Here is a 60,948-nt window from a genome sequence, read left to right as displayed (position 1 = left end):
ATTGGTTAGCATGTACAGTTAATCAAATTTGAGATTTCTTTGGAGAACAAACATTTGGATTTAGTTTTTAATTTTGTTAAAGTTGATCATTTATGAATGTAGTTGCACAAATCAAAGCCGAACTTTAACCAGTGTACTAAACTCTTACATTTGTTAAAGCAACATCATTTCAAGGTTGAAGGTTCATCTGAGTAAGCATCTATCTCTTGTTTCTTATAGTTATTTATTTTGTTTGTTTCGTTTTAGTTTTGTACTTGTTTTTTATCACCGGTTATACTCAACGAAGGGCTAATGCTAATATGTATATTTATAAATGGAATTGTATGTGTCTTCGTCAGTGAAATTAAAGCGCTTAATAATAAAAAAGATTCCCACAAGTCCCGCCTCCTCCGATGAACCAATCTGAACGGTTAGAGCCGATGACACGCAAAGAGCCATTGGCCAATTTACCTCATTGTGATGGATAGGCGGCGCTTGTGTGAATCCGGCTGATGAGAAGAACGCGATTGGCTGTTTTCTCTTCCTGAAATGACGCTTTTGTACGGAAGGAGCTTAATGCGGAAGTTGAAGATGCTGCGTTTGTTTATACATTAACTACAGTGAATTCTTACTCAATTGTTTTGTTCAATTACTGATTTAAGCCTAAAGAGAACTAAGCGGCTGATTGCTGTCGTCACCCACGAAATGGAGGTTAGCAGGACGAGTTTTTTATGTTTTTTAGTGGATTTTTATGAATCGATTGCTATTTAACAGTTAATACATGCTAATTCAGGGTAGTTTGTGAAATACCTTTATAATATTATTGTACAAAAACAAATAACACGTTTAATTGGTGAGTAATTACTTCAGTTGATTGTTTATAGGGTGCAGTTATCTCATGATATATTTACGATGGTAATACTCTGGTAATAAATGACTTCATATATGTAGATGGTGTTTACGTGATGCTTAGTGAATGCACGAGGAATGTCCATAAAGTCATGGTATTGTTATAATAACTTACAGGTTGAAAAATCAACGCTGTAAATGATGGTACATTTGGCAGTTTTTGCACATGAGTGAAATCTATTAGAACAGGCTATATTATGTGTATGACGTGTAGAGATGACGACGATGATGATGTTGAAGGAGGAAGTACATTAGTGTTTGATTGTAATGCCATTATCTCACACCTGCGACAGGACGCAAACCCGGAGACGATGACGTCACCGTTAGGGCAGGTGTCCAGCAAGTCTAAGGTGAACATTCAGTGTGATTGTCTAAAGAGAAAATGTGTCATGACTGATGTGAAGAAGCGTGTTATTGATATGATTTTTTTTTAAGTTGGATACTTTGTCAAAAGAGGATCTCATCAAGTTTGCAAAGAAACAAATGGTGGCAATGCAGAAGATTAAAGTCAAATGTTCAGGTAACATAAGAACGTTTAAGTTTTCTTGAATGATCTGTTTTCTTAAATGTTCTAGTTAATTTACATTTATGAATTTAGCTGACGCTTTTGTCCAAAGCAACTCACATTGCATTATACTATTTGTATCTGAGTATGAACAATCTCTGGGATTGAACTCATAACCTTGGTGTTGCTAGCGCCGTGCTCTAACCACTGATCGACAGGAGAGTTTCATTTGAAGAGTTTAACAGGGTTGGTGTTTTCCAGATTTGGAGAAGGAGCTGGAGGTGCTCAGAAGTCCTAAAGATGACACCGTTATTCAGGTTTGTGCTCCGTGACATGAGACACTTCATCTGTCATATGAAATCACAACGTAAACAATAAAGACTGTCTCCTATAGAATCACACTGCCATATAAAATGAATAAACCCGTAAGGTGTTATAACACAGTGGTCTTTCTTGTCATGATCCATTAGTGTTGACTGAATTATGTCAGTGATATAATGCTATTATTGCTATAAACAAGATTTCTAAATGTTATCGTGATGAAATGTTGAACGATTTTCTGTCTGTTTGTGTCTCAGTGTATTTGGTGTTGTGGGTTGTGATGAGTAAAACTGTTGATGTGAACAGGAGCTGAGGGAGAGAATGGACGCTGTACTGCTGGAGAAAGCTGAGACTCATCAGAGTTTAACATCGCTGCGCAAAGAACACGAGGAGCTCAAGAGACGAGCACATGTAAAGAAAGATTCAAAATAATCCATTTCATCACCAGCCTTCTGTGTCTTACTGATAACAGTGTGTGCAGAGTGTGTGTACAGCCATGGAAAACATGAAGACACCATTTCAATGTTAGTTTAGTTTTTTCTGAATGTACTTTCTCAGGTATGTGTAGAGGTAAATTTATTCTTTTTGTTTCATTTCTGAACTACTAACAATATTTCTGTCAAATTTCAAGTTTCAATTTTTTTGCATTTATTTGCATAAAACTAAAACTGGAGAAACAGGGGAAAATAACAGAAAGATAATGTCTATTTTTTCAGACCTCAAATACTGCAAAGAAAACAAGTTCAGATTCACTTTTATGCAATACTGCAGTCATATTTCTACATGTATTTAGGAATAGTTCAGAAATATGTTTTTATGCGATAACCTGGATTTATCTCACAGATTTCACGCGTCTTGTCATTCTGTCAGTCTTTCACGTCGCTGTTGGATGACTTTACGTCTTTTCTGAGGTTTGATTTTGTTGAAATTCAACAGGCACTGGACAGGAATGAGTAAAATACTTCTAGAGATGAAGATCTGAAACGGTCTCTTAATTGTTCCATGGCTGTATTTCTACATTTATTGTGTTGTACCTGTCAGATAGAAACAGTAACGAGATGATGTACGTTTATAAGCTACATGATGCTGAGAGTGATGAATGTTATAATTGCAGGAAACAGAAGAGAAGTTGACGGCGCTTCAGAATGAAGTTCAGATGAAGAATAAAGAGTGTGCGGACCTGCAGATGCACACAACCCAACTCGCCGCAAACCTTCAGAGCATCTGTGGGGAGCATGAGTCCAAGATCTCTCAATATCAAAGACAACTGGAGGATTCCCAGCGGCAGTTTACGGTGGAGATGGAAGCTCTTAAAGACTCTCAGCAGCTGAGGCTAACAGAATCCCAGCAGGAGATGGAGAACCTCCAGCAGGAGATCCACAGACTGAACCGACAGAATGAAGATGAAGTGAGAGAGCTGGAGGAACAGCTGGTGATGAACGCTGCCGACTTCGAGAAGGAGAGAGAAAGGCTGCTGCTGCTTCACGATGAGCTGTCAGAGCAGCTGGCGCTGAAGGAGGGATTCCTCCAAGACGTTCAAGAAGAAGAAGAGGACGCAGCTGCCGCCAGAGTCATTCAGGAAGATTTGGGGATCGTGAAGGTGGTGAACTTCCAGCCATATGACGACTCCGGCGATGAAGCTGTCATGCTCAAATGTGCACTGGAGGATTTGCAGACACAGACGGTCATGCTTCAGGAAGAACTGACCTTTCTGAGAAATGTGAAACTAGAGCTGGAGTCTGAGCTGAAGCAGGTCAAACATGACTTCACCGTGGAGAAGGAAGAACTGGAGTTCAGAGTCAACGAGCTTCAAATGAACAAAGACGACGGTGACACGTCCACAGACAAGACAGGAAAAAGATGCCGAATCTCTGTTGAACGTCATCATCAGAAAGTCCAGACCATTGATGGCCAAGAAGTGAAGCCAGAGCTAGACGGCAGTGCCGAACATCAAGAAGAGATTCATCAGATTCAGACTAACCCAAAGGTGGATCTCAAAGAGAAAGCCGAAGACTTTATCACACAATATCAGCTGAAGAAGAAGCAGATGGAAGCTTCTCTTAAGTCTCTCCAAGAGAAGGTTAAGAGCGTCTTCCAGGAGCAAGCGTTGGAGAAACTCTCAGATGCAGATGGAACGTCAGAGCTGTCCTTTGAGGACGTGAGGAGAGAAAGTGAAGACATTCTATTGCAGCTGCTACAACAGGACACTCTCGTGGAAGAGTTGAAAGAAATGCTGGACAGTGGAGGGAATAGAGAACATCAGGAGAGTCTGATAAGCAGAGAAAAGGAGGAGCTTATAAAGACTCTGGAGGAGGTCGCCTGTGCTCTTCCATCCCGAGATGAAGAGCGTCAAGAGAGCATCAAACATCTCACGTCTCAGATCTCACATCTGTCAGAAGAGAGGGACGCCCTTCAGAGGAACATGGATGTTACCCGACATCAACTCTCTGAAGCTCTGAATCGCATCGCTGAAACGCTCCAGCAGAATGATTCTGAGGCTGAAGTCGACGCGACGTCTGGCATCTCCACCTTGATAGACCGTCTCGTGACCAGAGCTGAGGAAGAGAAAAGTAGGTTGACCCAGCAGTTTGAGGAAAGAGCCGAGCGCTTGGCCGTAGAGTTGGAGAACGCCAGGAGTCTGGGTGAGGAGCAGACCACTGAGCTTCAGGAACATCTCAAAGACATCAGCCGAGAGAAAGAGCTGCTGAAGGCCAGTTTACAGGACATGCTGTTAGACACGGAAGCACTGCAGAAAGACCTGAGAGAAGTCCAAACCATGAATGAAAAGCTGAGAGGTGAAAACCAGACCCTCCTCACTCAGATCACTGATTTAAGCAGGAGTCTAGAGGAGAAACCACGTGAAGAACATAATGACACACATGTGAGTGACACGACAGATCTCCAGCAGAGTCTTACTGAAAAACACGCTCTCATATCACAGAGGAGAGAAGAAATCTGCCACGTCCAGGTGATGACAGTCACAACTCTAACACTAACCCTTTAGACAAGCCTCATAGTCCTGTCAATGTTCTCCTTCACTCCACACTCTCAATATTGGCCTGTTTATGATGCTTGTGTTGTGTAGTGTTGTGTTGTGTTGTGTGAAGCTAAATGTTGTGATTTATACTGATCTCTCTCTCAAGCAGATGTCAGTCTCTGATGAAGACATGAAAGTGTTATCTGATAAAATAGGTAAGATTGTCTCATGTGGACCAGCACAGACCATCATCCTCACACTCAAAAAATGTTTTCACATTCTGTAACTGGATTCTTCTGTTGGTTAGAAATCCTGGAGAAAGAAATGAAAGCCAAAGACGAGCGGACGAATAAAATCAAAGCTGTGGCAGTAAAGGCCAAAAAGGAGCTTGACAACAGCAAGAAAGAGGTGTGACACACACACACACACACACACACACCTGAACACACACACACCTGTACACACACACACCTGAACACACACACACCTGAACACACACACACCTGAACACACACACACACACACACCTGAACACACACACACACACACACACACCTGAACACACACACACACACACACACACACCTGAACACATACACACCCGCACACACTCACCTGAACACACACACACACACACACCTGAACACACACACACACACACACCTGAACACACACACTCACACACACCTGAACACACACACTCACATACACACCTGAACACACACACACACACACACACCTGAACACACACACACACACACACACACCTGAACACATACACACCCGCACACACACACACACACACACACACACCTGAACACACACACTCACATACACACCCGCACACACACACACTCACCTGAACACACACTCACATGAACACACACACACCTGAACACACACACTCACATACACACCTAAACACAAACACACTCACCTGAACACACACACACACACACACACACACCTGAACACACACACTCACATACACACCTGCACACACACACACTCACCTGAACACACACTCACATGAACACACACACACACACACACACACACCTGAACACACACACTCACATACACACCTAAACACAAACACACTCACCTGAACACACACTCACATGAACACACACACCTGAACACACACACACACAGACCTGAACACACACACACATACACACACACACCTGAACACACGCACGCACACACCTGAACACACACACTCACCTGAACACACACTCACCTGAACACACACACACCTGAACACACACACCTGAACACACACACACACACCTGAACACACACACACACCTCAACACACACACACACACCTGAACACACACACTCACATACACACCTGCACACACACACACACTCACCTGAACACACACTCACCTGCACACACACACACACCTGAACACACACACACACACACCTGAACACACACACTCACATACACACCTAAACACAAACACACTCACCTGAACTCAACTCAACTCAACTCAACTTTATTTATATAGCGCTTTTTACAATTTTCATTGTTACAAAGCAGCTGTACATGAGACACATTTAATACAAGTATGAATTCTAAAGCAGCCCCCCCGGCCAGGCAGATAGTGCAAAACAATATGCAAACGGTGGTGAGGAACCCAAAACTCCCATCGAGAAAAAAAACCTCAGGGGAACCCAGGCCCAACCAGGGGATTCCAGTTCCCCTCTGGCAAAAGCTGCTGCCTCTGCACAAGCTCATCAGTGCTTGCACAACAAGGCTTAATAAAAATATAAAAATTAAAGATTATCATTAACAATCTAATAGCATTTGAAATGTTGTAGAAAAAAACAAAGTTGTCGCGTCCTTTATCCAGCTCTATCCTCTTAGCACTTGTCAGGTCACCGCTTCCCATTCTCAGCTCTGCCATCAGGTCTGGGCATGAACTGCATCCTGCGGTAACCTTGGAACAAAGAGACAAGACTGGCTGAGAGTAGAGTACTGTTCTGCACTCTTTGATGCAACAAGTACATCATTTGTTGTTGGATGTGTTCCTGGTTCCGGTTGATCTAAATAATGCAGCCTAAATCCTCTGAGGATTAATATTATGGAGGTGTAGTGTATGCAAGATTAAAAAGATGAGTCTTTAGTCTAGATTTAAACTGACAGAGTGTGTCTGCCTCCCGGACCGTGCAGGGAAGAATATTCCAAAGTTTAGGCGCTAGATAAGAAAAGGATCTACCACCTGCACTTGATTTTGAAATTCTAGGTATTACCAACTGACAGGACCCCTTAGAGCGTAATGTACGTGGTGGTCTGTAATACAATAGAAGTTCATTCAAATACTGCGGCGCTAGACCATGTAGGGCTTTATAGGTAATAAGCAAGATCTTAAAGTTAATGCGATGCTTTATAGGTAACCAGTGCAAGGTTGACAGAACCGGGGTTATATGCTCATACTTTTTTGTACGTGTAAGAACTCGAGCTGCCGCGTTTTGAACCAGTTGCAGTTTTTGTAATAGGCCCGCAGGGCAACCACCTAGAAGTGCATTACAGTAATCTAGTCTTGATGTCATGAATGCATGAATTAATTTCTCTGCATCTGACAGTGACAGCATATGACGTAATTTAGATATATTCTTAAGATGGAAAAATGCAATTTTACAGGTGTTTGCGACATGGCTTTCAAATGAGAGAGTACTGTCAAATACAACGCCAAGATTCTTAGCTGATGACGAGGATTTTATGGAGCATCCGTCAATCGTTAAGCAGTATTCTTGGTTGTTACGCATAGCAGTTTTCGGTCCAGTAAGTAACACTTCTGTTTTGTCCGAGTTTAGTAGTAAAAAATTGTTACTCATCCACATTTTTAAGTCAACTATGCAATCCTTTATTCGATGAAACTGCTGGGTTTCATGAGGCATCGAGGAAATATAAAGTTGAGTATCATCAGCATAACAGTGAAAGCTAATTCCGTGTCGCTTTATTATATCTCCTAGAGGTAGCATGTATAATGCGAAGAGCAGGGGTCCCAAGACTGAGCCCTGTGGTACACCGTACTGGACTTGTGATTTGCGGGACACCTCATTGTTTATTGCTACAAATTGAAAACGGTCGGATAAATAAGACTTAAACCATTTCAATGCTATTCCGTTAATGCCGACGTAATTTTCGAGTCTATGTAGAAGTATGCTGTGGTCAATGGTGTCAAATGCAGCACTGAGGTCTAGCAGCACCAATAACGAAATACAGCCACGGTCAGACGCTAAAAGCAGATCATTTGTAACTCTGATCAAAGCAGTCTCTGTACTGTGACATGCTCGAAATCCAGACTGGAATTCATCATTAATGTCATTCCTTTGGAGGAAGGAGCATAATTGAGTTGAAACTACTTTTTCCAGAACTTTAGATATAAAAGGTAAATTCGATATAGGCCTGTAATTCCCTAGTTCTTTAGGGTCGAGTTTGGGTTTTTTTAAAAGAGGCCTTATAACAGCCACCTTAAATGCTTTAGGCACATGTCCTAATGTCAGAGATGAGTTAATAATACTAAGAAGAGGATCTATAATTTCGGGGAGCATTTCTTTCAGTAGTTCTGTAGGTATAGGGTCTAGCATGCATGTTGATGATTTAGATGATTTAATGATTTTAGACAGTTCATCGTGATCTACTGTAGAAAATAATTGCAATTTCTCCTTAGGGGTGCTGTAGTTAGTTTGTTCAGCGGATTTCACTACAGGTTGCATTGTTATAATTTTTTCTCTTATATCTTGGATTTTACTTGTGAAGTAGTTCATAAATTCATCACTGTTATGCTGATAATCAGAATCTGACGTCGATGACGACTTATTTTTTGTTAATTTAGCCACGGTGTTAAATAAGAACCTAGGGTTGTGATGGTTTTCCTCTATTAGTGTTGAAAAGTAGGCGGATCTAGACGTTTTTATTGCATTCCTGTAATTTCGAGTACTATCCTTCCATGCTATACGAAATACCTCTAAATTCGTTTTCTTAAAGTTGCGCTCCATTTTACGGGATGCTTTTTTTAGAGTCTGAGTGTGTTCATTATACCACGGTGTTGGGCTGCTATTTTTAATTTTCTTTAAACGCAGAGGAGCAACTGTGTCTAATATTTCCGAGAAAGTAGAGTTAAAATTTTCAATAGTAGTGTCAAAATCGTCAACGTTATTACTCATGCTGGATATTTTAGACAATTCAGGCAGATTATCGAGAAACGCATCTTTGGTAGTTGAAGTAATCGTTCTACCATATTTGTAACAAGGAGTTTGATTTGCAGCCGTAGGCCATTGAAGCAAACATAATATCAGATAATGATCCGAAATATCTTCACTCTGCTGAACGATTTTAACATCGTCCACATTTATACCATAAGAAAGTATTAAATCTAAAGTATGATTACGAAGGTGAGTGGGTCCTGACACATGTTGACTAACGCCCATGGAGTTAAGAGTGTCTTTGAAAGCCAGTCCCAAGGCATCTGTATCATTGTCTACATGGATATTAAAGTCACCGACGACAAGGACTCTATCTGCGGCCAGTACTAGTTCTGATAAGAACCCACCAAAATCTTTAATAAAATCTGTGTGGTGCCCTGGAGGCCTATATACAATAGCTAGAATAAATTTTAAAAATGTTTTGTCCTTAGTATTAGGTGTCGATACGTGAAGTACCATGACTTCGAAAGAACTGTACTTAAAATTAGACTTCTGAGAGGTAATAAAAGAATTCTTGTAAAGTGCAGCGACACCTCCCCCTCTACCTTTTAGACGAGGCTCGTGTTTATAGTAATAATCATGGGGAACGGATTCATTTAGAGTAATAAAATCATCTGGCTTTAGCCATGTTTCTGTCAAACAAAGCATGTCTATTTTATGATCGGTTATCAAATCGTTAACAAAAAGTGCTTTATTTGAGAGAGATCTAATATTAAGCAATCCGAGTCGTAACAGCTGATTATCTGTATTTTGTTCATGTTTGATTTGTTTAACGTTTATTAAATTACTTTCAAGAGGTTTACGCAATATCTTATGTTTGCTAATCCGGGGGACAGACACAGTCTCTATTTTATGTTGTTTGTAAGAAGGGATTATTACATGTTGTATATTTTGTGTATTCTGTAACGCGAGACGGCAAGCAGACAGTTGGTTAAGCCATTCTGTCTCCTTCCTGACCTGGGCCCTAGGTAGTCAGACTTTAGCATTATTAAGACTGTGTGCCAAATTTCTAGAGAGGAGGGAAACCCCATCCCAGGAGGGATGGAGACCATCTCGTTTCAACAGGTCAGGTCTGCCCTCAAAACTCTTCCAGTTATTTATAAAATCTATATTATTCTGCAGGCACCACTCAGACAACCAGCCATTTAGTGATGATAATCTGCTATAAATCTCATCACCACGGTAAGCAGTAAGGGGGCCAGAGAATATTACAGTGTCTGACATCGTTTTTGCGAGCTCACACACCTCTTTAATATTATCTTTAGTGATCTCCGATTGACGGAGTCTAACATCATTTGTGCCGACATGAATAACAATCTTACTGTATTTACGATTAGCCTTAGCCAGCACATTTAAGTTTGACTTGATGTCAGGCGCTCTGGCTCCCGGTAAACATTTGACTATGGTGGCTGGTGCCTCTATGTTAACGTTCCGGACAATAGAATCACCGATCACTAGGGCACTTTCAGCAGGTTTCTCAGTCGGTGCGTCACTGAGCGGGGCAAACCTGTTCGAGACTTTAATCGGAACGGTTGAGTGATGTTTTGTCCTGCGACTATGCCGTCTCACCGTCACAAAGTTTCCCAGCTGCAGGGGATTTTCAACCGGAACCGAGCTGTGTGCGCTAACATTGCGCTGAACACACACTCACATGAACACACACACCTGAACACACACACACAGACCTGAACACACACACACATACACACATACACACACACACCTGAACACACGCACGCACACACCTGAACACACACACACACACACACCTGAACACACACACCTGAACACACACACACACACACACACACACCTGAACACACACACACCTCAACACACACACACACACACATGAACACACACACTCACATACACACCTGCACACACACACACTCACCTGAACACACACTCACATGAACACACACACACCTGAACACACACACACACCTGAACAAACACACACACCTGAACACACACACTCACATACACACCTAAACACAAACACACTCACCTGAACACACACTCACATGAACACACACACCTGAACACACACACACAGACCTGAACACACACACACACACACACACACTTACACACATACACACACACACCTGAACACACGCACGCACACACCTGAACACACACACTCACCTGAACACACACACAGATCTGAACATACACACACACACACACACACACGCACGCACACACCTGAACACACACACTCACTTGAACACACACACAGACATGAACACACACACACGCACGCACACACCTGAACACACACACACACACACACCTGAACACACACACTCACATACACACCTAAACACAAACACACTCACCTGAACACACACTCACATGAACACACACACCTGAACACACACACACAGACCTGAACACACACACACACACTTACACACATACACACACACACCTGAACACACGCACGCACACACCTGAACACACACGCACGCACACACCTGAACACACACACACACACTCACCTGAACACACACACACCTGAACACACTCACAGACCTGAACATACACACACACGCACGCACACACCTGAACACACACACACACACTCACCTGAACACACACACACGCACGCACGCACACACCTGAACACACACACAGACCTGAACACACACACACACACACACCTGAACACACACACAGACCTGAACACACACACACACACACACCTGAACACACACACACTCACCTGAATACACACACTCACAGACACACAAACACTCGCCTGAACACACACTCATCTGAACACACACACACTGTTAATCATACACACTTGTACACGCGCACACTCACAGACACACACTCACAGACACACACACACCTGAACACACACACTTGAACACACACACACACACACTTGAACACACACTCACAGACACACACACACCTGAACACACACACACTGTTAATCATACACACTTGTACACGCGCACACTCACAGTGTCACATATGCACACACTGAAATCTTTTGTGTGTTACTCAGGTTGTCGCTTTAAGTGAAGAAGTTGTAATGTTGAAGGATGAACGAGACAAACTATCAGGATTCATGAAGGACATCATTCATGGAGCAGAAGACTATAAGGTTTCAGGTTTCTCTTCACACTGTTTGTTTGTGTTGACCACTGCATGAATATGAACACTTGTTTTAAAGTCATGTGATTTCAAAAACATAGATGGATAAAATAATCAATGATAGCTAATTGACAGAATTTGTTGGTGGAATATGACAAGCTGAGTGAACTTCTGGAGAAAGAGAAAGAGAAGCTGGAACAGACAGAGAGACTCAATGAAGAGTTAAACAGACATCTAGTCAACACAAGTCAGCAGGTAACTGTGTGTGTGTGTTTGTGTGTGAGTGTGCACGTTTGTTTGTGTGTGAGTGTGTGTGAGTGTGTGTGAGTGTGTGTGAGTGTGTGCATGTGTGCACGTGTGTTTGTGCGTGCGTGAGTATGCGTGTGTGTGTGTGCACGTGTGTTTGTGCGTGTGTGTGTGTGCACGTGTGTTTGTGCGTGTGTGTGTGTGCGTGCGTGTGTGTGCGTGCGTGTGTGTGTGTGTGTGTGCGTGTCTGCGTTTGTGTGTGCGTGTGTGAGGGCGCGTGTGTGAGGGCGCGTGTGTGAGGGGGCGTGTGTGAGGGGGCGTGTGTGAGGGCGCGTGCGTGTGAGTGTGCGCGTGTGTGAGTGTTTGTGTGTGTGCGTGCGTGTGCGTGTGTGTGTGTGTGTGCGCGTGCGTGTGTGTGAGTTTGTGTGCGTGCGTGTGTGTGAGTGAGTGTAGGTGTGTGAGTGTGAGTGTGAGTGTGTGTGTGTGTGCGTGAGTGAGTGTTTGTGTGCGTGAGTGAGTGTTTGTGTGCGTGAGTGAGTGTTTGTGTGCGTGAGTGAGTGTTTGTGTGCGTGAGTTAGTGTTTGTGTGTGTGTGCGTGTGTGCGTGCACGTGTGTTTGTGCGTGTGTGTGTGTGAGTGTGCTTATCAGAGGATCCCTGTGAACCGAGAGTCAATGTTTTGTGTATCTCTCAGCATGAACTCTTGTCGTCCGAGCGAGAGGATCTGATGGTGAGGACAGAGACGCTTCAGAGTAACGTCACCCATCTGCAGTCACACACACTGGAGCTCCAGAAGATGAACGGTGGTCTGGAGAAACAGCTGGAGGCAGAACGACTTGTAAAAGAGCAGAAGTCTAAGGTACACCTGAAAATACTTGATTTACACCACATTTGCTCAAAGATGTCTTTCCTTTTAAAAACCTGAGTGCTCAGTTTATTGGGGTTATTCTGAATTTGTGCGGGTTTTATAGGACCATCAGTCTGCTGTAAAAGATGTGGAGGAGCTTCAGGCTCAGCAAAACAAACTCAAACTTCAACTCCAGCAGACAGCTCAGGAACTGGAGCAGCTGAGAAAGGCAAGTTACCATTAAACAGGATTTTCCTTCAGCAAGCTTCATGCTGAGATAAATCACCTCATGTCATGTGTTGTACTGTAGGACGCCCAGCAGAACACATTAATGGACATGGAGATGGCAGATTATGAGAAACTGGTGAAAGAACTCAATCACAAACTGTGTGAGAGAGAGAGACAGATCGAAGAGTATAAAACACAACAACAAACACAGAAACAAGAAGAGCAGCGGCTGAATGAAGAAATCGGTATGTGTGTTTCATATGTTCCATCTGTGTTGTACACGAAATATCTGATGGATGTCTGGGTGTGACGTTCTCTCAGAGTCTCTGAAGCTGAAGGTGGATCAGATAGAAGAGAAAGCATCCAAGATGAAACAACTGCTGGTCAAAACCAAGAAGGATCTTGGAGATGCAAAGCAAAAAGTGAGTCTCTGTAAAGAATACAGTTATGATTTATGTGGATGTTGAGTGGATACAATAGTTTGTTAGGGTTAGTTTCCTCTGAACATTATTGTGAATTTTGACCACAGGAAGCAGAACAGATAATGACTCAATCTGCTCTGAGAGGAGAACTAGAGGCCCATCAACAGCAGCTGGAGGAATATAAGGTAAAGATGTGAGACTGCATTAGATTGACATGAGGAGTGCTGTGTTTCTGCTGATGGTGTAACACACATCATCTGTGTCTCTGTCAGATCCAGTGCAGTGATCTTACAGCAGAGAAACATCGACTGGAGGAACAGATGAAGATGATGAACGATCAACAGCAGAGATCCTCCAGCTCCTATCAGCTGAAACTCAACGTCCTGCAGGACGAATGCACCGCTGCCAAGGTTTCCACTTAAACCCTCTTTCATTTCTCACGTGTATTAAGAGCTCTCGCTTTGTCCCTTCAGCTCGCTCCATCAGATCTTTTCATTTCAGTCCTCAACCGAACGCAATAACAGCATTCGGCGCTCGGCCCTGCGGCTCTCAATGAGTCCGAGGAAATGCCTTCATTATTCATCCCGCAGTGTGTGATGTGTGTCGTTTCAGGCCGAGCTCGCTGCCACTGTGTCTGAGTTTGAGAGTTACAAGGTGCGAGTCCACAACGTCCTGAAGCAACAGAAACACAAGAGCTCAAAGCCGAGCGATGAGGAGGCGTTCAGACAGGACAGGTGATGTGTTCTATACAGTCGTGTTGATTTCAGTGAAGACTTTTATTTGGGTAAAGTACAGTTCAGGCCTCAGAGGTTTAGTGTGTTATTATACAATAACAACACATTTCTTTAATGAAAACCATCTTCACATGCCATCGCTGTGTATCTGTGGTCAATGATTTCTGACCGATGCACACAAGTGTTGTTTTCTGCCGGCTGTACAGGTGTGTGTTTAACATTCTCTCGTCCGTCAGGACAGGCTTTACAGGGGTTTCTGAGCGTCAGATTCATGTAAGAGCTCATATTAGATTAGATTAGATTCAACTTTATTGTCATTACACATATACAAGTACAGTGTAATGAAATGTAGTTTAGGTCTAACCAGAAGTGCAATTAGCAAGTGCAGATATACAGTGTGAATAAATACAGAATACAATATTAGGAAAATAATTTACGATGGGCATGTACTATAAAAATATGACAATCGGTATGTTCTATGAACAATATATACAGAAGGCTATATACTGTGAACATTAATGTACAGGTGGTTATGAACAGATAACAATATAGACTATACAATAGTGCAAGTGACTTGAGTGTGCATTAGTTACAGACATTAGCTATTAAAGTTACAGTGCAGTAGATGAGTTAATGTGGTTATTAAAGGTACGGTGCAATACATGAGTAGATGCAGATATACAGTTACAGTGCAGTAGATGAGTTAGTGCAGATATTGAAGCTATAGTGCAATAGATGAGTAGATGCAGTTAGTTATGCAATAGATGAGTTAGAGTGCAGTAGGTGAGTTACAGTGCAGTTATGAAAGTTACAGTGCAGTAGATGAGTTAATGCAGTTATTAAGGTTACAGTGCAGTAGATGAGTTAATGCAGTTATTAAGGTTACAGTGAAGTAGATGAGTTAATGCAGTTATTAAGGTTACAGTGCAGTATATGAGTTAATGCAGTTATTAAGGTTACAGTGCAGTAGATGAGTTAATGCAGTTATTAAGGTTACAGTGAAGTAGATGAGTTAATGCAGTTATGAAAGTTACAGTGCAGTAGATGAGTTAATGCAGTTATTAAGGTTACAGTGAAGTAGATGAGTTAATGCAGTTATGAAAGTTACAGTGCAGTAGATGAGTTAATGCAGTTATTAAGGTTACAGTGCAGTAGATGAGTTAATGCAGTTATTAAGGTTACAGTGAAGTAGATGAGTTAATGCAGTTATGAAAGTTACAGTGCAGTAGATGAGTTAATGCAGTTATTAAGGTTACAGTGCAGTAGATGAGTTAATGCAGTTATTAAGGTTACAGTGAAGTAGATGAGTTAATGCAGTTATGAAAGTTACAGTGCAGTAGATGAGTTAATGCAGTTATTGAAGTTACAGTGCAGTAGATGAGTTAGTGCAGTTATGAAAGTAGTCCATTAGTGCAAATGAGCATTCAGTGTAATATTCCTGGTGTGCAAGTGAGCAGTATAGAGCAAATGATGCTATGTGTGTGTAAACAGTCCAGTAGAGCAGATACATGAAGTACTGGTGTGTACAGTTCAGTCATGCATGGCAGCCCTATAGTGCAATCTAAACAATGTAATAGCAGCATTAAGTTACAGTTATGAGGGGTAGTGAAATCAGTGGGGGGCAGAGTTCAGTAATGAAACAGCTCTGGGAAAAAAGCTGTTTCCTAGTCTGCTGGTTCTTGCCCGGAGGCACCTGAAGCGCCTACCGGAAGGCAGGAGAGTAAACAGTCTATGAGCGGGATGAGAGGAGTCCTTGAGAATGCTGCGAGCTCGACGCAGACAGCGTTTCTTCTGGATGTCCTCAATGGAAGAGAGTGTAGTCCCTGTGATGCGCTGGGCTGTTTTCACCACCCGCTGCAGTGCCTTGCGCTCAGCAACAGAACAGTTCCCGTACCAGACAGTTGGTTAGGATGCTCTCTATCGTGCAGCGATAGAAGTTCACCAGGATAGTTGAAGACAGTTGGTTCTTCTTCAGTGTCCTCAGAAAGAAGAGACGCTTGTGAGCCTTCTTGACCAGGCATGAGGTGTTGGTGGTCCAGGACAGGTCCTCCGAAATGTGGGTCCCCTCATATATATTCTTATTAAGCTTTATATGCTGTAGCCAGAACACTGAATATAATCTGCTGAAATATTGAAGATGCTTTATTTATATATATATATAGAGAGAGAGAGAGAGTAGCTGCACAGATGTGAACACCAGTGAGTGAGAACGATGTGAAATAGTGAAGCACAGTAGTGTGTACCGCTCTACTGCCACCTGCTGGTGTGTCAGAGACATTGCTCTGTTAGGCCTGCAGAGAAGCGTGAGAAGTGTTTTCTTCCTCTTTGTGCCTCCATGTACATGACCTCAGTCAGATCGTCTTAAAATGTATTTATTGTCTTGAGTAAATCAGAGAATAGGAGCCCATCAAATATGTGTGTTGTTGTCTCTTCTCTCACATCATTATATTTGTGTGTCTGTGTGTAGAGAGCACATGGACGCTGTGCTGGAGCGTCTGCGCAGGCAGCTGCAGGAGACTCAGCAGACGCTTCAGTCGAGCACAGCAGAACTGCAGCAGCTGCATGTAGAGCACGACACGCTGCTGGAACGACACAACAAGATCCTGCAGGAGAGCGTCACCAAAGAAGCTGAACTCAGAGAGAGGTAAACAACAACAACAACAACAACAACAACTCCCACTGGCCTCAGATCTGCACCCCAAAATGAAAATTCTGTCATGAAAGAAATCCAAAGTAGATCCAAATCTCTACAAATGTCTTCAATCTGTTGAACACAAAGAAGGATATTTGGAAGAAATTTCTGGGCTAGTCAGAAAATGTCAGTCCATAGCGCCTCAGAACCATTTGTTTTTCTCATTTCTCATTTTGTGTTCAAAAGAACAAATAAAAATATACAATCATGTCCCAGAAATGTCAGTTGCTAACATTCTTCCAAATATCTCTCTCTGTGTTCAACAGAACAAAGTCATTTAAAGAGGTAAAGACGAGTAAATGATTGATGATTCAACGTTTATTTGTGAAGGGCTTTTCACAGTTTACAGTATTGCAAAGCAGCTTTACACAAGGGCACGATATAAAACATAAAATAATAAAACTTAAATGTGGAATCATTTGAAGAGATGACAGAAGTTTAACTTGTGTGTTCCTCTAATGGAAGAACTCAACGAACGTGATGTGTTAAGAGCACTTGAAAGACTCCACGGCAGATGTTTGTTGAGCTTCTGTTTCTTTTCATTCGCTCCATATTCTACATTCTGCTCAGAACAAACTTACGAAGTGAAAACTAAACCAGTGGGGAGGGGTTGACATATGTTTGTGACGTGAGATCTCGCTCGGCTGCTGTGTTGGCGTGTGGAACATCAGTTGTGTGTCTTTCAGACTGTTGACGCTTCAGTCTGAGAACGTGTCACTGAAGTCTGAACACGGACAGTGCACGTCTCACCTGAACGCTCAGACCGAGGGCCTTCGGAACAGCTTCCGCGAGCAAGTGCGCCACCTTCAGGATGAACACTGCAGTACGGTGGAGACGCTACAACAGCAGATCAGCCGTCTGGAGACGCAGCTGTTTCACATGCAGAAAGAATCCAGCAGCAGCAGCGGTGAGAAGAGCTGATGTTTCATATGCTCATCAACTCAAAACTGAACTTCCTGTCACCTTTATCAGCAGTACCTTGTGTCACTCCAGATGGGATACTGTGTGTGTGTTCAGGTCCAGCCGTGGCGTCGAGCCGGAAGTGTCAGGTGGACAGAAAGTATGTTGATGTTCCTCAGTTTGACCTGCAAGGTGTCGCTCGTGAGGAGTGTGAGGGGATGGAAACCACAGAGACTGAATCAGTGTCGACTCCTGGGACCCCGCTGACCTCTCTAGAGCACCTCCTCACTGCTCCAGACCCCAAACACGGTACCACACTCCTCTCAAGACACTCCAGAGCTTGTGCCCTACTGTGACTTTTACTCTGACTAGAGGACGCTCTTCGGGTGGGTGAGTTATCATAGAAGGCTCATGACGTGTGTGTGTGTGTGTGTGTGTGTGTGCAGAGCCTGTGGTTTGGCAGGTGGAGCTCAGTAAAGAGGAAGTGACACAGAAACTCAACACTGCCACCCGCAACATGGAGCATCTGAATGGTTTACTGCATGAGACTGAAGCCACCAACGCTGTGCTGATGGAGCAGATCACTGTGAGAATACACACACATTGAGCTAATGAGATGTTTTGTGTTAATTGATCAGTTGTGTTGTTGTAAGTGTGTTGGTCGCGATCACTGATTGCTTGTGAGTGGATCTTTTTCTGATTTATGATGTCGGTCCACTGGCTCAGCCCAGGGTTCAACTGACCCTTCAAAAGAACTGTGAGTTTGTATTTAAGAGAGGACATTAGCGCCTCAGAAAGTTCTCCAGATTTCATATCTCCAGATCTTAAATGACCCTGTTTTATTCGGCTTTAATTCAGTCAATCTAGTCATTCTCTGTCGCTGCGTGTCGTTTGAAGAACAAAAATACTTTGAATGAGATTGTCAAGCGGGTGAGTAAGATACCAGCTGAGGAACAACATGAGTGAGCAGATCTCTGTGGTGATCCAGACATGACACCTGTGGCTTTGTTTAGTATTTTAAGCTCTTGCTGTTTTTATAAAGAGTGGACGAGCACTTTTTTCATGAGTGCAGTTAGGGTGTGTCCAAATTAGGGGTCGACCAATTATCCACATCGATATTAAGCATTTCTCCGATTATCGACATTGGTCATTTTAAAAGCCAATTTGCCAATAAATTAATTTAATTTAGAAATTTGCTATTTGTCTCCGATACAGCCAATGATTTAGTGAGAGCCATCAGAACACGGGCCTGTAGTCTGTTGCCTATAGTAATGCCCGCCCACCGCACATCTGATTCGTTGGGAGTCACAAGTTCGGCTGAAGGCACTGGATGTATTGGATTTACTCACACTGAAAGAATTTGCTGCTATTTCGAGCTGCTTCAGTGGTCGCACATCAGTTGACTGAATAGACATTTGCACATTATTTTAAGTCATGCCAATCACAAATACAAACTATTTTAAAGCATCAAGTACTCCCGATCTTCAGTCAGAGCATTCAGGCAATGCCGTTTCAAACTGCTCGCAACAAGTGTCAGATTGAGTTATTTACGCAATTTATTACGCATTAATGTTCAGACACACACGTCATAATGCCCGTCTTGACACTTAAGCACAGTCGGTTGTTTTCAGCTAGTGTCTTCAGATCTGTGTAAGAAGGAGAAGACATAAATACTCCAGTCATTTTAGTCACACAAATAAGACTAATAATTGATTTAAAGTTCTCTTCAAAGAGGCATGCCATGAGCCAATAGCGCTCAGAGCGTTTCATTGGTTGGATGAACTGAATGAACACGCCCTCCTTGACGAGTCATTAGAGTCAAATGAGATTGATTGAACTAGAACATGTCGTTCATGGTCTAATGTTCTGTGTTCAACAATTCATATCTATTTACTGATTTTTTAATGAAAAATAAAGGTAATGACCAGCTTGAATTTCGTCAGGTGAAATAAATTATACCAAAACAGTTGAATCTTTGTATGGAACATTTTATGCAATGATTTATATTTAAGCATTTGGCAGAGGCTTTTATCCAAAGCAACTTACATTGTATTGTCCTATACATTTGTTTCTAAGTATGTGCAATCCTTTGGGATCAAACCCATTCCCTCGGCGTTGTTAATGTCATGCTCTTACAACTGAGCTAGAGGACCATTTAGATTTTACTAGAGTAAATATAATCTATATTTATTCCACTTAAATGTTTTTCATATTTCATTGACTAAACCACACTAAATCTAAAATGATGGGCTTGATTAAAATGTGACTAAAACTAAATCAAAATTTGCTGTCAAATTTAACACTGCTTCATGTGCATCTTTCTGAAGCGCGTCATTAAAATAAAGTTTAAACTCTGTGAATACTCATCATAGAAACGTAAAGCATATGTGTGAATAAAGCTTGAAGTGTCTTCTTTTAATTAATAATTAATATAACATTAATATTTATATTTTCGGATTACATACTATGTATGAGCTCACATGCTCACATGATCCGCACAAGCCTCAAACAATGGCACAACAAAACAGCAATAATCTTTGTTAAATATGTTTATTAAGCTATTGTTTGTTTGTCTCCTTACTGTTTATCATGATGTTACTAAAGTAAATGTGTAGTAATCATGGCTCTTGTTATGCTTAATTTTGAACATATTTTTCATTTTTAAACAGTATGAGTCACTGATGTGTTTTGGGCGTAACGTGTAGTAAACCAATCAGAGTCTCTTCTCTCATTCCGATTTTTTTATCTTTATGTCCACAATAATAATAATTACATTCTACTCCATTTATTTGGAATATTTGTCATGTTTGTGTGCTGCTGCGCGTCTCTCTGTGTGTAAAAGGCAGAATGTACACATTCTGTGCTCCCGCCTATAGGCATATATTACTAACATGCTCTTTAAATAACTATAAATAATATTTATATTGCACTGTTGACTTGAGAGCAGGTTTCAGTTGGTCTATGGTGTCACAACACCAGCACTTGGGCGCATATGCATTTGCTATTTAAACAACAAGAAAATTGGGTTAGTTTGAAATTGACAAAAACCCAGATTATGCTAGAGCCCTGACTGTGTTGATCTGTGATGGGTTGCGTTTGTCTGCGAGTGTGTTTTTTGTGTTGATTAATTGGTTGTGTTGTGTTGTGTTGTCTCCTCAGCTGTTGAAGAGTGAAGTGCGGCGACTGGAGCGTAATCAGGAGAGAGAGAAATCTGTGGCTAATCTGGAATATCTGAAGAATGTGTTGTTGCAGTTCATCTTCCTGCGGTCGGGCAGCGAGCGTCAGGCGTTACTCCCCGTCATTCACACCATGCTGCAGCTCAGTCCAGAAGAGAAGAATAAACTGGCTGCAATCTCACAAGGTTTGTGTTCTCAGCTGTTCACAACAACACCCGACATCATCACATCACAGTCATCAATGTGTTTTTAAACATTTACTGAAGCATTAATCTCAAGAAGCAGAGGGTTAGAACAGCTGAGGGTGTTACGGCACGTGTCATTAAACCCCCTCAGCTGTTATAGAATGCACTTTGACACACTGTAACACACTGTAACACACTGTAACACATGGTAACACGCTGTAACATAAGGTAACACGCTGTAACACACTGTAACATAAGGTAACACGCTGTAACACACTGTAACAGATGGTAACACGCTGTAACAGATGGTAACACGCTGTAACACACTGTAACACACTCTTACACGCTGTAACAGGCTGTAACACAAGGTAACACGCTGTAACACACCGTTACACAAGGTAACACACTGTAACGCGCTGTAACACAATGTAACGCGCTGTAACACACTGTAACGCGCTGTAACACACTGTTACACTCTGTAACACACTGTAACACTCTGGAACACAAGGTAACAGGCTGTAACACGCTGTAACACACTGTAACACTCTGTAACATAAGGTAACGCGCTGTAACACTCTGTAACACAAGGTAACACGCTGTAACACACTGTAACACTCTGTAACACAAGGTAACACACTGTAACACTCTGTAACACTCTGTAACACAAGGTAACACGCTGTAACACACTGTAACACTCTGTAACATAAGGTAACGCGCTGTAACACACTGTAACACTCTGTAACACAAGGTAACATGCTGTAACACACTGTAACACTCTGTAACATAAGGTAACGCGCTGTAACGCACTGTAACACGCTGTAACACTCTGTAACACTCTGTAACACAAGGTAACATGCTGTAACACACTGTAACACGCTGTAACACACTGTAACACTCTGTAACACTCTGTAACACACTGTAACACTCTGTAAAACAAGGTAACACGCTGTAACACACTGTAACACTCTGTAACACAAGGTAACACGCTGTAACACACTGTTACACAAGGTAACACACTGTAACACTCTGTAACACAAGGTAACACGCTGTAACACACTGTTACACAAGGTAACACACTGTAACACGCTGTAACGTGCTGTAACACGCTGTAACACTCTGTTACACACTGTAACACGCTGTAACACTCTGTAACACACAGTTGCACAAGGTAACACACTGTCACGCGCTTTAACGTGCTGTAACACGCTTTAACACGCTGTAACACAAGGTAACACGCTGTAACATACTGTAACACACTGTAACACACGGTAACACACTGTACACAAGGTAACACGCTGTAACATAAGGTAACAAGCTGTAACACACGGTTACACGCTGTAACACACGGTAGCACACTGTAACACACGGTAGCACACTGTAACATAAGGTAACACGCTGTAACACACGGAAACACGCTGTAACACACGGTAACACGCTGTAACACACGGTAACACACTGTAACACACTCTTACACGCTGTAACACAGGGTAACACGCCGTAACACACTGTACACAAGGTAACACGCTGTAACATAAGGTAACAAGCTGTAACACGCTGTAACACACTGTAACACACTGTAACGCGCTGTAACACTCTGTAACACGCTGTAACACACGGTAACACACTGTAACACACTCCTACACGCTGTAACACAAGGTAACATGCCGTAACACACGGTAACACACTGTAACAGATGGTAACACGCTGTAACACACTGTAACAGATGGTAACACGCTGTAACACACGGTAACACACTGTAACACACTCTTACACGCTGTAACACAGGGTAACACGCCGTAACACACTGTACACAAGGTAACACGCTGTAACATAAGGTAACAAGCTGTAACACGCTGTAACACACTGTAACACACTGTAACGCGCTGTAACACTCTGTAACACGCTGTAACACACGGTAACACACTGTAACACACTCCTACACGCTGTAACACAAGGTAACATGCCGTAACACACGGTAACACACTGTAACAGATGGTAACACGCTGTAACACACTGTAACAGATGGTAACACGCTGTAACACACGGTAACACGCTGTAACATAAGGTAACACGCTGTAACACACTGTAACACACTCTTACACGCTGTAACACACTGTAACAGGCTGTAACACAAGGTAACACGCTGTAACACACGGTAACACACTGTAACACACTCTTACACGCTGTAACACAGGGTAACACGCCGTAACACACTGTACACAAGGTAACACGCTGTAATACACGGTAACACACTGTAACACACTCCTACACGCTGTAACACAAGGTAACATGCCGTAACACACTGTAACAGATGGTAACACGCTGTAACACACTGTAACAGATGGTAACACGCTGTAACACACGGTAACACGCTGTAACATAAGGTAACACGCTGTAACACACTGTAACACACTCTTACACGCTGTAACACACTGTAACAGGCTGTAACACAAGGTAACACGCTGTAACACACCGTTACACAAGGTAACACACCGTAACGCGCTGTAACACACTGTAACGCATTGTAACACACTGTAACGCGCTGTAACACACTTTTACACGCTGTAACACACTGTAACACTCTGTAACACAGTGTAACACTCTGGAACACAAGGTAACAGGCTGTAACACACTGTAACACTCTGTAACATAAGGTAACACGCTGTAACACTCTGTAACACAAGGTAACACGCTGTAACACACTGTAACACTCTGTAACACAAGGTAACACGCTGTTACACACTGTTACACAAGGTAACACACTGTAACACGCTGTAACGTGCTGTAACACACTGTAACACTCTTTAACACAAGGTAACACGCTGTAACACACTGTTACACAAGGTAACACACTGTAACACGCTGTAACGTGCTGTAACACGCTGTAACACAAGGTAACACGCTGTAACACAGTGTACACAAGGTAACATGCTGTAACATAAGGTAACACGCTGTAACATAAGGTAACAAGCTGTAACACACTGTAACACGCTGCAACACACTGTAGCACACGGTAACACGCTGTAACACACTGTAACACACGGTAACACACTGTAACACACTCTTACACGCTGTAACACGCTGTAACACACTGTAACACAAGGTAACACACTCTTACACGCTGTAACACGCTGTAACACACTGTAACACAAGGTAACACACTCTTACACGCTGTAACGCGCTGTAACACACCGTAACACACGGTAACACGCTGTAACACACTGTAACACACTCCTACACGCTGTAACACAAGGTAACATGCCGTAACACACTGTTACACAAGGTAACACGCCGTAACACGCTGTTACACAATGTTACACAAGGTAACACGCTGTAACACACTGTAACGTGCTGTAACACACTGTAACACGCTGTAACACAAGGTAACACACTGTAACACGCTGTAACACACTGTAACACACTGTAACGCGCTGTAACGTGCTGTAACACAAGGTAACACGCTGTAACGCACTGTAACGTGCTGTAACACACTGTAACACACTGTAACACAAGGTAACACAAGGTAACACACTGTAACACGCTGTAACACACTGTAACACACGGTAACACGCTGTAACACACTCTTACACGCTGGAACACGCTGTAAGATAAGGTAACATGCTGTGACAAGCTGTAACACACGGTAACACGCTGTAACACACAGTAACAAGCTGTAACACACGGTAACAAGCTGTACCACACGGTAACACACTGTAACACACTCTGTAACACAAGGTAACACAAGGTAACACGCTGAAACACACTGTTACACAAGGTAACACGCTGTAACACGCTGTAACGCGCTCTAACGTGCTGTAACACACTCTAACACGCTGTAACACACTGTAACAGGCTGTAACACAAGGTAACACGCTGTAACACACGGTAACACACTGTAACACACTCTTACACGCTGTAACACAGGGTAACACGCCGTAACACACTGTACACAAGGTAACACGCTGTAATACACGGTAACACACTGTAACACACTCCTACACGCTGTAACACAAGGTAACATGCCGTAACACACGGTAACACACTGTAACAGATGGTAACACGCTGTAACACACTGTAACAGATGGTAACACGCTGTAACACACGGTAACACGCTGTAACATAAGGTAACACGCTGTAACACACTGTAACACACTCTTACACGCTGTAACACACTGTAACAGGCTGTAACACAAGGTAACACGCTGTAACACACCGTTACACAAGGTAACACACCGTAACGCGCTGTAACACACTGTAACGCATTGTAACACACTGTAACGCGCTGTAACACACTTTTACACGCTGTAACACACTGTAACACTCTGTAACACAGTGTAACACGCTGTAACGTGCTGTAACACGCTGTAACACAAGGTAACACGCTGTAACACACTGTTACACAAGGTAACACACTGTAACACGCTGTAACGTGCTGTAACACGCTGTAACACAAGGTAACACGCTGTAACACAGTGTACACAAGGTAACATGCTGTAACATAAGGTAACACGCTGTAACATAAGGTAACAAGCTGTAACACACTGTAACACGCTGCAACACACTGTAGCACACGGTAACACGCTGTAACACACTGTAACACACGGTAACACACTGTAACACACTCTTACACGCTGTAACACGCTGTAACACACTGTAACACAAGGTAACACACTCTTACACGCTGTAACGCGCTGTAACACACCGTAACACACGGTAACACGCTGTAACACACGGTAACACACTGTAACACACTCCTACACGCTGTAACACAAGGTAACATGCCGTAACACACTGTTACACAAGGTAACACGCCGTAACACGCTGTTACACAATGTTACACAAGGTAACACGCTGTAACACACTGTAACGTGCTGTAACACACTGTAACACGCTGTAACACAAGGTAACACACTGTAACACGCTGTAACACACTGTAACACACTATAACACACTGTAACGCGCTGTAACGTGCTGTAACACAAGGTAACACGCTGTAACGCACTGTAACGTGCTGTAACACACTGTAACACACTCCTACACGCTGTAACACAAGGTAACATGCCGTAACACACTGTTACACAAGGTAACACGCCGTAACACGCTGTTACACAATGTTACACAAGGTAACACGCTGTAACACACTGTAACGTGCTGTAACACACTGTAACACGCTGTAACACAAGGTAACACACTGTAACACGCTGTAACACACTGTAACACACTATAACACACTGTAACGCGCTGTAACGTGCTGTAACACAAGGTAACACGCTGTAACGCACTGTAACGTGCTGTAACACACTGTAACACAAGGTAACACAAGGTAACACACTGTAACACGCTGTAACACACTGTAACACACGGTAACACGCTGTAACACACTCTTACACGCTGGAACACGCTGTAAGATAAGGTAACATGCTGTGACAAGCTGTAACACACGGTAACACGCTGTAACACACAGTAACAAGCTGTAACACACGGTAACAAGCTGTACCACACGGTAACACACTGTAACACACTCTGTAACACAAGGTAACACAAGGTAACACGCTGAAACACACTGTTACACAAGGTAACACGCTGTAACACGCTGTAACGCGCTCTAACGTGCTGTAACACACTCTAACACGCTGTAACACACTGTAACAGGCTGTAACACAAGGTAACACGCTGTAACACACGGTAACACACTGTAACACACTCTTACACGCTGTAACACAGGGTAACACGCCGTAACACACTGTACACAAGGTAACACGCTGTAATACACGGTAACACACTCTTACACGCTGTAACACAGGGTAACACGCCGTAACACACTGTACACAAGGTAACACGCTGTAATACACGGTAACACACTGTAACACACTCCTACACGCTGTAACACAAGGTAACATGCCGTAACACACGGTAACAGATGGTAACACGCTGTAACACACTGTAACAGATGGTAACACGCTGTAACACACGGTAACACGCTGTAACATAAGGTAACACGCTGTAACACACTGTAACACACTCTTACACGCTGTAACACACTGTAACAGGCTGTAACACAAGGTAACACGCTGTAACACACTCTTACACGCTGGAACACGCTGTAAGATAAGGTAACATGCTGTGACAAGCTGTAACACACGGTAACACGCTGTAACACACAGTAACAAGCTGTAACACACGGTAACAAGCTGTACCACACGGTAACACACTGTAACACACTCTGTAACACAAGGTAACACAAGGTAACACGCTGAAACACACTGTTACACAAGGTAACACGCTGTAACACGCTGTAACGCGCTCTAACGTGCTGTAACACACTCTAACACGCTGTAACACACTGTAACAGGCTGTAACACAAGGTAACACGCTGTAACACACGGTAACACACTGTAACACACTCTTACACGCTGTAACACAGGGTAACACGCCGTAACACACTGTACACAAGGTAACACGCTGTAATACACGGTAACACACTGTAACACACTCCTACACGCTGTAACACAAGGTAACATGCCGTAACACACGGTAACACACTGTAACAGATGGTAACACGCTGTAACACACTGTAACAGATGGTAACACGCTGTAACACACGGTAACACGCTGTAACATAAGGTAACACGCTGTAACACACTGTAACACACTCTTACACGCTGTAACACACTGTAACAGGCTGTAACACAAGGTAACACGCTGTAACACACCGTTACACAAGGTAACACACCGTAACGCGCTGTAACACACTGTAACGCATTGTAACACACTGTAACGCGCTGTAACACACTTTTACACGCTGTAACACACTGTAACACTCTGTAACACAGTGTAACACGCTGTAACGTGCTGTAACACGCTGTAACACAAGGTAACACGCTGTAACACACTGTTACACAAGGTAACACACTGTAACACGCTGTAACGTGCTGTAACACGCTGTAACACAAGGTAACACGCTGTAACACAGTGTACACAAGGTAACATGCTGTAACATAAGGTAACACGCTGTAACATAAGGTAACAAGCTGTAACACACTGTAACACGCTGCAACACACTGTAGCACACGGTAACACGCTGTAACACACTGTAACACACGGTAACACACTGTAACACACTCTTACACGCTGTAACACGCTGTAACACACTGTAACACAAGGTAACACACTCTTACACGCTGTAACGCGCTGTAACACACCGTAACACACGGTAACACGCTGTAACACACGGTAACACACTGTAACACACTCCTACACGCTGTAACACAAGGTAACATGCCGTAACACACTGTTACACAAGGTAACACGCCGTAACACGCTGTTACACAATGTTACACAAGGTAACACGCTGTAACACACTGTAACGTGCTGTAACACACTGTAACACGCTGTAACACAAGGTAACACACTGTAACACGCTGTAACACACTGTAACACACTATAACACACTGTAACGCGCTGTAACGTGCTGTAACACAAGGTAACACGCTGTAACGCACTGTAACGTGCTGTAACACACTGTAACACACTCCTACACGCTGTAACACAAGGTAACATGCCGTAACACACTGTTACACAAGGTAACACGCCGTAACACGCTGTTACACAATGTTACACAAGGTAACACGCTGTAACACACTGTAACGTGCTGTAACACACTGTAACACGCTGTAACACAAGGTAACACACTGTAACACGCTGTAACACACTGTAACACACTATAACACACTGTAACGCGCTGTAACGTGCTGTAACACAAGGTAACACGCTGTAACGCACTGTAACGTGCTGTAACACACTGTAACACAAGGTAACACAAGGTAACACACTGTAACACGCTGTAACACACTGTAACACACGGTAACACGCTGTAACACACTCTTACACGCTGGAACACGCTGTAAGATAAGGTAACATGCTGTGACAAGCTGTAACACACGGTAACACGCTGTAACACACAGTAACAAGCTGTAACACACGGTAACAAGCTGTACCACACGGTAACACACTGTAACACACTCTGTAACACAAGGTAACACAAGGTAACACGCTGAAACACACTGTTACACAAGGTAACACGCTGTAACACGCTGTAACGCGCTCTAACGTGCTGTAACACACTCTAACACGCTGTAACACACTGTAACAGGCTGTAACACAAGGTAACACGCTGTAACACACGGTAACACACTGTAACACACTCTTACACGCTGTAACACAGGGTAACACGCCGTAACACACTGTACACAAGGTAACACGCTGTAATACACGGTAACACACTCTTACACGCTGTAACACAGGGTAACACGCCGTAACACACTGTACACAAGGTAACACGCTGTAATACACGGTAACACACTGTAACACACTCCTACACGCTGTAACACAAGGTAACATGCCGTAACACACGGTAACAGATGGTAACACGCTGTAACACACTGTAACAGATGGTAACACGCTGTAACACACGGTAACACGCTGTAACATAAGGTAACACGCTGTAACACACTGTAACACACTCTTACACGCTGTAACACACTGTAACAGGCTGTAACACAAGGTAACACGCTGTAACACACCGTTACACAAGGTAACACACCGTAACGCGCTGTAACACACTGTAACGCATTGTAACACACTGTAACGCGCTGTAACACACTTTTACACGCTGTAACACACTGTAACACTCTGTAACACAGTGTAACACTCTGGAACACAAGGTAACAGGCTGTAACACACTGTAACACTCTGTAACATAAGGTAACACGCTGTAACACTCTGTAACACAAGGTAACACGCTGTAACACACTGTAACACTCTGTAACACAAGGTAACACGCTGTTACACACTGTTACACAAGGTAACACACTGTAACACGCTGTAACACACTGTAACACTCTGTAACACAAGGTAACACGCTGTAACACACTGTTACACAAGGTAACACACTGTAACACGCTGTAACGTGCTGTAACACGCTGTAACACAAGGTAACACGCTGTAACACAGTGTACACAAGGTAACATGCTGTAACATAAGGTAACACGCTGTAACATAAGGTAACAAGCTGTAACACACTGTAACACGCTGCAACACACTGTAGCACACGGTAACACGCTGTAACACACTGTAACACACGGTAACACACTGTAACACACTCTTACACGCTGTAACACGCTGTAACACACTGTAACACAAGGTAACACACTCTTACACGCTGTAACGCGCTGTAACACACCGTAACACACGGTAACACGCTGTAACACACGGTAACACACTGTAACACACTCCTACACGCTGTAACACAAGGTAACATGCCGTAACACGCTGTTACACAATGTTACACAAGGTAACACGCTGTAACACACTGTAACGTGCTGTAACACACTGTAACACGCTGTAACACAAGGTAACACACTGTAACACGCTGTAACACACTGTAACACACTATAACACACTGTAACGCGCTGTAACGTGCTGTAACACAAGGTAACACGCTGTAACGCACTGTAACGTGCTGTAACACACTGTAACACACTGTAACACAAGGTAACACAAGGTAACACACTGTAACACGCTGTAACACACTGTAACACACGGTAACACGCTGTAACACACTCTTACACGCTGGAACACGCTGTAAGATAAGGTAACATGCTGTGACAAGCTGTAACACACGGTAACACGCTGTAACACACAGTAACAAGCTGTAACACACGGTAACAAGCTGTACCACACGGTAACACACTGTAACACACTCTGTAACACAAGGTAACACAAGGTAACACGCTGAAACACACTGTTACACAAGGTAACACGCTGTAACACGCTGTAACGCGCTCTAACGTGCTGTAACACACTCTAACACGCTGTAACACAAGGTAACACGCTGTAACACAAGGTATCACGCTGTAACACAAGGTAACACGCTGTAACACAAGGTATCACGCTGTAACACAAGGTAACACGCAGTAACACACTGTAACACGCTGTAACACAAGGTATCACGCTGTAACATGCTGTAACACAAGGTAACACAAGGTAACACAAGGTAACACACTGCATCTCACGCTTATTGCTTTAGATATACTTATTCCATATAACAGGCCAAGCAACACAGACACATTTACAGCGCCACACCGATGTTTAGGTCAGAACTTACAAATCAAGTGTTTTATAACGGATCAGAATTAAGGACCAGAACTGATTGTTTTATAATTCATCTTTTGTGAGCTGAAAGAATAACAGTACTGAGATCAACACAGCGACCAGACTCACTGACATCATAAATATATCCCAGACAAACACACACACGTTTGAGGAATGATTTATTAATTGTTATTGTCTGTGTCATCTGTGTGTTTGTAGGTGAGGAGGAGTCTGTCAGCTCCAGAGGCTCAGGGTGGACGTCATATCTGCACAGCTGGTCAGGGATCAGATAAAACACACTGACCTCACATCAGTAAAGGACATCTTCCATATGAAGGAATAGAAGTGATATTCTGTCTGTCTGTCACACTTCATCACCAGCACATCACCTCTCACTCTCTCTCTCTCTCTCTCTCTCTCTCACTGTCTCACTCTGTCTCTCTCTCTCACTGTCTCTCTCTCTGTCTCTCTATCACTCTCTCTCTCTCTCTGTCTCTCTCTCTCTCTCTGTCTCTCTCTCTCTCACTGTCTCACTCGGTCTCACTCTGTCACTGTCTCTCTCTCTCTCTCTCTCTCTCTCTCACTCTCACTGTCTCACTCTGTCACTGTCTCTCTGTCTCTCTCCCTCTGTCTCTCTCTCTCTCTCTCTCTCTCTCACTGTCTCACTCTGTCTCACTCTGTCACTGTCTCTCTCTCTCTCTGTCTCTCTCTCTCTCTGTCTCTCTCTCTCTGTCTCTCTCTCTCTGTCTCACTGTCTCTCTCTGTCTCTCTCTCACTGTCTCTCACTCACGCTCTCTCTCTCTCTCTCTCTCTCACTGTCTCACTCTATCTGTCTCACAGTCTCTCTCTCTCTGTTCCTCTCTCTCTCTTGTTTGGTTTATTCATCTGTATTTATTCTCCTTTTGTCGCAGAAGCATGAGTGTTGCTTGATGTCATATCAACTGTGAACATGTACATTTGTGTTGAAACTCTGTCATTATCAGATCGGGGCTTTTTCTCATGTGGAGGCATCAGAATGTATTTATCAGAAGTGAAAGATTTACAGTAAGTTGTTCAAATCTGCGAGTACAAACAATGTTTGATTATAGTTGTCAGCGAGGTTGAGCTGGTGTGAGTTCTTGTGAATCTGAAAGCGTGTCTTTCTCTCCTCAGTTATTCTGTTGCTTGTAAATGTTGTCTATTGGAACACTGAAAATAAATCAAACATAAAAAGTGAAATCCTGTTGTTAAGATGTGATGTTGAGAATCTTTCCATCTGTACAATAAAGAACTAGAAACCTACACCTGGACTTCATCACAAGTGAAGAGACTCTAGACAGTGTTTTATTGTGTATATATATTGTGTGTATATATATTCAGTGTTTGAAGTCCCAGTTTACACATGAAGCCGTTGTCCAGAGCAGGATCGTCGTGTATTTAATATTTCAAGATGACTCCACATGTTCAGTCATTTCTTAACCACACAGATTATTAAGTATAATGTTCATTTCAAACCTCAGACAAATTGACATTTGACACCTGTTTCTAAACAGTCACACACTTACACACACACACACACACACACAAGAAAGTAAGAAATTAATTATTTTATGTCCATCATAACACATCATAATCACAGATATGGATTACATTATAACAGGACGATGGGTCAGTTAAACTAGGACATTCAAGGAGTATCTGCAAAAAGATGTTTTACTGTTGTGCACCTGAGTTTAGATAATTTTTCCAACCATATTGTGATGCAGTTCTGAGTGAAAAAATATTGTGGGTGTGGCTTGTTTTTTCTCTGCGTTTTGATTGGATGAAAAAAAAACATTGCATTTTGAAATGGAGCTGGGAGCAGACCACGGTTCAGACTGACAGCTGAAGGGGAGGAGTTACCGGATGCTCCGCCCAAGTCTTATGTCATTTGAGATGGTGAGTCACTAGGGGGTGCAAATGCTTTTTCAGATTTTAAGTAATGATTATGAAGGCACACATTGGTAAGCTATTTACAATAAACACTGCAATATTCAATCATGTTTTATTTCACTGGGACTTTAAGACAAAATAAAGATCTTACACACTGAAGCGTTCTGTTTTTCTTATGTTAGAATGATTTATTTCTATCTAAAGACACCCCGGGTCATCTCGCATGTTGTTTCTACAGTGGCCCTAAATAGACTAAATGCTGTAGAGAGCACCCTTCATGAACACATGATCTCAAAGAAACGTAAACATTACGACATGTTATTTCTGTGTCAGCACCCGTAGTGCTTCATAAGGGAGGGCTGGAGAGAGACATAGATGCTGTCTATCACCAATAGATGCTGCTCAATTTCATACACTGGACCTTTAAGCCCTGTCTGGGCTACCATCTCAAAATTAATTCTGGACCTCAGGACTGTGTGTGAGTTGTGCTGTGGTGTGTTGTGTCATGAATGTTGAGGGTGATGGATGATAAATGTGGATCACGTGTGTCTGCATGCCTGGAGAAACACATGGACACAGGGTGGAGTCTTCTTTACCCAAACTTAGCCCAGACACACAGAGGTCAAACACCAAATTAGGACATGTGATGATGGGGTGTATTTATAGAGACCTCACGGGGGGCTGAAGAAAGTTTTCATTTCTGTGAGAGTGAAACACACACACACGTGAGAAATAGACTTGATCTGCATGTGTGTGTGTCTGAATGAAGATTAGAGAAATAAATGAATTGTGTTGTGAATATTGTGTCAAATGAGCTGGAGATGAAGTGAACTGTGCTGGTGAGTAACAGACAGATGACAGGAGGTGTGTGTGTGTGTGAGTCTATTATTGTCTCTCAGTCACCCAGAAGGTCTGTCACGGTCGCAGCTTTCACATGTTCTTCAGTGGATTGAGGGATTTGGTGTGAAGTCATATCCTGATGGAGATTCAAACACCTTCAGTGTCTGAGGACGCTGATCTGGGTCCAGTCAATGGGATTTCTGGAGAATCTGAGATGCCACAGAGAAGACGGAGTGACGTTAAAGTCTACAAGGAGTTCTGTGACTTCTATGTGCGCCAGTGAGTCTTTCTATGTCCACTACACACACAAACCAACTTTCTGTTGTGCTTCTGATCAATATTCATGGAAATGTTCGGACATGTTTGAGTTATGATCTGCAGCGTGTTGTCTCGTGTGATTCTTCATTCACAATCTTATGTGTTTTTATAAAGTATGTGAGATGTGTCTGCTGCTGCTTATTACAGACCTTAACCCATCAATTTCTGAAGTAGACATGAGCGTTGACATTTGTGACTCTGGACAACAAAACCAGTCATAAGTAGCAGAGGAACATTTTTAGAAATCGCCAAATATTCATTGTAAGGGTACAAATGACCGACTTTTCTTTTTGCCAAAAATCATTAGGATATAAAGTAAAGATCATATGAAGACACTTTATACATTTCCTACTGTAAATATATTCAAACTTTCTTTGTGTGAGTGGATGTCCTGCTAGAGTGCCTCAGATTAATAACTTCAAAGACCATTTCTCAATGTTTTCACCCTCAGATTCCATCTTTGTAAACAGTTGTTGTTCCTCCAGATAAGGTAATGTCCAAACAAACAAAATTGACTGGCTTTGTCGTCCAGGGTCACATTTACACATCAAACACATCTGTACAATCCCACACAGCATAAAGCCGACCGACTCTGAAATAAAGCAGAAGAATTCTTTCATCATTCAATATTCTTCTCTGTTCTTCTTCTCTGTACTCGGTCTGTAACCAGTGCACCAAGCCATGAACTTTCATTAATATAAACCCAATAACAAACATCATGTGCTGTCACACAAATCTCAAATATGTGTAAATAGCTGCTGAAATATAAATGTCTACATCTGTTAGTCTGCAGAGAGACGAGGGGAAAATCACCCGCTTGTGATGAATCTAGTAACCATATCTACACAACAACAGACTGAACTGCTGTCTTCTGACGGGAATGTTGTGTATATAACACATGAAACAGTGATGTCACAGACTTTACTGACACTGAGATCAGTTGCTCCAAAGTTATTATTAATCACGCCCTTGTCCTGGTAAAGTGTGTTGAGTTCAGGACATCATCATAAGTTTGTATCCGGTCACCCATCAATCAAACACTCCCAACCAGACGCTTCACAACAACGTTACAGCAAGGTTGCTTGAGACACACTTCTGTTGTGCTGTTTGTAACAACAGTCGTCAGATAAACTCAGAACCACAATAATAAAATCGTAAGTTCTGGTCCTTGCTTCTGATTGGTTGAGCCGCGATCCGCTTCACGTCATGACTTAAAACACCGGCCCCTTAGTTGTTATCAAGTCCACTGCTTTGCGGGTCTTATTGACTATTTTAATATTATTTTATATTCGTTCAATGGGTGAATACACACATTTATAGTGTAATGCAGTTTAAGTCGCTTTGGATCAATAAACGTATCTGTAAATATTATAAATGACTTCAATCAGATTAACTCACAGTCTCAACACCTTGACCCCTGAAAAATCTCTCAATAACTTACATCTTTATGCCCAAAATGCGTAGAAACACCTGAAGTTTGTGTTTAATCCTCAACTAAACACAAAATGTTGTGGGAAATGTCCGTCAGTCAATGTTTTTGTCATTATTTATTCAATAGCTGTTATTAGTTCAGGTTAGTTCACCAACAAATGAAAATTCTTTCATGAGTTACTCATCCTGAAGTTGCTCCAAACCTGCACAAACACAGAGAAAGATATTTGGAAGAATGTTAGCAACTGAGATTTCTGGGACATCATTGACTGCCATAGTAGGAAGAATTCAATAAATTCAATTGTTTGTTTTCCAAACTCTTCAAAATAATATCTCATTATGTGTTTAACAGAACAAAAAAATCTATCTTTTTTCCTATTATGGTAGTGGATGATGAAATCAGAACTGAAAATGGCTGACATTCTTCCAAATATCTTTCTCTGTGTTCATCAGAACAAAGACATTTAAACAGGTGTGAAACAACCTGAGGGAGAGGAAACGATGACAGAATTTTCAGTTTTTATGTATTTTTACTGACATCTGAAGATATTTTTTTTGATTCAAATTCAACAGTGTTACAGGCTGAGGTCTCAAATGAGTGATAATGTTGCTCTTTCTTCATCTGAAGGTCCAACAAATGAAGAACTCCCTCACCACTCAAACAACATTTTCCTAAAAGCAAAACATCCTGTTTTAGATGTTTAGATCTTCCGCATAAAGTAGCTTTTGTAAAAATAAAGCAGACATGATTGTGACACGGCAGCTACCTGATTTCAGTGACATGAGATAAACCTGTGAAATCATAAACAATTGAATAATGAAGAGCAGACCTCTGGCCTCAGCAAGTGTTCTTGTATCTCTAGGGTCAGACGAACACTAAACCTGTTTACTAGTTTACTATATCTTGTTTATTTCTGATAAACGATCAAACCCATTCTTCTTCCTGTATGTCATGGGTTGTTTTGTGGCAGAAGATTTTATCCAAAGCGACTCCTATTGCATTACACTATTCATTTCCTTGGAAGTCTGTGCAATCCCTGGGATCTGACCCATGACCCAACAGCACGCTCTAACCCAATGAGCGACAGGAAAGCCGATGACTGATGACTAATGAGTAATGATTGACACCTTGTCTCCTCAGCAACATGGCAAACGCATTGGCCAATGCCATCTGTGAGTGCTGCAAGAGCGGCTTCAGTCACACGGAGAAGATGGTGAACAGTAACGGCGAGCTGTATCACCAACAGTGCTTCACATGTGCACAGTGTTTCCAACAGTTTGTGGACGGACTCTTTTATGAGGTAACAAGCACAAAGCTGAACGGTCACGGATCTCTTCGCACATGAGCAATAGACTTCACATCTGTTAGTTCTGTCACGTGCATTAAAAGCTTTAAGAAGATCAAAACTCCGTTCAGACTCTTGAGTTTGTGAGCGCACACAGGGTTCAAAGTAAAGCGTGTCTACAGTCATGTGAGGAGTCTTCATTCATGTCTGTTCTGTTACAGTCGTTTTGAAAAAGCTTCCGCATTAAAAGTGAGACTTGAGGCAAACATTCAGATTGTCCATCTGTAACAGAGTCAAGCCAGTGAAGTGCTGAGCAAGTATGTAAACCTCACTCCTCTGCCTCAAGGACTCTCTAGCGACAGATGCTAGAGACTGCGGTCTTTAGCCTCCTCGCTAGAGCGCCCGACTCCGTTGCGAAGCCCGCCTGGAGCAGGTGTGGTTCGTTCCGTCACACATCTACACATAGAGGCGTAACCACAGCATGACGTCATTCATTCTTCACAGCTTCACTCTCCTCTCACTCTCGCTTTCTTTTCTCTGCAGTTTGAAGGCAGAAAATACTGTGAACATGATTTCCACATGCTGTTTGCTCCATGCTGTCAGCAGTGCGGTGAGTGAAGCTCTTCTTCAGATTAAAACAGAGACCTCTGATAAATGCGTTTACGATATTGTTGGGATATAGATGTGTAAATATGGTCTTGTGACACATGTTCTCAGGCGAGTTCATCATCGGTCGAGTGATAAAGGCATTGAACAACAGCTGGCACCCGCAGTGTTTCTGCTGTGATGTCTGTGGGACGGTCCTCGCTGATGTGGGCTTTGTGAAGAACGTCAGCAGGTCAACACCACTCACAGCAGCACTCAAACAACACTTGAACATTCGACATTTTCATTCCAACCCATTTACATGTTTGACAGACATCTGTGTCGAGCGTGTCATAATGGTGAGAAAGGTCATGGTGTGGGAAAATACATGTGTCAGAAGTGTCACGGCCTTATTGAAGAGCTTCCTCTGATTTATAAGAATGACCCGTATCATCCTGACCACTTCAACTGTCACAACTGTGGGTGAGTGTTCAACATCTCATTCAAATGACTCCAAAACAATCCTTCAATTTACCCTAAAAATACACAAAACAATGCGAGTCAAAGTCAGGTCACTCAAACAAAAACATTTATCTTCATGAAGATTACTTGAGGATTCAAAAACATCAAAATATGAATGCTTTTCTCACACAAAGACATTTCTCTAGTCTTTGGATTCATTTCATGAAGGATGTTTGTGCTTTTTAAATCCGATGGCAAAGAAATCAAATCAAACACACCCAACATAACATAAGGGTGTGGAAGTGTGAAAGCCTTTTCATATAAAATGTATCACATAAATATACAAATCTGCAACCTGTAAATCAGTCAGTGGTCCTCATGAGGAGAACTGCTTATAAATGAAAATAAATCATGTTTATTAGAAAATGTAAAAATTCAGAAAGCTAAGTCAACAGTATAAACATCATTATGTCCAACAATGTATAAAAACCTGACTGTGTGCATGTCTATGTGTGTGCAGTAAAGAGCTGAGCGCTGATGCGAGGGAACTCAAGGGCGAGCTCTATTGTCTGCCGTGTCATGATAAATTGGGCGTGCCGATCTGTGGCGCCTGCAGGAGACCCATCGAGGGTCGGGTGGTGAACGCTATGGGCAAACAATGGCATGTTGAGGTACAGCTTCTCACTGAACTGGAATCATTACCCATTTAATATGTTGTTTATTCATCCTGTAGTAGAGTAGGCGGTGCGAGACCGTGGTTCGAGTCCGGTGAGTAATTGTGAATTAGTGCCAGCTGTGCGCACACCGGCCTCGAATCACGTAGGAGATGGGAGCATATAAAAGGAACGAGCGACCGGACCGTCGAAGAGAGAGGACCGGGCCCGAACTTGTGTTATGTTTGTATTTATATTTATGTTCATGTTTTGTTCGCCGGCGGTCGTCCGTGAGGGGCCGCCGGCTCTTAAATTACTTTATTAAATGTTTAAATGTTTGCCGGTTTCCGCCTCCTTCCTTCCCTTTTATGGAGATTTGTTACACATCCATAACTACAGCTAGCAAGTATGGAAGCAAATAAGAGACATAATGTTTTGAAATTTAACAGCCTATGAATACTTGATTTTGAATTATTTTACTTTGGAAACCATGTATCTGAATTTATTTGTTTCGAATTTACCTCTATGAAATTTAAATATGAAAATTCTTGATTTCAAATTTAAAAACCTGAATTTAATGCTCACAAATTCAGATACAAAAAAAAATCAACTTACAGAATTTCAGATAAAATACATTCAGATTGATCAAATTTGATTGCTCTTATTCAGATCTCAAATTTCAAGTTAATACTTTTCAAAGAAAACATGTCTAATTCGACTGCTCAAATTCAGATCAAAAAATTCAAGTTAAATATTCACATGGTAACATCCGGGCTACCCAGGATAGGAAAAACAGTTGAGCCCAGAGCCCGTCTGCAATTGAACCGAATCATTGAACCGAACCAATGAACCGAATCATTGAACCGAACCAATGAACCGAATCATTGAACCGAACCAATGAACCGAATCATTGAACCGAACCAATGAACCGAATCATTGAACCGAACCAATGAACTGAACCAATGAACCGAACCGACGTCGGTCGAAAAATAATAATAATAATAGTTCCAAAAAATAATTAGCAACAACATACTTTTGTTCTATAGAGTCTGATTGTACATAAACAGCAAACTTACCAGAGCGCCTTCGTTTTCCCTAGAAGTCATCTTCTTAACAGGTTTAATATCCGTGCCTTGGCCTCTTCTTGGATCATGACAGACAGTCAGGTTGTCGTGCTCTGATAGGCCGCCCGACGTCGGTTCATTGGTTCTGTTCAATGGTTCGGTTCAATGGTTCGGTTCAATGGTTCGGTTCAATGGTTCGGTTCAATGGTTCGGTTCAATTACAGACGGACTCTGGGCTCAACTGTTTTTCCTATCCTGGGTAGCCCGGATGTTACCATGTGAATATTTAACTTGAATTTTTCGATCTGAATTTGAGCAGTCGAATTAGACATATGTTTTCTTTGAAAAGTATTAACTTGAAATTTGAGATCTGAATAAGAGCAATCAAATTTGATCAATCTGAATGTATTTTATCTGAAATTCTGTAAGTTGATTTTTTTTTGTATCTGAATTTGTGAGCATTAAATTCAGGTTTTTAAATTGGAAATCAAGAATTTTCATATTTAAATTTCATAGAGGTAAATTCGAAACAAATAAATTCAGATACATGGTTTCCAAAGTAAAATAATTCAAAATCAAGTATTCATAAGCTGTTAAATTTCAAAACATTATGTCTCTTATCTGCTTCCATAAGACTTATTGTTGTTTTACGGTTGATTTATTCTTGTTTGCTATCCTATAAGATTTCCTTCTTGTGTGCATGTGTTTGCAGCATTTTGTGTGTGTTAAATGTGAGAAACCATTTCTCGGTCATCAACATTATGAACGCAGGGGGCTGGCGTACTGTGAGAGTCACTACAACAAGGTACCTGTTTATTTCACACTTTATGTGTTGCTAAATAACTTCAAAATCACACAGATTCAGGCTTGACCTTCGAATCTTCTTACAGGTGATAAAAGTAAAACTGAAGGAAAATTTGAAAAGTATTTTGTTCCACTTTTCTACTTTGATTAAGTTAGTGTTTCGGATTGTGTTCTTCACATCAGATCAAAACTGCTTCCAACAATCCTGTTTATTGGTCTCACAAACACACACTGCCATGGACACATGTTGCCGCCGTTCCCTAAGAAAAGTAGCAAATGATCTCAGAAATAGTAATGGATTGAATCATCTTTAAACTTACCACGATGACTTTGATCTTGATGTCAGATTCTTTCTCTTGTAGCTCTTTGGAGACGTTTGTTGCCGCTGCAATCGGGTCATTGAGGGTCAAGGTGAGACCGTTTGTTTTTACTCTTTAATAGCAGAGTTCAGATTAAACACACACACTTTATACTGTACAAACTGTATATCATATTCTCTACCCCTAAACCTCACAATCACACAACACTTTCTGCTCTTTTTGATTTTCCAAAAAGTTGATTCTGTAGGATTTATAAGCTTGTTTCCTCATGGGGAACAAACAATGTCCCCACACGGACGAGGGTTTTGCATATTGGGAAATCTAATCAGACTGTTGTTCATCGGCGATGAAGCTGAAGACTTCAACTCATTCTGTGAAGCGTTATTTCAAGATATTCCTGCGTAGATGTTTTGTGAGCTCAAGTGGCCTTTAAATGATTCAATGAAATGTTCGTTAAAAAACATTGAAACCAAGATTTTGAAAGGACTGCAATCTTTAGTTTGATTTCCAACCTGTCTAGTTAAAGGGGTCATTTAGATAACAAACATTATTGTGTGTTTGCTGTAATACAGTGTGTTTATAACACATTAGTTTTCACATACTGTGTCCCGCCGTTTTGAAACACCTCCATTTTGAACCAAGCTGTTTGAATGGAGATCGCCATCTTTTAAGGATTAACTGCGCGGCTCTGATGATCAGAAGATAAAAAAGCTTTCTTGTGTTTCAGTTGTGTCTGCGTTGAACAAGGCCTGGTGTGTCAACTGCTTCTCATGTTCCACATGCAACTCCAAACTGACTCTCAAGTGAGTTCTTCATGAAAGCTGAACGTTAGCTCAAGTACATGTAGGCTAAAGATAAATACACATAGTGAATGTGATTATTCACGATGTTGTCTTTGTTTCTCAGGGATAAGTTTGTTGAGATGGACCTGAAGCCGGTGTGTAAACGCTGTTATGAGCGAGTGCCCGAGGAGATGAAGAGACGCTTGGCCAAGCGTGAACGAGACTCAAAGGACAAGAGAAAGAAAATCCCCATCTGTTTGTAACACTCGCTCTGTCTCAACACTTTCACTCCTCTGTTAACAGTCCTCTTCACATTTGTTTCGCTCGTGTGTTCTGTTGTTTTTTAATAGCAACACTCCAGATATTGTTTTCATGAACAGAGCTTTTGCTCAGTAAAATGTGCCGTGTTTGGGTTGTGTACAGTGTCAGTCTGTTAGAACAGTCATGTGTAACATATGTAGATGGTGATTTATGTTTCCGACGGTGGGTGCTCAAATCTCCACAAGCCCTTCATCTTCACCTCTTTCTTTCTCTAGAGCTATAGACCTGTGTTTGTATTCAACCCTGAAACAGAATCCACAGTAAAACACTCACATTACAGCTAAACCCATAGAAACACTGACTGACTAACTGAATAAAGCACTGGTTCTGGAATCATCTCCCTTATCGGGTTCAGATGGTGACGAGAAGCATTTTATTTCAATCATCAGACTAAACATTCATGCTGCAGTACAGCAGTACAGTATGAGGAGATCTATATATATATATATATATATATACATAGGCACTCTCTAAGCACCACATACTGTATACATTACTCAAATAAAGAATTAAGAAAGAATTCGCTGAATTAAGACAACTTATTGTTTTCAAAATGCATGACACATTGATCGATAAATCTGCAGCATTTATCATTCAAAGTGACAACAGCCATAAATCCATATAATAAATGTCAACTGAGTCATAATTTAGTAGAAGAAGAATTTCTGATAAGCACGAGCGCTGTCACTCCTGTGCATGACCTCGTGTTCATCTTTCATATCCACAATATGTTTGAAATTAATATATAGAAACACTGAAGCGTCTGAAAAACGACAAAGCGCTTCTAGGTACACTTTAAAGCGCACTTATCATGAATGACACATTTCTCTGAGCTACAATATCTTCATGATTGTGTTCTGAAGTACGCTGTCAATGTGCAGAAGTGCTTTCATTCCGCTGCAGGTAAACAACTAGTTAACAGTGTGAGAGCTGCAACTAGTTAACAGTGTGAGAGCTGCAACTAGTTAACAGTGTGAGAGCTGCAACTAGTTAACAGTGTGAGAGCTGCAACTAGTTAACAGTGTGAGAGCTGCAACTAGTTAACAGTGTGAGAGCTGCAACTAGTTAACAGTGTGAGAGCTGCAACTAGTAAACAGTGTGAGAGCTGCAACTAGTTAACAGTGTGAGAGCTGCAACTAGTTAACAGTGTGAGAGCTGCAACTAGTTAACAGTGTGAGAGCTGCAACTAGTTAACAGTGTGAGAGCTGCAACTAGTTAACAGTGTGAGAGCTGCAACTAGTAAACAGTGTGAGAGCTGTGTGAGAGCTGCAACTAGTTAACAGTGTGAGAGCTGCAACTAGTTAACAGTGTGAGAGCTGCAACTAGTTAACAGTGTGAGAGCTGCAACTAGTAAACAGTGTGAGAGCTGCAACTAGTTAACAGTGTGAGAGCTGCAACTAGTTAACAGTGTGAGAGCTGCAACTAGTAAACAGTGTGAGAGCTGCAACTAGTAAACAGTGTGAGAGCTGCAACTAGTAAACAGTGTGAGAGCTGCAACTACTTAACAGTGTGAGAGCTGCAACTAGTTAACAGTGTGAGAGCTGCAACTAGTAAACAGTGTGAGAGCTGCAACTAGTTAACAGTGTGAGAGCTGCAACTAGTAAACAGTGTGAGAGCTGCAACTAGTAAACAGTGTGAGAGCTGCAACTAGTAAACAGTGTGAGAGCTGCAACTAGTTAACAGTGTGAGAGCTGCAACTAGTAAACAGTGTGAGAGCTGCAACTAGTTAACAGTGTGAGAGCTGCAACTAGTAAACAGTGTGAGAGCTGCAACTAGTTAACAGTGTGAGAGCTGCAACTAGTTAACAGTGTGAGAGCTGCAACTAGTTAACAGTGTGAGAGCTGCAACTAGTTAACAGTGTGAGAGCTGCAACTAGTTAACAGTGTGAGAGCTGCAACTAGTAAACAGTGTGAGAGCTGCAACTAGTTAACAGTGTGAGAGCTGCAACTAGTTAACAGTGTGAGAGCTGCAACTACTTAACAGTGTGAGAGCTGCAACTAGTTAACAGTGTGAGAGCTGCAACTAGTTAACAGTGTGAGAGCTGCAACTACTTAACAGTGTGAGAGCTGCAACTAGTTAACAGTGTGAGAGCTGCAACTAGTTAACAGTGTGAGAGCTGCAACTAGTTAACAGTGTGAGAGCTGCAACTAGTAAACAGTGTGAGAGCTGCAACTAGTAAACAGTGTGAGAGCTGCAACTAGTAAACAGTGTGAGAGCTGCAACTACTTAACAGTGTGAGAGCTGCAACTAGTTAACAGTGTGAGAGCTGCAACTAGTAAACAGTGTGAGAGCTGCAACTAGTAAACAGTGTGAGAGCTGCAACTAGTTAACAGTGTGATAGGGGTGAACGTTGACAAACTCTTTACAGTGGATGTGTTAAGGTCTTGTGTCGCTCCCGCGTCATATTATGTAAACTGCATTTATAACAAAGAATGGCAAAGATGGAGATGTCATGTTAACACACACACACTTTTATCTTCTGCTCGTGACCTTCACGTCACTCTGTTCCGCTGTGAACTGAAGAATGCGCGAAATAACGCAGCCTGCCGACGTTTTCATAATAAGAGCTCTAAAGCGATCTCGAATTCTCTTCAGATTAAATAAATACTCTCAAATACTTTTTTAGGGGGCTCAGCTAATACTTTAGAGTTTCTAAAGCCAAGTGGCATAGCGACGCCTCTGAAATACAGCCATGTTAACAACCTCTTGTTTAAACAGGTCTTTTATTTTTGTGACTGTGACAAAGAAGCGCATGGAACAGACGAAATGAAAATAAAAAGTGTAATTCAACATCTCAGATCAGATCAGTAATGTTCGTGGGCATTTCATGGATCTGTGTGGAGAGAAGTGCGCTACTGCTCGAGCTCAATATCTCACAGGACATGGATGTCATTCTTCACAAAGTTGATGCCATAACGCCCCGATCGACCAACCCTGTGAATGTACAGATCTCTGTTGTTGGGCAGATCATTGATGATAATAGAAAGCTGAGGAACATCCGCACCTGTGGCCCAAACATCTGTGTAACTTATACAGGTCAGTCATGAGGCGTGTTCACATAACGAAGCGCAGGTAATACCCAATGTACTCTTTGACAAAGGCCTACATATCGATTGGGATAATAAGTCATTGATTAGACTATACAATTATAAAGCCACGCTGTAAACAGTCAACAAATATTAAGCTTAGAATCTAGAGATAAGTAACACAGTTCATTTAGCGGTTCAGCTGTGTTATATATATGTGTTATTATATTCCAGCTTGCACAAGTAAACCTCTACAGATGATCCAGAATGCTGCGGCAAGAGTTATCTTTAATGAACCAAAGAGAGCACACATCACTCCTCTATTCATTAAGCTACATTGGCTTCCCGTAGTCGCTCGCATCAAATTCAAGACTCTGCTCCTGGCCTACAAGACCACTACTGGTTCGGCACCACCTTATCTTAAATCGTTAATGCAGAGATATGTACCCGCCAGATCCTTACGCTCTGCAAACGAACGAGGTCTTGTGGTGCCATCCCATAAAGGTAAAAAATCTCTCTCGCGCACCTTCTCCGGATCTGTTCCACCTATGTGGAATGATCTGCCCACTGCTACAAGATCTGCAGATTCTGTAGCCATCTTTAAGAAACACCTGAAAACACATCTCTTCCGCCAACATCTGACTGATCTGTTCTGACTCTTTTCTTCTCTACTCTTAAAAAAAAAAAAAGTATGAATGGTTCCGTATACTGTGTTAGGTTATATGAGACTAGTCTTCTTTTTGATTGCACTTATGCTTTTGTTGTACTTATGCTGTCCTAATTGCTTCCATTATCTACCCCACTTGTAAGTCGCTTTGGATAAAAGCGTCTGCTAAATGACTAAATGTTATAATTCATGAGCTCTTGAATAAATGACGTTTGTGGAAACAGTGACACCTGCTGGCCGGATCAGGGACCGTTTAACTGCGCGACACAACTACCTGCGTCGTAATAATTTACATTTTTATTTGTAAAGTGCAACGTTTTCAGTAACGCTCGCAACTGATTCAGGGGACATATGACGGGGACAAGTCAACAGAGGACCAGCAATTCTGTTCTGATCTTCACAGAAGAGTCATTTTATGAGATATTCAGAAGATGATCAGCCTTCGACGACTTTTATCGGTTCTGCTTTTGTCACTTTTAACTAGTTTAGGCCACAGACGTCAACAGAAGTTTTGATTTATGACATACTTACAAATCTATCAAGAATTTAGGATATGTAGACAGACCTGTCCTAAAGTTTGCTTGTGTAACTGCTGATGTGTGAGTAACAGCCGAAAGGAAGATTTAAAAAGCGCATGAACATAAAAGGTAGAAACCCGTAGAACATACAAAAACATGTTGGCATAGAAACAACAGATTACAATAGTAGAAAATTGATGTTCTTATTGTAATGAGTAGGATGTATTGATATTATTTATTTTGACCACTAGGCATCAGTAATGGTTTTGTATAAAGTGAGTGCAGTTGACAAGAAGACACAGAGTAATGTGTAGAAGCCTGTGGCACGTGGAATAAATATGCCAGCAACAGCAATACTATAATAATTCTCTGTTTCTTTAAAGATAATTAAATATCGCACTAACCACAACATCTGCTTTAAATCATTTCTTGTTTAAAAATGACATCTTCAAACAGGATTCTGTTTATAACGTGATGAGTGTGTAACAGAAAATAAATGAACTGTAGTCAAAACATACACAGATAAAAACACGAATATCTGAACTTGTTAACGTTTATAAATGCATGTTTCACTCCGGTCCAGTGGGTGGCGCTATGACAGCTGAAGAAGTTATCCCGCCATTCTGTCAAGCTAGTTCGAGAAGCTGTTCAAGCTAGTTCAGTGCTGTTATTAGATCTTTTGATGTAAGGGCTCTTTTTGCACTGATGCCCTTAACTTTTTTCTTCGACTCACCAGCACAAAGGTTAGGTGCACCCAAATTATAACCGCATCGCATTTAACACATTTTTTAATGTCCATATAGGGAAAAAATTATTGTAAATGATTAACTAACAATCTGGTCAACATAAAGTTCTTTATTAGAAGCACAAATCTACAAGAAAGGTAACTTACTGAAGAAGTATTGGTGATAAAAGTGCTTTGGACTAGGGCTTGATCTGGGAGGTTGACGGCTCCGTGTCGGAGCATTGCTTATGATTTTTGGACGGATCAGGCATTAAATTAACATTATTCACCAAAAAGTGGTCAATCGTTCTTTTCATCTTCTCTCATCATCCGCGGATAAAATTTACTCTGTTTAACTAACAGCATTAGTCTCCTCACCTCTCTGTCTCACTGCAGCACACGCATTTACAAACGTACACACCAGAGGTTGTGCTAGTGTTTTTTTTGTCCGTCATTTTGACTGACAGTTTTGTAAAAAATCTGTCATAATCTGTTATTTCCCGTCACCATGGTGCAAGGTATGGAAGCATATGTGGTACAAAATTCAATTTGCAATGTAATATGCAAAATGGCAATGCAGTATGTAAATTGACAATGCAATTGTGTATCTAAATATACATTCAAATCAAATAACGTATGTGCAACATAAGTGCAAAATGAAAATAAAAATTATATTATTTAAATTACATTTGTAAGTTCCTACACTAGTTTTAATGTTATTTAAATTGATATTTTTAACGCTATTTAAGATGCAAAATGAAAATGCATTCCCCGGATTGATTATATATGTTTAAGGTAGTCAAGCAAAACTGTAGCAAAAAGAAAATTCTAATGTCATTCTTTCCTTAATGCATTAACATTAACAGGTTGAACATTTGGGATTGCATTTTCATTTACACACAGCGCGTTGAGTGGTGCAAAATTCAATGTGGACTTGAAAATGCATTTCGAGCTGACCACGCCCCCACCCCGGTACAGCGTCATCGAGTAAAGGCGGAGCCGAGATCGCTAGTTACGTGTGTTGTTTTGAGGTGTTGAAAACATGTTCGACTGCAGAGATGATAAAAGCGTTAAATCGCTTGCACATACACGTTTTCATCATAAACACGTTCAGTATTTGTTGTCTTTGTTTCAGAAGGAATATGTTAAGATATTGACTGTTTTTGTGGTGCAATATTTCCTTAACTTCAGGAATCGAGTTATTCAGTGGATCTGTCACAGCCTAAACTGCAGCATGCGGATGAATTAGAAACCAAGGTTAATTTTCATAAGGGCAGATCTCCACTTTGACAATGTTTATGTGTATTTGTGCATAATCTCTCCCCTTACACTGCCTCCAGCACGAAAGAAGCACAGTACAGAGGTGTATTTCATGTGGATGTATCGCGTTTGTGATTGTACTGTACAGTTACTGAACAGTGGTCTCACAAAACGACCATTTCTGAACAATTGTATGAAGATATTGTTACAAAAAAGACATTAATCAAAATACTGAATGTGTGCATGATGAAAACGCGTATGAGAAAGTCAAGTGATTATGAGACATTCAACAGGCGAGCTCACCGCTTGATAAGGCAGAAATTCTAGAAATGTAGCTTCTAGTTCTATCGTCTACAGAGACGTACTCATCTTAAAACAAAACACCCAAGTAATTTTTTCTTTGTGCTCCAATTCGTGTGCATGCAGTTTAATGTTTTTATCAGCTTTGCAGCCGCACATCCATACTTGTAACTAGCGATGCTGGCTCCGCCTTTACGCAATGACGCTGTACCGGGGAGGGGGCGTGGTCAGCTCGAAATGCATTTTGAGGTCCACGTTGAATTTTGCACCACTCAACGCAATAGTGTCTGATTGCAGAGTGCAAGACAGAGGCGTAACTGGTAATGGGCGGAACTGGTAATGGGCGGAACTTGTAATGGGCGGAACCTGTAATCATCCAAATCACACGGGACAACGAGAGATATCAAACGTGAGATGTCGGCAAGATCACCTTCTTATTTTATGCTTTAATAGTATGTACTGGTTTGTGACGGAAAAAGTAGATATTTTTGACACCGGAGCAAATGTGTGCACTGGTACAAACGCGAAACTAAAGTCACAACTGTTTCCTTAGGACACTAATTATTAACAAAGACAAACAGCAACTTGTTTTTACATTTAAGCATTTCTTTATTAATCATTTATTATGTATTATTAACTGTTTAGTTTTATTAATTCAGCGACGCATCATTTGGCCTATTTATTAATTTTGTGCAGCGCAAGTACACTACTACTCGCTCCGTACCGGTAGTGGTTTTTAATTGCTTGTCTTCACCAGATGTATGCGTGATATCCTTTGTGACACACCGTTACGAGACAGGAAGGAAATATTAACTCTGGGTTTATTTACATGTGGAACATAAGATCATCTGTGACGTCTAACACCCGACTTCCACCGGGAACACTCTTCAAGGTTGCGCAGGAGAACAGAACGACATGATAGTAAAATACGTCCTCTACTGGCCACCTCCACCCTACAACACTACATTACGTCACAGTTAATATGTGACAAAAATTTAGTTTTATAAACATATAAATGAAAATGTTGCATTTGTTATACACAATTTCTGAAGATGTTAGAGTTCTAAATATTTCAGCATACTTTAACAAATCTGCATTTAAGAAACACACAATGCTTTCATTTATTAATTGTTTATTATTATTCTTTATTCTTTTTCAATCATTCACTCCCCCACCCATTCACTCTTTACTCTTTCAGCCATTCATTCTTTACTCCTTTTTGACCATGGCATTGACTCTTAAGCCGTATTCATCAACACAGGTTGACAAAAATGTTTCCCTGTCTTTGAGATGTTGAAACACCAACAAAAAGTTATCTCTGTCTTCTGGGAAATGACCCTCCAGGACCTTCTTGAGTGCATCTTCTTGTTCGTTGGGACTCATCCACAAAAAGGCGGGGTCCGTCAATGAACAGGTCTTTGTGGCTCTGCACCCAATTCCATGCTGTTTGCAGGTCTCTCACAATTGTTGGCTGTTCCTAATGAATGGCAGTACAATTTTTATGTCAGCAAATAACAAATGGAACATGTAAATTTAATCCACCATATTAAACTGTAATTAAATAGCCAATTTACATTGTAGCCTTTACATTTGTGTCTTGCAAAAAGAATATATGTAGTCATTGTTGCATCTTAGATTAAAACACAATATGTAAGAAATGGCAAATTAGCACGTGTACACTAAGTGCCCATACAACTAACTATCTAGATATATGCCTGCAAAATGCCTGTTCCCTCCAGACAAGACTCTACTCCGCATGGCTTCTTCAAGTCGCATGGAATTGAAAGGGCAGGTTCCTTTAAATGAAGAGAGTGAGATGCATATTATATAATAGCTTTGTACATGTAAAGCACAAGAACATTTACATTACACCAAGTGGTGGTGCTTGTAAACTTCGGCCATAATTCTTACCATGATGACCTCACATTTTCTTTTCCTAGGGATGCGAAAAATTGGGTCCAGACTTCCCCTAGCCATCTCTCTTCCCTGTCTTGTGAAGTGGCAAAACCTCCGGCCATGGCTGTAGTAAATATAAATATATTTTTTTTTACCTTGCTGTCCTAGCAGATTATTGATAATATCATCTTTAATTTATCTTGATTTTAAAAGACATTGATACCCTTCAGTCCCAAAATTAGAATTTTATGAATGAAAGCAAACATTCTGATATAAGTACTGTAAGAATGTAAACTTCTTATGTCCCCTTGTCTAAACAATATTATACGGTTGAAGAGTCTAGTCGACGGAACACACAGAGTTTCTGGATCCAGGAGACAAAGTTTGACACAGACACCAGTGCTTGTTCAATCAGAGTCCAAAGTTTATTGTTTTCGGACTAATATTTATAAGTCTAAACCAGGAGGTGTCATATAAAACCACCAAAACAGTGGAAAATCATCAGACTTTCTGTTTAGTCTTATTCCTCCTGAACAATCAGTTATGATCACGTATTTAATATTACAATATCAAAACAATTGTCCCTAGACATTATTAGGAACCTTGAGATGGAGAACAACAGATACTTATATCAACATAAGACAGCATGACATGATAGAACTTTCAACAAGGTTAAACAACAAGAATGAAAGGCACATCTTATATGAAAAGAAGCTAATATTAATAGGAATGAATACGAATGAATACATATGATATATGAACTTTGTATTAAACACAGATGCAATATTTGTAGAGGACAGGACGAAATCCAGATTCTCACAAGTACTGTAACTGATGTCTCTATTAAATTGATAATTTTAACATTAATTAAAGCCATCACTTTGAAGTCTGTGCTTAATAAAATGCTTGACAAAACGGCTTTCTGGCATGATCTTGTGAGGTTTTATTAATTCAAGCACGAAAGAGAACTTTCAGAAAGAGAAAAAGGATGCACTGTCTGACAGAGATTCACCGACGCAGCCTTTAGCCCGTTACTGTACACACCAGACTGGAGCTCGCGTTGCGTTTTGCCGCGTGTCCCAGTTTAAAAGTGATCTACCTTCATTGAACATGTCAAAGCAAATGATTCAAATAGCGCTTATGTGGTTTAAAAGCATGTACACGAATAAGAGCGTGATTACAACATGTAAGGCTAGACAACAGTGTTGCCAGATTGGACTAAAGATTTCCAGCCCAACTACAGCTTAAAACCCGCCCATTTAAAAAAATACCAGCCCAAAATACATACTGTTATTAAAACTGTTATAGAATAAAACACACCATTTTTTTTTCTTATTGAACAACCAGACTAACAAATCGCACATTGGAGAGCACCAGGCTCGCCCCAAGTATATCCAGTGCATCTTTTTTTTTTCTTTTTTTTAAATATAAATTATAATTTTAATAAAACACAAGGTCTACATCGGAAATCTCAGAAGGGGACAACATTTTTTATTGTTCTTGTGCTACTATTGTCAGAACTACAGTTCTTTTCTAATAGGCCAATTCTCAAATCATTTCATTATACTTTTCTTTTTGTATTAGCAGGCTACTTACAAATTTGTGCTTAATTACCAACTAATTTTTTTTTTTATATTATCATTATTAGTTGGGGGTTCAATTTCCGCTTCCGACTTGTGTGTGTGGAGTTTGCATGTTCTCCCCGTGCCTCGGGGGTTTCCTCCAGGTACTCCGGTTTCCTCCCCTGGTCCAAAGACATGCATGGTAGGTTGATTGGCATCTCTGGAAAAATTGTCCGTAGGGTGTGAGTGCGTGAGTGAATGAGTGACTGTGTGTTCTCTGCGATGGGTTGGCACTCCATCCAGGGTGTATCCTGCCTTGATGCCCGATGACTCCTGAGATAGGCACAGGCTCCCCGTGACCCGAGGTAGTTCGGATAAGCGGTAGAAAATGGAATGGAATGGAAATATCATTATTACAATTATTATTATTATTTCACTTATAGACCACTGGGCGAATCAACATGAATTCTCGTTTTTTCCTTCTTTTAATTTTATATAAAATAATGACTGAATGATACACTGAATCGTCACTAGACACTATATCAGCTATTACGTTTCAGAAATGATTAAACATCAGAATTGTACATCAAAATAAAACTGTAGGCTAATATCATAAACACGCTTACCCTTTAATATGAAGTTAACGTAGATAATCCCCGCAGAACTGATGAAAACGTCTTTATTATAGAACAATTCTAGAACTATTTAATAATAGGACCAACTTTGTACAGTCACAACCAGTTTGATTAATAGATTGTTGAGTCAAATCTCTCCAGCAACTGCCTGGGAGGTTTGATTGTTGCCGAGGTAAACCCATTTCTGACCAGGCCAGTGCGCAAATCCATGATGCTGGAGAGTAAAGGTAGTCCCATGCGATTCCTAGTGTCATCTTTTAAAAGCGAGACGAGGGAAAATGCCAGCTCAACATGGGCATTGGAAACAGGCAGAACAAGAAGTCTTATGGCACCTTGTTCCAATTCCTGGAAACACTTGTGCCCCCCTGCATCTTTAAACGCTTCGACTTCGAGCCAAAACTTGTCAATGTCCTGATCATCAGAGAAGTTTGCGGTTGCCACATTCCTCCACTGCGTTTCTAATGTACCAATGGGGCACGAGAAAAGATCAGCTGGCAAGTCCTTTACTCCAGGCCTATTTATAGTGGACATAACAGATTTCGGGCAGAAGAGCTCCAGTTTGCTCAGGATTTCCATTGAAGCAGGTAAACGCAATTGGTACTGCTTTACAAGTTCTTTTAGAAAATCCATACAACGCGAAGAAATTCTCTCCTTCATGTCTGGGGCTAGCCTACTTTCCTCCAGTTTGTCCATAAATTGGTACCCGGGTCCGCATCCAGAGGGGATACGAATATGCCAGACTGTGAGAGGTCAAGGTCACGGAGCTGCTTGTGATTACGCAAGACGCTCGGTTTGAGAATGTGTCTCACAGTTGTCATGTACAGCCTTTCCAAGTCTCTAAACACACCGAGAGAGTTTCCTGTTTCTAATTGAAGCATTTATTTACAGCTTTGATTTCCATCAGAACAGGCTGAAGAAAGTACATGTAAAGGAGATTAGTTTTGTCATTGTACATTTCCTTTAAAAGCCGAGCAGTATAGCAGTGTTCTGTACTTGAAGCCATGTTAAAGTGCAGTGTGAGGGCATCTTTTTGATCCACAATGCGGTTAATGCAGTCAGCCATCACAAGCCAACGGGTACAGCTTGGATTTATTAATTTCAAGGGGCAGCCCCCGTTATTGATAGTCTCGTATATGTTCTTGTACTCATACTGCCGCTTTGCTGAATGTGCGAACCAGTTGTAGGTTTCTCTAACCATGTATTCTATGTTGCTTGGAAGAAGCTGCATTGCTTTATTTGCAACAATGTCAAGTGAATGGCAAACACAGCGAATAAGCTGCAGGTTTGGCTGTATTTGTTTAAGTAGGGTGAAAACCGAGTCTTTTTTCCAACCATTACGCTGGCACCATCTGTGGCAATGCCCATCATGTTTTTAATCTGGAGACCGTTCTTTGATAGAAAAGCGACAACAGTGTCTGATATGGCTTTAGCATCAGAATCTGTCAGCTCCACAAGTCCAAGATATGTACTTACAAACTTTCTGTGTTTTTTTGAGTGGTATTTCACACAAATGCAAAGAAGTTTGTTCACGGATATGTCAGTGCTTTCATCGAGATACAGGGAATATGGAGACTCCCCAATATCCTTCACAAGTTCTTCTCTGAAGTGTGGCGCGAGGACAGATTTGATAATGGCTGTACACTTTGTCCGGTGCATTTGGAATGATCCCATCTCATCTTTCAAAATGTCTGACAAATCGTCCACCACATTTATTGAACTGTGACAAGCAATGTAAGCAGCAATTCTAATTTCACGGCGCTTTTGGTCATCTTTGATCGGACACTGCCCTGCTGCTCCCGCTGACACACTAAAAGTTTTTATACTTGGTGCATAGTGCGATTTGTGTTTTTTTGTATTAGCATGCTCTTTCAAATCATTTAACTGTGCTCTGATTTCTGATTGACAGTATTTACAAAATGCCTTTGTATCATCGCCTACCACAGGTGTAATCCATGTTTTTAAAGACTGGTCGCTCTCCCATTCCTTTCTGTAGGACTTTTTATATTTACCCCACTTTGGCATGATGATGATGATGAATGATGAGCACTGATGATGATAATGCAGTTTTGAGGATATAACGAATTAGCCTACAACAACCCGCCAATCAAGCTTGAAGTCTGATTGGACAGGATTCCCCTGAACCTTATTGGCTAACCTGAACCATACCTAATTTAAACATCATCCTATATTATATAATTTATTTTATAGTTAGTTTTTATTAAAAAAATAATAAAGAATACTGTTTATAGTCAAAAATAAAAACCCGCCTGTTGCATCAAAATCAGCCCAAATTTTAAAGACCCGCCCAATGCTTTTTTTTTTCGGTCGGACGTGACCAAAAGGAGCCCAAGAACCCGCCCAATCTGGCAACACTGCCAGACAAAGGATGTCAAATCTAACGGATGCTGCGTTAAATATTTTTTCAGGGGTTCATTTGAAAAAATGAATCGCTTGCGTTAACGTTGACAGCCCTAGTTTTAATATATTGTCGACGAAACGATACCAATATGTGCGTTACCCTACTATTGCATGAAAATTGCTTAAGAAATTAAATTTCAACTTTTATCTCGGGAAAATATCCTTACCGCTGTATCTATACGACCCGCCATCTTGCCGACAATGTGACATTTTGATATCTCGCGTTGTTCCGTGTGATTTGGACAATTACAGGTTACGCCTATTACAAGTTCCGCCCATTACCAGTTACGCCTCTGTCTTGCAGTCCGCAATCAGACCCCACTCACTCAACGCACTGTGTGTAAATGAAAATGCAATCCCAAATGTTCAACCTGTTAATGTTAATGCATTAAGGGAAAAGGACATTAGAATTTTCTTTTTGCTACTGTTTTGCTTGACTATCTTAAATATGTATAATCAATCCGGAAATGCATTTTCATTTTAATTTTTCAACTTAAAGAGCGTTTAAAATATCCATTTAAATAACTTATTAAAACTAGTTTAGGAACTGACAAATGTAATTTATATAATTGAATTTTTATTTTCATTTTGCACCTAATGTTGCACATACGTTATTTGAAATGTATATTTAGATACATACTGCATTGCCATTTTGCATATTACATTGCAAATTGAATTTTGCACCACATATGCTTCCATAGCAAGGTGGCGTTAGGGGGTAATTAGTATGTTCGTGACGTCATCACGCTGTACTTGCGTCTCGGAACTTGTTGTATTCAAATACAACCGAATGCCCAATAAAGCCGCTGTTGTTTATATTTATATATTAAATATTTTAATGTTTATGTTTATACGTGATTAGATCTGGGAAAACCCAACAAATATTCAAGCCCTTTCCTAATCAGTTTTTATTTTGATCATATCTTGTGTATGTAACTAAAGGTCTGAGGTCGACTGAAAGGCAATGATGTTCAGGAACAGAATTTGGAGAAAAACGTGTTTAAAGTGATGAAAATAAAAGCACAGTCCAGTATCACAAGTAAAAGTCACTTTCCAGTGGTGAGAGACTTACTCTATTAACAATTTAAAAAAAATCCTAGTGTTGAAGTCTATAAAAATACTGTGCAAAACCGTTTGAATAAAACGTAAGGAAGGAAAATGGTGCAGCGCACACATAAAGAACGAGAGCTCTGACATTATCACTACACGAGAAATTAGCAAACATTACGGACAACAAATAATAAGCAGTGAAGCAAGTTTTACGTTGTTTATCATGTGCATAGTGTCTGGACTTTTGATCATCTCTTGTTTGTTTCGTGGTCCGGCTCGCGTGAGGAGCGGAGATAACTCCCGGTGCTGTAGACGGGGAGCTGTCGACTCATGAAAACATTGTATAAAAAAAACTTTGCGTGACATAGTTTACGCAGGACTGGCGGGAAATGTGGATTAATACTTCTTCATGTTATGTGCTTTACTTTGATTGGTCGCGACATCAGACGGGTTTCCCGGATCGCATCACATATGTCAGTAACAATGACAGGTGAAAACACGCAGGTCGCTTCGAGAGCATATCATGAAGGGAAACATGGATTTACAAATTCCCCTCATTGTGATCCGCAGAAATGATGGTCGGCCTTCAGATATTTCCGTCATTGGTAAACAAAAATCCGTCAATATCAGAGAAGTTTCGGTTAACGCGACCTCTGGTCCACACACGTACAGGAATATCTGGACCACGCCCAATCAGAGGGGGTTCCGCCCTTCACTATCTCTGATTGGTTTAGACCCCGATATGATAATGTGTGTTTGTTGTTGAATCACAGGTAGACTTTCAGAGTTGCGGAGACTTTTTCTCCCTCGAGCGGCTGGTCGCACCGGTGTAACCTGTGATTATTTTTAGTCGCACCATTGAGAAATAAAATGGGTCTCACTGTAGAGCCCTGAATGTGTTTAATTGATCCGAATTCAGATCGAGAGATCATTCGCCGGAGTTCGGACTGTAGCTATGAGGAGGAGTAAAGCAGATGTGGAGCGCTATATTTCATCCGTTTACAGCGCTTCTCCCGCACAGAAAGAGGTAAGAAGAGCCGGTAAAGCAGCACACACAGGCCTGCTGTTGAAGGCTCACATCACACAAACACACAACTCGTGTTCAGTCTGACAAAAGTGTTCACTTACACAAGTTAATAACAACAACAAAAACATTTGACTGCTTTCTGCACAGAGCCCCTGAAACTCGCCAAAAAAGTGTTTTCAAACACGAGGACAGAAATGTATTTACTGTCTTTCCGGACTCTCAGTCTCTTCTTTATATTCTTATTTCTGTCACATATTCTTTATTGGGAACTTTGTGTTTTGATTCCAACTTTTTGATCACTAACCTTAAGTCACTAGAAGTTGCGGACATGAGGCGGAGAAATGTTGTCACGTGCGACATGTGCACACTTTTAATCATTGTTTATTAAAATAAAGAACTTTATAAATATCATTTTTTTACTCTGTGTATAATTAATTTTTTCTTACATTGTATTTACCATAGTTATTTAATGATTTGAATCGCTTCCAGAATAAAAGTTTGTGTTTACGTAATATTAGTCTTTCCACTGTGGATATTAATTTCGTACTTTAAAAGGAGAGTTAGTTTTATTATATATATCGAAGAAAAATATTCCTAAATGTATACAAGGGTCAGTCGTGGGCTAATGGTTAGAGAGTCGAACTCGTGACCAGATGGATGCAGGTTTGATTCTCAGTGCTCTTGATCAAGTCATCTCACCTCTACTTGCTCTCCGGGTGCTGCAGTGATATCTGCCCACTGCTCCGGGTGGACATGTGTTCACTACTCACTGGATGGGTTAAAAGCAGAGGTCACATTTTGGATATGGGTCACCATACCTGACAAACAGGTCACTATAACTATATCTATATGTGTGCGTTAATGTGTTTATAAATACAAAAACAATATGTACAGTACACAGACATATATGATGTAAACAAACTTTCTATTCTGGACTTTTGATTCATTGCACAACCCCAGATCTTTGCTTGTGAAGTTTCCTTGTATCATCATAAGTTTGCTGATGTGGCATTAAAAAACAACTAAACAAATGCATAATAATTGTTAATGTTAATAAGTCAGGGTTATAAAAGTGTGTGCTGGCTTCATGTTATTTACTGCGTGAACGGACCTGAAGGGAATGAGAGAGAAGAGTTCCTTTCTATTTTACTAATATTATGTAATCGTGATGAAAATTTTGCTCAAACTTCTTTTTTGTTTCTTGCAGAAGCCGGTTAAAGGATTTTTGTTTGCAAAGTTATACTTTGAAGCTAAAGAGTATGAACTTGCCAGAAGGTAAATTCTTTTGCTCTTTGTGAAATGTATTTTAGGTATTTTTTATCAGATGTTTCTGAAGGAGTTTTTAACCCCGTCTCTCTCTTTCTCTGACACACACAGACATGTTTCAGATTATTTAACAATTCAACCAAAGGATCCTAAAGCACACAAGTTTCTTGGTCAACTATTTGAAAGTGATGGTGAAATTGACAAGGCCGTGGGATGTTACAAGGTACCTGAATATTATTTACATATTTAAATACATGTAAACTGTGTCCCTGGCAAAGTCTCATTTGTGTGCCAATAAACACACTGCACACATTTGTTTTAAAACAAGAGAACTTTAAAAAACTAAAATTCACACATGGATCTGCCTCACTGTATTTACATTTATAATCAGATTTTGTCCTTTCATCATTTCCAAACCAATAATCCAGTCAATGTAAACTCTCATGACTGTGAAACTCAGATAACCAATACATGGATTTTATCTGATATTGTACATCTCATATAAATATTTTACAGGACATCACATTTTTCTGTACCGTTTTGTTTTTCGGCATGAAACTACAACAATACCAACCCATTTACATTCTGCACTTCCACCATGACACAAAATGTTTCTGAAGGTCTTTTGCTTGAATGTTGTATGTGTGATGTGTGTTTTAGCGTTCAGTGGATCTGAATCCAGCCCAGAAAGATCTGGTTCTGAAAGTGGCCGAGTTGCTGTGTAGTAAGCCTCTTCATGACAGTCGAGTGGAGTTCTGGGTAGAGAAGGCTTCCAGGCTGCTGCCGGGTCACCCGGGTGTTTTTAAACTGAGGGTTAGTGCAGTAATCCAACTGTAGTTTCAACCCACCGCAGTCTTTCACATCCCACCTGATGTCTGTGCTTGTTTATTTCAGGAGAAACTTCTGAGCGCTCGGGGACAGATCGGTTTTGCTCAGCTGTATGAGCTGCTGGAATCTGAACTCAAGCTTCGTCCTGACGATGTTTACATTAACAGCAGATTAATTCAGCTGTACAGGTCAGACGGACGCTATGATGACTTTGTCAAACACTGTCTCGCTGTGGAGAATAGCGCAGCGCTCCGAGACAGTCTGGACTGGTATAAGGTCAAAGTGGAGACTCTTCAGGTGAGCGATGGATATGTGTTCATATTAAAATCCCTATGAAACCATGATTAACATGAAAGACACAAAACACACATCTTGACTGGATATGAAAGATCTGGCTCTCAGACGCTGTTATTGATGGTGTTGAGTGGATGGGTTATATCAGTGAGTCATCCAAAAGAAGGAAGGAGAAATCTGTCACTGTGCAGCGCTGTAATGGCTCTGATGTCTCTTACAGGATTATCTCCGGCAGCCGAGCATGTTGAATAATGAGCTGACGTCTCGTAAGATTCAGAAAGATCTTTTACTGTCACACTGTGGTCTCTTGAGACTCACACTGAAGATGAACAGCTGTCAGGAGAGCACTGATGTTCTCTTCACGTGAGTTTCTCTTCTCTTCTGCTGCTCATCAACACAACACAACACAATTACACAACTGTAGTGCTGTTTGAACTGTGTGGGTGTAGTATTAGATTTACTTCAGTCAACATTCAGTGCGTGTTTTATCTGAACCCTGTGCTGTCTTGACACTAGACAGAGCCCAAAACAAACTGACAATCACTTTGAAAACACCACCAACCGTCAAATGCTTGCCCACATCGTCCAACCTTTAAAAAAGATCTCTTGACATGTTCTTGGTCTTTTGTGTTTGCAGTTTTGATCGTGTGATGCAGTCTCTAAAGAATACAGCCAGAAACACAGCGGACGATCTGTCCGAGGTGTTCACAGAGATGAGAGGTCACCTGTACCTGTACGCCGGACATCTGCTGATGAAGACCGCTCGTGACCAACAGCAGTGGAGAAACGTGCTGGATTTAGCAGCGCTGTGTTATCTCATCGCTTATCAGGTACCCCATAACTACATCACAAGATTTTCTGCTATTTCTATCAATGGTGTATGAAGGGTCCTATAGTTTTTGGCTATCATTGATCCACAAAGTAAACCAATCCCCAAAAAACGGCTTCTTTACACAGCAAATGTTATCATAATAAAGAATGAAGTTAAATGAAAGTTCAAACAGGGCGGTACGATTAATTGAAATCCAATCGCGATGTGAGACATTGCGATTTGCTTATCACCAGAAGCTGCGATGTGGACATGATGGAAA

At 41.3% G+C, this 60,948-nt stretch overlaps 3 protein-coding genes across 8 annotated transcripts in view; all 3 read left to right on the top strand.

The window, feature by feature from the left end:
• The first annotated feature begins 542 nt into the window (after nucleotides 1–542).
• On the top strand, nucleotides 543–32,890 carry LOC130427360 (GRIP and coiled-coil domain-containing protein 2). 2 transcript variants are annotated; one of them, XM_056754788.1, is made up of 23 exons: nucleotides 543–690; nucleotides 1,182–1,238; nucleotides 1,324–1,408; nucleotides 1,655–1,710; nucleotides 2,021–2,125; nucleotides 2,829–4,682; nucleotides 4,861–4,906; nucleotides 4,999–5,099; nucleotides 11,941–12,039; nucleotides 12,165–12,284; nucleotides 12,968–13,132; nucleotides 13,245–13,349; nucleotides 13,431–13,593; nucleotides 13,670–13,770; nucleotides 13,878–13,955; nucleotides 14,043–14,180; nucleotides 14,383–14,504; nucleotides 16,972–17,148; nucleotides 17,883–18,103; nucleotides 18,214–18,405; nucleotides 18,543–18,682; nucleotides 21,256–21,457; nucleotides 31,829–32,890. In XM_056754788.1, the coding sequence occupies exons 1-23, from the start codon at nucleotides 685–687 to the stop codon at nucleotides 31,900–31,902; spliced, it is 4,407 nt and encodes a 1,468-aa protein (XP_056610766.1). In that variant the 5' UTR covers nucleotides 543–684; the 3' UTR covers nucleotides 31,903–32,890. The 2 variants fall into 2 exon arrangements, with proteins under 2 accessions (XP_056610766.1, XP_056610765.1); XM_056754787.1 differs by having other exon boundaries at nucleotides 4,858–4,906.
• Nucleotides 32,891–34,228: 1,338 nt separating this feature from the next.
• lims2 (LIM and senescent cell antigen-like domains 2) lies at nucleotides 34,229–42,476 on the top strand. The gene is made up of 11 exons (XM_056755857.1): nucleotides 34,229–34,359; nucleotides 34,448–34,639; nucleotides 37,251–37,410; nucleotides 37,939–38,005; nucleotides 38,113–38,233; nucleotides 38,314–38,463; nucleotides 38,963–39,113; nucleotides 40,872–40,964; nucleotides 41,326–41,374; nucleotides 42,011–42,086; nucleotides 42,190–42,476. Exons 2-11 carry the CDS (start codon nucleotides 34,500–34,502, stop codon nucleotides 42,326–42,328), a joined length of 1,146 nt encoding a protein of 381 aa, XP_056611835.1. The 5' UTR covers nucleotides 34,229–34,359; nucleotides 34,448–34,499; the 3' UTR covers nucleotides 42,329–42,476.
• A 14,717-nt stretch (nucleotides 42,477–57,193) lies between these two features.
• Nucleotides 57,194–60,948, top strand: part of ranbp2 (RAN binding protein 2) — a 69,337-nt gene continuing 65,582 nt past the window's right edge. For 3 of the 5 annotated variants that reach the window (XM_056755091.1, XM_056755092.1, XM_056755093.1), the window contains exons 1-7: nucleotides 57,194–57,469; nucleotides 58,677–58,744; nucleotides 58,847–58,958; nucleotides 59,396–59,548; nucleotides 59,630–59,860; nucleotides 60,078–60,220; nucleotides 60,495–60,687. In XM_056755091.1, coding sequence (XP_056611069.1) covers nucleotides 57,398–57,469; nucleotides 58,677–58,744; nucleotides 58,847–58,958; nucleotides 59,396–59,548; nucleotides 59,630–59,860; nucleotides 60,078–60,220; nucleotides 60,495–60,687 — 972 coding nt within the window. In that variant the 5' untranslated portion in view covers nucleotides 57,194–57,397. The remainder of the gene's footprint in view (nucleotides 57,470–58,676; nucleotides 58,745–58,846; nucleotides 58,959–59,395; nucleotides 59,549–59,629; nucleotides 59,861–60,077; nucleotides 60,221–60,494; nucleotides 60,688–60,948) is intronic. The other 2 variants (XM_056755089.1, XM_056755090.1) reach the window with 2 other exon arrangements.

The sequence above is a fragment of the Triplophysa dalaica genome, chromosome 8 (assembly GCF_015846415.1).
Source record: "Triplophysa dalaica isolate WHDGS20190420 chromosome 8, ASM1584641v1, whole genome shotgun sequence".
Lineage (NCBI taxonomy): Eukaryota > Metazoa > Chordata > Actinopteri > Cypriniformes > Nemacheilidae > Triplophysa > Triplophysa dalaica.
The sequence above is the reverse complement of the archived record's forward strand: the minus strand, read 5'-3'. Positions and strand labels throughout refer to the sequence as shown.

Bases quoted from the DNA above. Each gene is read 5' to 3' on its own strand.
- lims2 (XM_056755857.1), top strand. From the start codon at position 34,500: ATGGAGATTCAAACACCTTCAGTGTCTGAGGACGCTGATCTGGGTCCA. The intron at 38,006-38,112 runs GTGAGTGAAGCT...ACATGTTCTCAG, and splicing joins TCCATGCTGTCAGCAGTGCG to GCGAGTTCATCATCGGTCGA. The intron at 39,114-40,871 runs GTACAGCTTCTC...ATGTGTTTGCAG, and splicing joins GCAAACAATGGCATGTTGAG to CATTTTGTGTGTGTTAAATG.
- LOC130427360 (XM_056754787.1), top strand. The intron at 4,907-4,998 runs GTAAGATTGTCT...TCTGTTGGTTAG, and splicing joins AGTGTTATCTGATAAAATAG to AAATCCTGGAGAAAGAAATG. The intron at 13,594-13,669 runs GTATGTGTGTTT...ACGTTCTCTCAG, and splicing joins GCGGCTGAATGAAGAAATCG to AGTCTCTGAAGCTGAAGGTG.